The sequence below is a fragment of the Mauremys reevesii genome, linkage group 2 (genome assembly GCF_016161935.1).
Source record: "Mauremys reevesii isolate NIE-2019 linkage group 2, ASM1616193v1, whole genome shotgun sequence".
Classification (NCBI taxonomy): Eukaryota; Metazoa; Chordata; order Testudines; family Geoemydidae; genus Mauremys; species Mauremys reevesii.
Genome location: NC_052624.1, coordinates 211,449,413 through 211,521,501, shown reverse-complemented (window position 1 = coordinate 211,521,501; position 72,089 = coordinate 211,449,413).

The window sequence follows — 72,089 nt, the reverse complement described above, 5'->3', positions numbered from 1 at the left end:
GAACCAGTCATCCTAGAAATGGTGGGGGTGGAAGAAATGACACCAGGAGTAAAGGAAGTAGTGTATGTAATAAAATATCCGGCCTAATCATAGACCTCTGATCAGCCCATATTTGATGGTATTTGAAGTGTGTCTCATAGGCTGAGCTTATTTCGTTTCAGGTTATTTTCTAGCAAGTTAATTCACCTTTTTACAAGAATTGCTGTCAAGTTATGAACATCTATTTATCTATCTATGAATATGTTTTAATAGGAGATTTCATAAACATGGATCCAACAATATTATCTACAGACATGCATCCATATGCAATTATTTTTCCTGAAGCACTGGTTAGTAGAATTTGTTTTATTTTGGTGAATGTCACTCCTACTGCAGCAGATCTAGACAAACAACGTGACCTGATTCCATTTATAACTGAACAATGAAATAACTCTTCAGCAAAGTATAAAAAATAAAACCACAACATCCCTTTTAAAATAAACAGGAAAATAGCCATAAGATAGGAACAATGTGATTGGAAATTCTTGACCACTAGTAAAAGGCTTCCAGTTCAAAAGGCTTCCAGTTATTTTATCATCTCCATGTCCTTTTTTTCTGGTGTCTAGCTGCCCTTCCTTTTGGCCATCACATCATATTTTAATTTTTCTTCTCTCATTGATTTCTTCTCCCTTCCTTTCCAATCTCTCAGCCCTTTCTCCTGAACCTGCCTTACTCTGTTTGTTGTTATCATTTCACTATATAGTCTATCCAAGCACTTATACCGCTTTGTATCTCAGTATCTTCTGCCTTCTGGTCCTATGCAATTGATTTCTCTCTTTACCTCTTTTCTCTGTTCTCTTTCTTTTGCCCACTCACATCCCTTTCAGGAACCTAGGACTGGAGAAGACCTCCTAGGTAACCAAGTTGAGTCTGCTGCCATCACAGGCACCCCATTTTATAATCCCATTTATAAATTTATCAACCTCCATCATAAAACCAGTTAGGTTGTTTGCCCCCACTACTCCCAGTGGGAGGTTGTTGCAGAACCTCCCTCATCTGACAGTTAGAAACTTTCCTCTAATTTCCAGCCTAAATTTATTCATGGCTGGTTTATACACATTGTTCCTGTGCCAGGATTGTCCTTTAGTTCAAGTAGCTCTTCACCTTTGCTGGTGTTTCCTCCCTTTTCCCTTTTCCTCTGGTTGTTCCCTCCTTTATTTCTTCCTTTTGTTCCCCTCCCTTGCCTCCATCCTTCCTTTTTGGTTTTCCATTCCTTTCTCATCACCTTTTACTATTCCATTCTCGTCTACGTCTATTCTGATACCTTTCTTTGTTGTGTATCACATATTTTCCAGTTTCTTGTGCTCATGCCTTCTGGTGTGTCCTTTATCTCATCTGCTTTAAATTCCTCTTCCTCTCTTATCTACTCTGCAGACCTTTAAAAAGTATTGCTAAAATCCTGCAGTCTTTATAACTAACAACAGTCTTCCAATCCACTCTTTCTTCTTGTGTTCCCGCTTACATAGAACTGGCTTCTCAGCACCAGCACTCGGAGAGAAATGAAGCAGGAAAACAAGTTTCTCTGCAGCTGTCAGATACAGAACAAACTTGCTCAGCCCTGAAGGATTACCCCAATTCCATTTTTCCTTCTTCAGTTCTGCAAAACAGTTCCCAGTGGCCATCAGATACTAAATAAATAAATAAATGAACAACAACTCTTGTTTTGCTGTGTTTTTTTATTCCCAACTGAAAATTATGGTGCCATAAACAAACCAACCTATCAAAAACCTAACATCCTCTCTCTTATTAATAAGGCCAAAAGGCAGAACCTCCCTGTTGGGAATGCTGTGAACATTATTGGTGTAGGTAGATCTATTCATTCCAGGTCATTCCAATAGGGACATTGATTATCAAAGTCATCACAAAATAATGATATTCATTACTATTCACAATCTTTGTCAGTGTGTGCACGATGGCAGCAGAATGTAAATATACAGTACTGCCAGTGTAAACAGAGCACAAGCAATGTCAATACGGTGTTCAAGCATTGCACAGCAACACTCCAGAGAGTTAGCAAAATAGGAAGCTGAACTTGTAAAACTAAGCCCTTAATCGTTTGGCATTAGAACAAGCAAAGGTGAACAAAGCAGCCTTTTCCCCCCCTTGTGTTTTTTTTGTTTCAGCTCACCCAATAGGAGCTTGTGTTTTGCCTAAAAAATGAGCAAAGAGTTCACCTTCTCTCTTTTGGGGCTTTTTGATGTCATGTCACTCTGCGTGATACTGCATTGTGAGCAGAACATAAAGCCAGACACCAAAATAAAGCCTGCATTGCATGAAAAAAGTCCTTATTGTTTAGTGTGTGCACAGAACCTCAAAGCAATTTAAGCTGACTGTAGTTTACACCTTTGTTGATATCTTTCTAGTAGAAAGGAATTGTTCTCAGCTAAACATCTAGAATACAATGTTTTTATTTTTCTGAATCAACACTTTAGGAACTTTAAAACGTATTTGTTCTCCTTTATTGTTCAGTCACAGTTATTTTTTATCTTGCAGCATGTGTGTTAGGAAGTTGGGTTTGCAAGTTTTTGAAGTTTTCTGATCTGAAGTTACTACTGTTTGTTCCTTGCAAAGTGTGATATTGATGTAATCTTCTTTGATGGCTGATAAGAAACCTTCATCAGTAAGAATTATAACAGCAGTGGAAAACAACCAGATTCCCACAGCAATTTAGTAATGCTGCTGAGTGAAACAAACTACTTTTGAGTAGCCATGACTATCCCCATGACAACCTATGGTTCTTAAGTCAATGGAATTCTGCACTTTATTGTTTGATCTCCAACAGAGTCGATCATTCCCTTAGCAAGAAAGGGAAATTAATCTTACATTGCATTATAGGTCCTGATAGAAATGCTGTTAATCTTCTGAAAAACATTGCCATTTTATTGTGGAAGCAGTAAAAAAGCAGACAACAACAAAAGTTTTTTTGCACCACTGCTGCTCATTGTTCACTAAAATGATACTTTATTCCTGAAATAACATTTAAAGTTATGGGAATGCAGATCTATGCGTCCAGAGATAATGAAAAACCAGGTTCACCTTTGTTTAGAGACAATTATCCTTCACTAGTCTTATTTATCTTATAATTTAGTACATTTCTAATATTAATTTCACTTTCATTCAACCTTTATCAAGTGTGCATGTACAGAGAGACACACACTCTCATACATGCACATAGAATGGTGATGGCAGACAGAGATATGGACTTGTGTTTATGGCATTGTAGACTGAGACACAGGACACCTGGGTTCAGCTGCTGGCTCTGCCATGGACTATAACTACACAGTAATGATTCTCAGTTGATTAATAAGGGTAAAATAAGCTCTTTCTATACCCTTATTATATTTATGGGAGAAGGGGCCTTTAAAACACTAAGATGTGTGTTTATTGTATTTACTTTTTTTTTTTTAAATAATCATGGCAAAATCTGAATTAGATCATTCAAACCTTCTAGGTTAATTAGTAAGGTAAAATGTGTCCTTAAGTGAAAGTAGAATCTGAGTTTATGTATATTTTGCAGACATATATATGAGGATCAATAGCTGAGATGAGCAGAACCACAAGAAAAGATGCACATTCTAGGTACCTAACCTATCTATATAAAAAGGGTATAAATGGTATTTCATGTAGGTGTCCTGAGTTAGTTCATGGTCTGTAGACTATATGGAAGGAACAGTCTGCTCTCAGTCAGAACAAAAGATTGGGTTGACATAACATTATTACAGACGTTCCTTGTTGATTAACCTAAACAGAGCCCATAACCTAATGCTGCTTCAGCCACCAGTGAAATCCTCAGAGCGCTGGTGAATCCAGGGAAAGGACAATCGTAAATGTTAGATTAAAGTGATGCTACAAAAGTTTTTTTTTTCCTCATGCTGATAATAGCTCATCTTAATTAATTAGCCTCTTAGAGTTGGTATGGCAACTTCCACCTTTTCATGTTCTCTGTATGTATATATATCTTCTTAGTATATGTTCTATTCTATGCATCTGATGAAATGGGCTGTAGCCCACGAAAGCTTATGCTCAAATAAATTTGTTAGTCTCTAAGGTGCCACAAGTTCTCCTGTTCTTTTTTAATAAGAAGGAAATCTAAAATGAAAATGGCTGTTGTGGAACCTATATAACTGCAATATGTAAATCATCTATCTGCCTCAAAAATCATGATTAATCCTGAGGATACTTGGAAACGGTGAAACCAGAAGTTTGAACTGCACATGGTAGCCACAGAGACTTGGAAAAAGCCAGTGGAATGGATTTATTCCTAAGTAAATGTGGAGACAAATGGGGACAGACTAGGACTTTGCATTGGCACCATGAACCTGAACTAGTTATAGTCAAAGGAAACATTTCTACCAGACCACTGGAACAAGATGGTTGGAATCAAATTCTTTTTGCAAATTAGATACATCAACAGAGTTTGACAGATTCTCTTGGACACAGAAAGTGTCAAAATTTGCACTTTCAATACACTATTTGGCAGATACTGCTTCTTGAGATTATCTTTTGGAATATGTTCAGCACTAGAAGCATTTCATGCACAGTGTCCCAGAAAACAGAGTGTCTCACAAAAGTCAGAGTATACACTAATGACAAAATAATCTGGGCCAACTCTATTTAACACCACAAATGATTGTGAAGGATATTGGAAATTACAAGAACAAATAACTTCAAACTTCCTGCTGAGTTACATGATGTTCTTGTATATATGTGAGGATTAAAATGTTTCCATTGGACTTCAGAGAAAGTAAGGAGGATAATCATGTTTTATTTTAGAAATAATGTTTTCCTTAAAATTCCACGGGAGTGGTATTTTCAAAAGTGCTCAGCATTGTTGATATAAGGGCTTGTCTGCACGTGGACATTTAACAAAATAGCTATTCTGGAATAATTATTCTGGAATTGTTATTTTGGTATAAACCCCTGTATGGACATTCTTATTCTGGAATTTATTTTATTTCCAAATTAACTTAACCCACCTTGAAAATAGATTAAGCTAAATCAGAACAAGGCACTCTTATTTCATAATAAGAGTGTCCACATGAGGGGGTATTCTGGAATAAATATTCTGGATCAACTATTTGGATAAATGTCCAAGAGAAGACAAATTCCTATTTAAGTTAATAGAAGAACTCCCACTGGAGTAGTGGGAACAGAATAAGGCCAGTGCTTTTGAAAATCCTTCACAATGCCGGTTTTAGATTATTATTTTTTTCAAATAGTGATCTGATACATATGACAGATGAGGTCTCATGATATTCATTTACACTATATAACGCCCCAAGATGCATGCAGATAAGTAATGCCTGTCAAAAAATCCTCAAAGCAAACTAGGTGAGAGATCTGAGAAAATAAAAGTGAATCATTGTTTTGCTCAAAGTGAATAACATTATGTTAACAAATCACTGCATGTAGAAAGGTTAAATCATTATTTATTGGGGGTGCTAATCTGATGAAAGTAAAAACAGAGATTCCTTCTTTCTCTGTAGACTGGGCACAATGCAACCTATTATAGTGTGATTAGCCCTACATTGAATTTAATTATCTTCATCTGGGTTAAGAGCTATCACTCTCGAGCAGTGTGCAGCAAGTCTGCTTCCAAACTAACCACCTTGGATAGGTCTTTAATATCAGTTGACAAATGTACCACATTATGTTGGTTAGGTTTGGAATGAGAACTGTGACTCATTTAGGAACTTGTCTTTGTCTATATTTTCTGTTTAAAAAACCCAGATCTTTTTTCTATTTTGAACGGAACAGGACCAAATTCAACATGAAATGTTCCTGATGCAGTTAAGAAAATCTTGCTCTACTTTCTATTCCAGTATTCAGGGTTTAATTAGTGTGAGAAAGTACCGCGTCCTTTTATTTCAGTTTGGAGATGGTTTTGTATTTCTAAAACAGAAGGTGTTAAGAACACCAACACCAAGCAGTTCTTAAATGAGTCACCCTTTATAAATAGATGTACTGATATGATAACAAAGGCTCTTCTGTGCTATTTTGCAGCAGACCCAATTAGACTACCATCTCAGAAGAAAAGTAATCTGTCTCTATGACACCTTAAAACACCGAGTTACTATAGTACTTACAATTTTAAATACCAGCAGATCCAAACAGATTAGTAGGAACTACAGGGAACAGATCCACTATTCTACTGTTCTAGGCAATAGTATGCCTTAACCAAATATGTAAGACTTCTTTTAGTAGCTTTGATATTTACTGTTCCCTTTCAACTATTACATATAAATTTATCCGAACAACATGCTGGATAAAGGTAAATAATGAGGTACATTTTATAGCACTCATGGAAACACTTTTTAAAAGACAGCAGCTCACAAAACCAAGGGATCCCTTTGTTATTTATCAAATTCTACCCAAAAACATCAAAAATATATCATACTATATTTTGTGTTGGCGTCCCTTAGATACAATAGGGAAAAAATCAAATAATTCACAATTTGGTATTTTTATATTTTTACTTATCTTTCATTTCCATCATTTGGGGCTTTAACCCTGTGAAATGCAAGTCATACATCTAGGAACAGGGAATGCAGGCAATACCTAGAGAAAGGGATATTGTGTCCAGGAATGAAGTGACTCTGAAAAGGACTTAGGAGCTGTAGTGGACAAGCAACTCAATTTGAGCTCCCAGTGTGATGTATAAACAGAGGAGTATCTAGTAGAAGTAGGGAGGTGATTTTACCTCTGTATACAACATTGAGGAGTCTAATACAAGAATACTAAGTCCAGCTTTGGTGTCCACATTTCTAAAAGGATATTGAAAAATGGGAGAGGGTGCAGAAAAGAGCCACAAAAATGATTTGAGAGCTGGAGAAAATGCCTGACAGTGATAGACTTCAAGAGCACAATCCGTTTAGCATATCAAACAGAATATTAGAGGTGACTTGATTATGGTATGCACGTATCTCGCTAGGAGAAAATACCAGAAACTAAAGAGCTCGTTCATTTAGTAGAGAACTTCACAACAAGAACCAATGGCTGGAAGTTAAACCCAATCAGATTGAAATGAAAAATAAGCTTTATATACATATATAAAAATCAGTGAGGGTGATTAACCATCGGAACAGAATACCAAGGGAGGTGGTGGATTCTCCATCTCTTGATGTTTTCAGATCAAGACTGGATGCCTTTCTGGAAGATATGCTTCAGTGAAACACAAGTTACTGGGTTCAATGCAGGGGTAACTGAGTGACATTCCATGGCCTATGTTATACAAGAGGTCAGACTAAATGATCTAATGGTCCCTCCTGGTCTTAATGGGGGAGGGATAGCTCAGTGGTTTGAGCATTAGCCTGCTAAATCCAGGGTTGTAAGTTCAATCCTTTAGAAGGCCACTTAGGAATCTCAGGCAAAAATTGGTCCTGCTAGTGAAGGTAGGGGGCTGGACTTGATGACCTTTCAAGGTCCCTTCCAGTTCTAGGAGATTGATATATCTCCAATTATTACCTTTATTACATGCTGTGAATCACTTTATTGAAAGTGTTCACATATTGTAATATTTAAGCATATTGAAAGAGCTTGTGTAGCCCTTACTTATGTAGGTGAGGACTTACTTCACATGAGTAGTCCTATATAATATTTATGGCCATGGCTCTACAAAGACTTATTTACATGCATAATTTTATACACACTGAGTAGTCCCATTGTTTAAATCTTTGGCCAGTGGTACTACTCATGTGAGTAAGTGAGCAATTGCCTAAATCTGGACCATGCAACTATAATGTCATGTAATGAGCTATGACCAGAAAGATACTAGAATAGTAAGGCTTATAAAATGGAGGCACAAAAACCAAGTGTGGAAGAAAGTGTTCCACTATTATATAAAAGGCATGGTACCAATCAATCTGATTATTGTGCTGTATGAACTAGCATGGTATGATCACTGAGGATACAGAAAAACTGCAGAGGAAGAAAATGGGAATGATAGACCTGTAAAATGGATTTATGTGGCAAGGCTGAAATAACAAGGACTGTAGTCACCAGAAAAATCTGTGGCTATAATATAAAGATGGATATAACCAGAGACGGGCCTGCAGTGCAAAGTTCAGAACTGGATCCCAGCGTTTCCAATGTTAGTTGGTGTTTGGATGTGGGTTTTTGGTTTATGCCCACTTCCAGATAGTACAGAAACAATTAAAATGCTAAAGGGGATATCTTGGTAGATAATGAGAAGGAACTTGGTTTTTCCTTGCTTTCCAGGATATAAATTAGCAGCACTATTTTAGCTTCTAACTCTGTAGATCAATTTTATTGGAATCATCCTCAAGGCAGACAAAATTACAAGCTACAACTCCATTTTTCATTTACAATTTTTAGAGCTTAAACGAGTAACTGATTCTAAACACTGAAGTGGAGACAGCAGCCATTCTTAAGAGTTCCCCAGTGCATATGGCCAGGCAGTCATGATCCTTCTCCCCTCCACCCCCAATCACTATGGTGCTTTTTGCATGTTTTTTGTCACCTCCACATTGAATTACTGCCATATCATCTCCTTACAGCTATTCCGGAAGACAGCAGGAGCAAAATGTAACCAACAATTTATTCACAACCTGTTCTCCATAAACTACTGGTTTGTCAGAAGGTATGATTTGAAGGCAGTAAATGTAACCTATAAAGCTCTAAACAGTTTGTGGGCTGGCTATGTTAGAAAACCTCCTTGTTATTCCTGCAGCAACTGAGATCAGGGGAGGCTCTTGATTTAACAGAGACCCGTTGAATTAATTGGGGTGGAGCTAGTAGAAGGACTTTTTCAGTAAAGGGTGCCCTTCTCTTTGGTGTGATAGAATTTATATCTGTTGACCTCCATGGTACACGTACAAAGCCAATCTGTCTTTCCATATTCTTTCTGAGATGGTGGGTTGAGTGGGTGTGAATGGTTTGCAGGGGGGTAGACTTAATTTTGGTCAGATGGAAGGGATTTGATTTAATCTGATTTGTTTTAATTAGATTGTACATGTGTGCTCAGAGCATGGGAAAGGCACATAGCTATAAAGTGAAATAAAACAATATATATTTATGCAGAAGGTGATCCTTGCTATGTTCATAGCATGCACCCCGAGAGAGGTGGATAAAACCATAACAGTTTGCATCATAACACGTCTTTATTTCTTAGAATTCAGAATAACGCATAAGAACCTGAGCACACAAAGAAAACAGAGCACTCCCTAAGGCAGTAAGGCACATCGCCCCCCCCAAACTCCCTTGCTATAAACTGACTCATCCAGACTGGCTGTCTGCTGTCTTAGCCCAGAACTCCATAGCCTGCAAGCAGAGCCAGGAAATCCTTCACACTTAAAGTGATAGCTTGTCATTCTTAATCAGTTTCTAATATGCCACAATCCTCTTCTTTAGTTGCCAGTTTGGAGCAGTATTTCTGGATGGCCCATGCTAGTCAGTTGGCTGCAGGGCTAGCAACACTCTGAACACTCCTATTCGGGGATACATAAATAAGCTTGGCCCATCTCTTATATAGAGAGAAATGTTTAACCTTACTTTTTGTTTTCAAGCAAGCAAAAAAAATAATTTTAAATAAAATTAGACAACCCACTCCCCCACCCAAAACCCCCTGTTAGGCATAAGAAAAGTATTTCATAGTGAATTACTACTTTCCATTTGAAAAACAAACTAAAAAACCTCCTACTCTTCAATTCATAGGGCAATTCAAACAAGTACTTCTGGGGCTCAGTCCCTGATCCAGCCAGTACAGAATCTGGGTTGGAGGGAAAGGTGACTGTATGCCACCTTTGCACTTCCCTATAACAATGGGCTGCCAAGAGATAGTTTGGCTCCTAGTATGAATTAGAATTCTGCTCCTATTTGTACCAGCTGGCAACAGCTCGTCCTGCAGCACAACAGTACTTCACCCAGAAATCATCTCCATGGGGGTACTCACAGCAAGTTGGGTGCCAGTGTAATAGGGTGCATAGCAGCCTGGTTAGCAAAACATTATGTCTTCTTTCACAACTGATGCAGCACAAAGGGCTGTATCAAGGCCAGGAACTGACCTCTATGCTGTAGAGTGTAATCGCCTTGCAATGAATGTGTTTGCATACAGTAGTTGAAAAATATATCACACACTGCAAATGATCAAAACAAACAGGTTACCCCTGTAACCTACATTCAGCACCACTTGTGCATCTCTTAGTGAGATATTTAGTACCTGAGTTTCCACAAACATCAACAATTTTGACTTACTGTGACCTAAAAGAAAAGTGAATGACCAGCAATGGAAGATGGATAGCAATTAGCAGAAGCTGGCAGATGGTATTTGAACATAGGACTGGCACTGGAGAACATCAGAGCAGACAGCAGTGCTTAATATGATGACAGATTGACCGACTGGAAAGAACTTGAATGATCTTGTGACATTTTCCCCAGTGTTTAAATGGGAGACACAAAAGTTCATCATAAGTTTTATAGCCATCAGAGCTCTTGGTGCTCTAATCTAAGAAAAATGCAACCCTGTTATCTTCTTACCATATTTGAAAGTCTTTCCAGAGATGCTCTTTCATATACAGATTTAATTCTTTCATTACAATGGCTCTGATCCTTCATGGAATGGCTCAGGGGACAGGCACCCAATGCAGCATCCAGGCCAATTTTAGTAAGTCATTTTTCTTTTAACCTTAGTAATGCAATAGGAATAATAATCCAATAAGAAAATGCCTATCTCCTAAAAGTGGAATCCAGTCATCTTTGAGCGCTCAATTCTGCAAGTCAGCAGGACTACTCATTTGGTTAAAATTAAGCTTATGCTTAACTGCTTTGTTGGAGTAGGGCCAGAAGGGTCAGCCTTTTGGAGGATGGAGAGCAATGGGACATGGGTATATTCTGTACTGGGAGGTATGTGGGAGGATTTGTAGCACTGATTTAAAGATAAGAGAATAACTCTCCCAGGGGTTTATAACTATTGTCTTTTATTTGCTAACTTTCTGAGTGAATATTAATAATATTTTTATTTTTTATTTATAAGAAACTATTTTCCAGGCTTTTTGCTTGTTTGTATGTGAATTTATGGTTTTCCACATCCCCTAGTTCCAGTCCATGCAAAGAACAAGTAAATAAGACACTGAGTGAATAATTTGTAACACATACCTAATCTTTGCATCTTTTACTATTTGCAAATTGCTCAAAAGAGATTGCAATTTTCTCAGATGTATTTATTATTCAAAAATGTTTTGTGAACAATTATTGCAAATCATTCCTGGTCTCTAGATTGCTCATGAGCAATTTGTTTTATTTATTATTCAAATTTCATGCTGTTTTCATTTGACACCTGGGTCAGGTAGTATGTTCCTACTCCTGGATTAGATGAGTTTAATTTTTAGACTAGAATTTCTAGTGTGCATATGCAACATAATAAACTTGAAATCTGGTTTCTGGGAATATTTTATGGCATTTGCTTACAAGTCACTATTTCCGCAAACTTTCTGCACTAGAATTTTTGTGAAAACATACACACAAGAGGTGTGAAAAAAGTGAGTTTGTTTTAAAATGTGAATAAGTTTTCACAATATTCTTCCTGCTTAAAAAAATACACAAAAGTGGCAGCAACATTATGTTCCTAGGCAAAGGTCTTGCATCAGCGAGGTACTAAAGCAGGGGTTGACAACCTTTCAGAAGTGCTGTGCCGAGTCTTCAGTTATTCACTCTGATTTAAGGTTTCACGGGCCAGTAATACATTTGAACATTTTTAGAAGGTCTCTTTCTATAAGTCGATAATATATAACTAAACTATTGTTGTATGTAAAGTAAATAAGGTTTTTAAAATGTTTAAGAAGCTTCATTTAAAATTAAATTAAAATGCAGAACCCCCCAGATCGGTGGCCAGGACCCGGGCAGTGTGAGTGCCACTGAAAATCAGCTCGCGTACCGCCTTCGGCACCCGTGCCATAGGTTGCCTACCCCTGTACTAAAGAATGTGGCTATCTTGGAGCACATTTGCAGTCCCACTGATTTCAAGTGTTTTGTTAAATTGGAGCCTAAACTGAGATTTAAACCTGCCCCATTCATCTGCTCCACAGATCTGTTTTGCTTGATGGCAATATGGATTATTAAAATAATTTTAATATTCATTTTCTATGACTAATAGCAACTCCCAATGTTTAAAGGAAAAGCTGTAAAAACATTGAATGAATTAATCAGTTTGAAGGGAAAGATACATTTAAATCAATGTTAAATCCAACTTTTTGTCATTTCTTTGACAGCTGTCATCCATGACAAATAAATAATTCTGTCACATAAATGATTTGCAGTGTTTAGTCTGAATGACAAATCCTGCACTTGGGGATGGGGGGAGGGAGTGGTGGTCTCTGTCAGTTCTGACCTGGATTTTTTTTTTGCCATTAGAAAAAAAGATGTTATATCTATAGTACTTGTCTAAAACAAAACACTTGAATTAAACCCAAGAAAGGAAACAAGTTTGGCACTCTATTTTAATCTCATTCTTAATGCTGTAGATTTTGTATGTGAATTCTCCATCTTGGAATATTATTAAAAGCTTATTGACCATTTAATAATAAAACATTTATAATAGAAATAAATTGAAAAAATAGTGGATCCATTCCTCATCACTGGTGGGACTGGAGGCTGTGGACAGACATCTAGAGCATGCAGGCTGGAAAAGGTTTACTAAGTTGGTGGGCTAAGACCATTTACTGATAGAGGCCTAGGAAGGACAGACAAATTCTCCCACAGAACTCCCAGAATTCATAGAGTGGCGCAGTTTGGGACAACACAAAGAACTATGAAATACACTGTCAGAAGTCCTAGCACCACACATGAGTGAGTGCAGCACTATTGTGGACAGGTGAACATATTTGAGTATGGCTCTACAGTGTGGCTGCTCACACCTTTTGTTAGGACAACCCAAGTGTCAATCACCTGAATTAACTCTGCAATGAATACATACCTTTCATTTTTGTAAATGTAATTCAGATGCAGCAATAATTTGCAATATGGTCCACTCATAATTTAATTATTTTATTGCCTCTTTGAATTATTATAGTTAAAACAAGTGACTAAAAATGATATTGTGGCATTCCTTCAGATTCCCATTCTAATTTTACTCTCTTTATAATTAAAAAAGATACTTATTCTAATTATAGCACTGCCTGCTCACATCCTGCTTTTCAATGTCCTGCCTTTGGTTTTGATATCAACCTTCTTTAAAAAAATAAATGAAAAGTTGTTTCAAGCCAGAAAACAAAACTCAAATCCAGAAAATGGGATGCCAAGGAGCCAGGTGGGTCAGCTCAAAGGAAACAGGGCCTATTTTGAAACCTGTATGGCAGACAGGGTTCTGACAGAACTTTGGCAAAAATCAAACTGTCTCCAAATCTGCAAATTCTGACAGAATAATATTTTGTTGGAATTTTTCTGATTATCTCCACTGAGGAGCAATGGTGAGGGGAAAACTGAACATCAGACCTGAATGGGCTGACTAAACCAGAATCTATCATAGTTCGTCGAAAGCCTAGAAACACCATTTATTTAAAAAAGAAATGAGTGTGATTTTGATTAGGCAAAAGAGAGGGCAGGGTTCTTTTTAACCTGGGATCTGCTTGAAATATAAAAGCTCTGAGAAAGTCACTTTAACTTAGAGGCATTTATGGATAATAGACTGATGGGGGAAGATGTAGTTCATTATTTCAGGGAAGTGAGGACTCTTAAAAATGTAGTTTATTTTTCTATTTAAATACTTTAAAAGTCCTTTGGATACATTAAAAATGACCTTCTGCAGTCATTCATTTCATCATACCATCTCTCACACAAATCCTTCCCCACTAACTAAAAATAAATAAATAACAAATCCTGCAATATAAACCCTCAGTGTAACAAAGTTTATTGCACAGTGGAGGATAGCAAGGTTTTCTAATCAGAAAAAAATATTACTTTTGGAATAGCTAATGTTATTTCTATCATAATTTTGCATTGAACATTTTCCCCATATTTAATTATTATTCCTTTTTCATACTGGCCCTCTTCAAATAAGAGCTGCACAGCTTACACTAGTGGGAAATCACTGAATTTTCAGAGGAAATGTCTTGGGTTCATAATTGTATAAATATGTATAATTTTCCACATAAATATGATCCTGAAGTTTCCTCAGGTCATAAAAGTAACAGAATAAACTAAAAATCTTAGGTTTACTGACTTCTATAGTTAATAGATGGTTACTCATATAAGAGAAATCTTAAGCTATTTTTTCAGTATTATATGCTTTATGCATTATAGAATCTGTTACAATTTAATTTTCCTAATATTCAGTCATTTGTCAAGTCATTCAAAAGACTAGCAGCTTAAAATCTTTAAGAAGTAAAAATATTACCTTTTTATAAATACACTTAAATTTTTTTTTATAAATTTACATAGTGCTTTTCATTAGAAATTATCTTTAAAAAATGTTTTATCAGCTTTACAAACTACATGGCTACATGGAAAACGGGAGGAAGGAGTATCAAAAAATCTTCATTTTTTGGTTAATATTTTAATCAAAAAATTCCAACCAGATATATGCTATTATTTATTTGTACTACAGTAGTGACTAGAGTCCTCAGACATGTTGAGGCTTCACTGTATCAGGTGTTGTACAAGCCTATATACTCCATGCCCTGAAGTGTTTACAGTTTTAGATTCTGTTCCTCCAGCTTGACCTCAGTGGGGCTCTGAATAGGCTCACAAGTCTGCCTGTGTGGAACAAGTTGTGGCCAGCTAAAAAAATAAGGCATAACAGGTGAATGAAGCAAACAAATGGGAGTGGGGCATAGCTGAGGGTAGGACAAAGTAACAGCGATACCTTTTTTTTCTTTACTTGATTGTTTTGTAATTGGAGACAAGTTGATTGATCTCTGAGATCACCATCTGTCCAGCCCTGCAGTATTATGTGGACATCACAGTCAAAAAGAGTCTTAAGGACAGGATATTACGGTAGTGCCGTTTAGGATTTATTTTGAGGGGTGTCCCTTCAACCACCTCTGAAATCCAGTAACCTCTTCTACATAGTATTCAGCACTACAGACCAGCTTGGGACAGGAAACTCATATAAGTGAATGCATTCCATTCTGATCACCCCGATATAAAAAAAATCTAGAGAAATTGGAGGGGTTCCTTTTTTTTAAAGAAGTAAAGTAAATGACTAGGAGGCTGGAGAGTTTGATTTATTAAGAAAAACTAAAAGAATAAAATATGTATAGCTTATCCAAGAAACAATGAAAGTACTTGAAAGGTGTAAATATCCAGAACTATACTTATTATCTGGGGCCATACAAGAAGCAATAATGGAAGGATGCTGAGGAAAGAAACAGATTGATCACCAGGAGAAAAAAAGCTTACTGACAGTGAGATCTATTAGATTATGCAATAGTCTCTCATGGTAAATATAGGAAGTTACGCCGCTTGAGACATTTCAAACTAGAATGTGAAAAGAAATATAAAGTACCCAACAAACATGAATCTACACGAGCATGGTCTAACTAGATAATCTAAAAGTCTTTTTCAGCTCTAAATTTCTATGACTAGCATAGTCCACTGAAATTGCAGAGAGATATCTGAGGAAGATAATCTAGAATAATATTAAAGTAATACCTTATATACCCTCATTCTAAGGTACCAGGATATAATATTGTAATGCAATCAAAATTTTGTGATCTATTAGATAGATACCTCATAATCTCAAGATAAATACTGTGGAACCAGGAGTACATGGCATAAAGCAAATTGACCGCTCTAAGGATTGTACTAAAATTGGCAACCGTGCAAGTGTAACCATATCTAATATCAGTCTTTTAAGAATTCTGTGGTTTCCCCCAATATTATAGTTTAAATATATGTAAATATTAAAGTGATGTTATACAGAAATGGAAAGTTTCAGAGAAAGTTTTACTGCAGTAAGCATGCAATTCACGTACTGGGGATATGAGAAATCCCCTAATACTGTATACCACTAGAGCTGCATGAAAAACAGATTTTTTTAAAAGTTTGCTGTCAATTCCAAAAAAAAAAACCCAAACCTGAGTCATTTCAGGTTAAATGAAACATTTTGTTTCAACAAAATTATAAATTCTGATTTTGATTTCATCCATTTAAAAACATATTTGATTTTTTAAACAAATATTGAAGAAAATTTTGAAACAGTCATTTTGAATTAAAAAATTGAAATTATATAGATTTTTTTCAATTTTTTTTTATGAAACAATTCATTAAAATCAACATGAATTTCTGAAATGTTTCAGTGCTGTTGAATCTACATTTTTCCCTTAAAAAAAGTTTAATGTGGACATTTTTGCCCAGCTTTACATAGCAGAGCTATACCAATCCCACTGCAAAGAAAAAAGGAAAACTGGAGTGGGCAAACACACTAAATCTCCATAGCACAGAGGGGGAGGAGTTTAGTACATGGGATTGATGGAGCATGGACCTTGGATCTGCAGTTAAACAGATCCAGTGGCCACAAACCACATCCATTATTCCAAACTAGGGAACAGAATACTCCAGTTGTTCTTATTATATTGTACATGTACCGCTTGTGGTACCTCACCCATTATCATATTCAAGGAATTACATCAGAACAGGAAGCCATACTAACTGTATTGGTCAAAATGAGGGAAGTACTTGTGAATTGTAGATGTGGCGCAATGGGTCTTAAAGTCAGAGAACTTCTGGAATAAAAGACAAAGGGGTTGCAGAGCTGTTCTGCTTGGAGGATGAAGAGTGAATCCACTCCTCCATCGAGCATCACCAAACAAACCCATTGTGTATATTATTTGGGCTGGCACTATGTGTAAATTTCACTGCATCTCCATATTTAATAATACTGTGTTAATATGGAAGAGACCAGGACAGTGAGTTTTATTTTTGAAGCTGCATACAGAAACTCACATTGATCAACTAGAAATGAGCAATTTTAAGAGGAAAATGTATATTGTATCTGACAACACAACACTAGTGCTGTTGTGATTTCTTGGCGTGCAGCCTCATGGCACGTACATCATTATGCTGTAAAGTACATATCCAAAGATTTTAAAAAGTAACACATTTTTGGCTACTTTTCGTAAATGTGTCATTTGCATCTCAAATAAGAACATCTGTTTCAAAAATATTTTTGGCTATAATTTATGTTTTAATAAGCCTACATTTAGAGGTTGCTTAAGAGCTGGTATTTTATTGTCCCTCCAACATTTTACTCTTTACAGAAGCAATTCTTCACTATTCCCCAGTATTTTCCTTCTAATGCAGTTCCCATGGCTCTGTAGCTGCATGTGACTTCACAGGTGGCTCTTATGGAGTCAATAGGCCTGATTGGAGTTCTTCTCACCTTGTCTGTTCTTGTGTGGTGAGCAAGCAGAGCATCAATCACAGACATGCCCTGCACTGCCTGGGACAAAGAGGCAGCAATGACACTGAGAAAACAGATTAAAATTCTAGATTCTTACCCCAACCCTTCAAAAAGCCAGGAACATTGTGCCAAGATTGTTTTAAATACTCTGAAGTCTGCATGAACGGCCGGTGAATCAACTGTTGGGGAAGGCTAGCTCCCAGCCCCTCCCCTTCTGCCTGAGGCCCCGTCCTTCATCCTCCCCTTCTTCCCCCATCCCCCACAGGAGCCCAGAGCATCCCCACTGCAGCCCCTGCTCCCTAACTCCCCAGTCCTGAGCTGTCCGAGCACCTCCAGCACTGGAGCTCCGGGTGGCTGGGCAGTGTAGCCACAGCGCCCCCAGCCTCCCTAGCCCCAGAGCTCTGTGTGGGCCCTCAACCCCATGCCTGGAGTGCTGGGTGGCTGGGGGACATGATCCCAGCATCCTGAGCGCCAGGTGGGCCGTGCGGCTATGGCCCCAGTGCCAGCTGCCCTGAATCACAGTGGCACACTGCCACACCTCCAACTCAGCCCCAGCCTAGCCAGCCTGGGCTACTATGGAAGAGCAGGAAGGAATTGCATTGCAGAAAAGGGCCTGGGGGCGGAGTGTGGGTGGGGCCATGCCAGGCTGTTTGGGGAGGCACAGTCTTCCTCGGACTATAATGCCCGCTGCCCATGAATGTCTGATTATTTTCCAAGAATTTGAAATCTCTCAACAAACTACTGATTACATTAAATGTGAAGTGGTTCTTCTGTTGGTAAACACTGAGTACACTGCTTTGTACTTAAAAATTGCCCTCTTCCTCCTTTTTTTATGCTCACATGAGTGTTTGTTTGTCTGAATATAATAAATAGTCACCAAACATGTTTTTTTCTATTAACATTTCTGTGGTCTACCTTTCCAGAAGCAATATTCCTTTCAAATATTTCACATTGCTGTGACCAATTATGGTGGAGCAGCTGCAACCAACCGACAAATAAACAAATACCAATTTTCCAAGAAGTTGCTGAATTACGCAAAGGAACTCATCTGAGAAACTCAGATTAAAATAGTTATTTTCAGTTTAACCTCTTGATTTGTTTTCCACTATATGCAATCTGGCTCTAATGGATGATCCAATTCTGAGAAAATAAAAAATACTGTGTGTCATCTTCTTAGACACAGACTCCATACTCCTGGTCTGAAAATGTCAGCAGTACATGATAGGACCTCTGTGCAGGAGGATTTCAGCATTTGTGGACCATCTGCTTTGTGGTACATTGGAGAAAAAAAAAAGTGTGAAGGTGATTAACCATTGGACTAAACTACCAAGAAAATGATGGATTCTCCATCTCTTCAAATCAAGACTGAGTGCCTTCTGGAAGATATGCTGTAGTCCTGATAAAATTCTATGGCCTGTGATATATAGGTTAGATCAGATGATTTAATGGTCTCTTCTGGCCTTAAAAATCTACAAATCTATACAAATTCCTTGTGCCAGTTTTGTTGGGTTTTCAACTGCATTCAACACAGTTGCACTGCTTTTATTGTTTTAAAATTGCGTTTGTTAAGAAACAGTGGCTAGTGATAGAGAAAAATATACATTCAGCTGAGAGCAGCATGGTATGTAGGTTCTCATAGACAGTATAATATTTGAAAGGTATTTCAAGCAAAGAAAATTGAACCCATTTTGTTCAGTGCAGTAATATGGATATGGGAATATAGACATTGCAAAGCGAAGAAGCATACAGGGCTGGATCCAAAGCCCCTTGAAACAAAAGGAATCTTTCCATTGGCTTCAGTGGGCTTTGGATCAAGCCCTAAATCCTCTCTATGAATAAACTGTTAGATAACGAACACAAAGAGATTGAATTGTTCAGGAAACTTTTGGATAGTTCAAAAACATCCTAAATCAACAGTGACCAAAATCATTTTCATTTTACACTGTTTTATACTGACTCAGACAGATTCATTAGGCAGTTTTAATACAGTTCTTAGTGGACAAAGCTGAATATATCTTTGCAAGAAACACTCATGCCTTTACACTGTAAGCTTTTCATGTTCATAGACTATTTTTTCAGTGGCATGAGTAACTTTTTGTATAATGCTGGACATAGCTATAGTAAAATACAAATAATAATCAGCACCTTTTGTCACTTTCAGCAGAGAGTCCTCTAAACATAGCTACATTAATATGAACTAGATACCTTTTCGTTCATGCTGGCAGCATCCACATGAGACAGTTAGAACGCAACATTTTGGTGCTCTTTGCGATTCACATCACTGGAGTCCTCGCTGCGCACAGTGGCGACAAGCCCTAAGTGTGGCAATTCCTATGTGCCTTCATCAGTAGATTTCCTCTGCTTTACAAACCTCAACTGAGCCTCTATGTGAAGTAGGTATTATTATGCCATTTTTGCAGACTGATATGATGTTTTAAAGAGAAGCTTATTGCCCCAGTTTATTACACATTTAAAGACAGAGAGGGATGTAGCCTGGCCTGGGAGCTACTCCATTCTAGGAGTTCTGGAGCAAAGGGAGGCCTAGGAAACAACAGAGGTAGACACTGGGAGAGGAAGTAGTCTGGTGAGGGGTGGGGGATGAGGAGGGGAGAAAAGGCGACTGTTTCTTTTAAGGTTTGAGACAAGGAGTGCTGGAGTCTAGGGTGGGCCCAGTCTCCTTTCTCTCTCAGCCAAGCAGGACAAGTTTTCGGAAGGAGGGCACCATACAATCTGTCTCTCTCCTCATAATGGGAGAAACATTAGCAGGAGGACTTCTTGCCTGCTGACCTCTTCTGTCTTAGGAAGAAAGTACTGAGGTGATTTTGACCCGGTTTTCAAGTTCTGGAGGAAGATTAGAAAACTGCACCCCAAAGAGATGCCTGGGAGGAAAGGACTTTGTTATGAAGATTTATTTTGAGTTTTGTCTGAAAGATTTCTGCCAGTTCAGGCTGAGCTGGATGAGGGTAATTTAAAGGGCCAGCTGGCAGACACTGACACAGGGCTGCAGACTGATACAAGGAGGTTAAGTTATTTGACTAAAGTTGCACAGTGAATCATTGGCAGAACTAGTAATAAAATTCAGGAGTAGAGCTGGGTGACATTTTTCACATGAAACTTTATTTTGGAGAAGAATGCAGATTCAGTGGCACCAATGTGAATTCATGTCAATTTCAGAAATTGTTTTGAGTATTTCATTTTGATATTTGCTAAATGAAACAATTCATGTTTTCAGTTTGAAGTGACTTTTCAGTTAAAAATTCTTTTAATTTTATTTAAAAAAAATCAAAAGCATGAATAGCTCAAAATCAGAATGAAACATTTCATTCAACCTGAATTTTTTTCCCCAGAATTTCCAGCAAACTGAAAAATTCATTATTTGCCCAGCTGTATTCAGGAGAACAATTAACAATAATACATTGAGTTCTGCATTAGTACAATTTATACATGTTTGCATGACAATGGTGAACTTGTTTATATGAACATAATAACTCAGAATTATGATAGATTACCCTTTTTAAGGAGGATACATGATAAAGTGAGCACAGTTGGATTTGAAGCTGTCAAACTTAGAACTAAGTATACCAAACACCTTATTTTTACCCTTTTTATGTGTAGTTTTAGTAGGCAGAGTATTCCTGTAGTCTTTAAACTACAGTGCAGCTTCAGAAGATGCCAGTTTAATATACTGTAACAAGAACACTGAAAACCTGTCAGGACCTTTATAATTTGAGTGATGATTTGCTATAGCAGCTGATGAGGTATAGAAAACAACTTAAAGGGTCTGTTACCAGTTTTATGCCTGGATGATTGGTAATTTAAAAAAAAATGAAAACTAATTTTTGAGTCTATCACTCAAGCTCCATGACTTGTTTGCTAACTTTTCTCCTTCCATTAGTCATCTACACTGCTTACTAGATCATACCTATGAATTTTATTTTATCAGTGTTTCTGTTTTAAAGCTATAATAATTGTTGTTGAATAAAATAATTTTGGAAACAGTAAGTTAAACGTTTTGGGGGAGAGCGCTAAGGGGAATAAAGTAAAACAAAAATTATGTTACAGTACCTCCCATAAAATGGCATGGTGAGCTCCCATTAGGTTCTCATTTGTGTTAGAATATATGATATGACATTACTATTTCAAATGCTAATCTACACTTGGGCCCTAATATTAAATTCTGTCAGGTACAGGGCTCTGAGCTCATTGCAGCATGTGGGCCTTAACGTATATTTTCACTAGCATACTCAAACATCAGCATTAAGGCGGGAGGATAGCTCAGTGGTTTGTGCATTGGTCTGCTAAATACAGCGTTATGAGCTCAATCCTTGAGGGGGCCACTTAGGAATCTGGGGTAAAAATCAGTACATGGTCCCTTCCAGTTCTAGGAGATAGGTAGGTACTATTTTAAGTCTGAAGGAAAATATATTACCTGGACATGATACACCAGAGGCATGAACATAGTCTCAATATTTTTTTCTTGAAAGCACAATTCTAAAACAAAATATTTTAAAATGGACTTTTTTGCAGTAAATGTGCTAATCCCCACTTCTTCTAGGATACCTACCAGAAGTTGGCCAGCTAATTCTGGGTAGGTTAAGAAACAATTGGGTATCAATGTGTGATGGGTTGGACCCCCTTTCTGGGACACCACCTGATGTACTGGGATTTCATTGAGCTTGCCTGTTCCACTAGCCTGGGCTCCGTCTCCCTGTTTTGCTGACTTGGGCTCTCCAGCCTCTGGCAGCACACACACACACACACACAGGTAGGGACGCACCAGCTGTAGAATCACACAGAGTCTGCAAATGAGAAGACTCAGCTAGGAAATTACCCAGCACTCAAGTGCAGCTCTGGAAAGTACACCCAAAATAATATTGTCTCGCGCCGCAGAGAAATCTATACAATGTAAGCTCATAATTTCACCCCCTTCCTCAATGTGGAGGAAGATATGCACAATTTATTTTAGAAATTACACAAACTGGGTTTAATAATAAATGAAAACAAGTTTATTAACTATAAAAGTCAGATTTTAAGTGATTATAAGGGATAGCAAACAGAACAAAGCAGATTACCAAGCAAATAAAACAAAACACTCATATTAAGCTTAAGATCTTAATGAGACTGGTTTCAAGAAGTAATTTCTCACCCTAAATGCTGTTTTAGGCAAGTTGCAGAGTTTCTGTAGCTTAGAGTTCCAGGTATTTCTCTTTACAGATAAGACTCCTCTGTCTTAGTCTGGACTCAGCTCTTGCCTTTCCCACAGCTCAGTTCCTTTGTGTCTTCAGGTACTTTCAGCAGGCTTTCTTCTTGGGCAGGAAGGCAGTGGAGAAGAGTCTTGTTTGCCTTATTCCCCAGCCCTAAATAGAATTTACATAAGATGGGAAGCCTTTGTTTCCAGTGGGAAAGTACCAGCATTGTCCAAGGTGGTACTTTTTACCAGATGACATTATCACTTGACCTTGCTATGTCAAAGCAACCATGAAATCAGGTTTATTTGCAATGTCTACAGGAAGGAACTCCCTGAAGATGGGGGATCTGCATCTTTGAAGATTCATTGTCTATCTCCTAATGGCCCATTAAGGCTGATTGCTTATTGGGTGGTGGACGTCTCCAAGTACACCTTCACCCCGATATAACGCGACCTGATATAACACAAATTCAGATATAATGCGGTAAAGCAGTGCTCCGGGGGGGCATGGGGGGGCTGCACATTCCGGCGGATCAAAGCAAGTTCAATATAACGTGGTTTCACCTATAAGGGGGTAAGAATTTTTGGCTCCTGAGGATAGCGTTATATCAGGATAGAGATCTATAACCCCAGTTGTAATTGTAACATAGGAATATTGACTAACTCCAGATCCATAAATGATATGTAAGACATGCATCCTTCAAAGTGGGTATTCACCCACGAAAGCTCATGCTCCTATATGTCTGTTAGTCTATAACGGGGTAGGCAACCTATGGCACGTGTGCCGAAGGCGGCACGCAAGCTGATTTTCAGTGGCACTCACACTGCCCGGGTCCTGGGGCTCTGCATTTTAATTTAATTTTAAATGAAGCTTCTTAAACATTTTTAATACCTTATTTACTTTACATACAACAATAGTTTAGTTATATATTATAGACTTATAGAAAGAGACCTTCTAAAAATGTTAAAATGTATTACTGGCGCACGAAACCTTAAATTAGAGTGAATAAATGAAGACTCGGCACACCACTGCTGAAAGGTTGCCGACCCCTGGTCTATAAGGTGTCACAAGACTCTTTGCTGCTTTTAAATGATATGGACATACAAATTGGATAATCACATTCAGTAAATTATAACCTTTCCAAAGATACAAGATCCATTTTGCATAAAATATATCTCAGATATGCCATATCCATATCATAATCATATTTCCATAATGAATATTGGATGTAACATCACACAGTGATATACATGTTTCATAAAAAGTAAAATTCAACATATATTGTGACAAAGTTCCTCCTCTATCTTGGTGGGTCCTGCCACTATTGGTGGATTTGTTCACCTCAGAGATTCACCATGTAGGTCAGGGAACAGCCCAGAGACCTTCCCCTCTGGTAGAACCCAAAGTCCAGGTCAATTCCTCCTGTACCTGATCAGGAGTTGGGAGGTTTGGGGGGAACCCGGGCCTGCCCTCTACTCTGGGTTTCAGCCCAGGGCCCTGTGGACTGCAGCCGTCTAGAGTGCCTCCTGGAACAGCTGCGTGACAGCTACAACTCCCTGGGCTACATCCCCATGGTCTCCTCCTAACACCTTCTGTATCATCATCACAGGACCTTTCTCCTGGTGTCTGATAATGCTTGTACTCTTCAATCCTCCAGCAATACGCCTTCCCACTCTCAGCTCCTAGTGCCTCTTGCTCCCAGCTCCTCGCATGCATGCTACAAACTGAAGTGAGGTCTTTTTTTAAACTTAGGTGCCATGATTAGCCAGCCTGTCCTAATTAATTCGAGCAGTTTATTCTTAATTTGGCTCCAAGTGTCCTAATTATCCTGCCTGCCTTAATTGGTTCTTGTTCTGGAACTGCCCCTGTTACCTTACCCAGGGAAAAGGGATAGACTTAATCTGGGACTAATAGATCTGCCTTCTAACACTCTCCTGTATCCATTTGGCCTGACCCTGTCGCAATATCCTATATTTAAAACAAACATGAAAGTGGTGGTAACACTGCAAACATGTATCATGTGAAGGCCAAATTCTGGCCCATTCTAAGTCTGCTTTGTGCCACCCTGGCAGTGCAAAGAAGCCTTGAATCCACTACTTGGTGTTTGCTACTTGGGTACTACCCTGCCTCTCCAAGTCATAGGGTGTGAGGGAATAGGAGGAGCATGACCAGAGCACTTCTGTGCTCACACTATCCTTGCATGGCATACAGGCCTTTTGGGGCTGTAGCTAGCTGGTATAGTTTATAGTAGCTCCGAGGCCTAGACCGTTCTCCTTTAGAACCAGCCTTCGGTTCAGAAAACTACAAATGGTTCTTTTGTGTTCCATTCACCTATATGAATAATCCCATAGGCCTAAAATTATTTGAAAACAAATATATGCAGGATTGAGCCCTTTGTCTGTATTCTTCTCTCCAACCCTTCAGTATGTTACTTGTCTTCTTCAGGCCTGATCCCTTACACATTTGTAATTTTACTCTTGTGAGCAGTCCAAATGACTTCAAAATAGAATACTATGAGAGCAAAGTTACTTACATATATAAGTGTTTGCAGGGTCAGATCATTAGACTGTAAGTTCTTCCAGGCAGTGACTGTCTTTGTGTACAGTGCCTACCATATTTTGGGTACTAACAGAATACAAATAAAACTTCACATTTTGCACCATCCCTTCAATCCAAAAGATTATATTACCAGGTCAGGGACTTGAGTCATGATTTCAATTTAATCCCTTTTTTTCTCTGGTTTAATGGAAAACAAAATATTTCCTGGATTCAATCCAAAAACAAATGGCAAACTATGCAGGTGAAGAGCAGTTTTACAAATCAAGTGAGAATTACGAAAACTAAAATAAGCTTCAGTTTCCTACGGGTAACTGAAAAACATGTTTTCTTATCAATACATTTCTAATGTGTAGTACAACTGATGACCATGCTGAAATTCCAGAAATTGTTTACGTTGCAACTGTGGAACAATTTTCATGATATAATTTTGAGAAATGTAGTTTCAGCTGAATGGCAAAGGGATAAAACCAAAAATGAAACCGTTTTCAGTCTTAACAAGTTGAGCAGAAGTAAAGGTTCAAAAGGGAAGTTTAGATTGCGTAGAGCATGGTACCTTTAGAAACCAGGCGCGTAACTGCTCTTTTTTAAAAAAAGAAAAGAAAAATACCAGTGACGTCTTCTTAAACAGTCAAAATTCAAAACTGTCCAGTCAGTTTTCTTTTTTCACTGAAGCAGGTATTTAACCAACTAAATGTGATTGCATAAACAGTCCCAGACTGATACTGAAATGTTCCGTCAGGTGAAAAATCAGCAATAAGTTTTTTGCCTGTTCTTTGGAGATGTGTTTCTTAACAGGCTAGGGCAGGAATAGAAGGCTGTACCAAAACTGGAATTCTAACTATGGGTCCAATTCTGTAACACATATGCACATAAATAACATTACACATAGAAGGATTCGAGTGACTTAAGTGGGACTCCATATGTCAGTAAACTGTCATACATATGCATTTGTAAGGTCAGGCCCTAAGAAAAGGTTGTCTGAGTCTTATCCTGTGCAACAGGAAAATTTTAAAATTAACATTAACATTAACCTACATTAACATTTTATTTATATAAGTGGAGAGAGAGCGAGACTTAGAGTCTGATATATATCGACATATAAACACATTACTCTGTCAGGCAGCATTCAAATAATAAGTTGTCAGTTGAATTATTAGATCCAAAACACTGTCCTATATATTAGTTCTTTATCATTAAAGATTGCAGCTCTTGTTAGAAACTGGAAAGTGAACTCGCTTTCCTTCAGTTAGAGCTGTTTATAGTTAAGTATTCTATTTTGCTAAGCTGATATAATATACACAAACAAAATGGGAAATGACTGCCTAGGAAGGAGTACTGCAGAGAGGGATCTGGGGGTCAGAGTGGATAACAAGCAAAATATGAGTCAACAAGCTAAATATGAGTCAACTTGCAAAAAAAAGCAAACATCATTCTGGATTAGCAGGGGTGTTGTAAGCGAAGCACATGAAGTAATTCTTCTGCTCTATTCTGAACTGATTAGGCATCAGCTGAAGTTTTGTGTCCAGTTCTGGGCACCACATTTCAGGAAAGATGTGGACAAACTGGAGAAAATCCAGAGAAGAGCAACAAAAATGATTGAAGGGTAGAAAACATGGCCTCCGAGGGAAGATTGGAAAAATTGGGTTTGTTTAGTCTGGAGAAGAGAAGACTGAGGGGGGACACAATAAAAGAAGGGCAATCACATGATTTAAAAAATTAATCACAATTAATTGAACTGTTAATAATAGAATACAATTTATTTAAATATTTGTGGATGTTTTCTATATTTTCCAATATATTGATTTCAATTACAACACAGAATACAAAGTGTACAGTGCTCACTGCATATTTATTTTTTATTCTAAATACTTGCACTGTAAAAACAAAAGAAATACTATTTTTCAATTCACCAAATACAAGTACTGTAGCACAATTTCTTTATCATGAAAGTTGAACTTACATATATAGAATTATGTGCAAAAAATAACTGCATTCAAAAATAAAACAATGTAAAAATTTAGAGCCTACAAGTCCACTCAGTCCTATTTCTTGTTCAGCCAGTTGCTCAGACAAACAAAGTCTGTTTGCATTTGCAGGAGATAATGCTGCCTACTTCTTGTTCACAATGTTGCCTGAAAGTGAGACTAGGTGTTCTTATAGCACTGTTTCAGCTGGCATCGCAAGATATTTACATGCCAGATCCTCTAAAGATTCATATGTCCCTTCATGCTTCATCAACCACTCCAGAGTACATGCGTCCATGCTGATGGATGGGTTCAGCTCGATAACAATCAAAAGCAGTGCCGATCAACGCATGTTCATTTTCATAAACTGAGTCATATGCCACTAGCAGAAAGTTGATTTTCTTTTTTGGTGGTTCGGGTTCTGTAATTTATGCATTGGAGCATTGCTCTTTTAAGACTTCTGAAAACATGCTCCACACCTCATCCCTTTCAGATTTTGGAAGGCACTTCAGATTCTTAAACCTTGGTCAAGTGCTGTAGCTATCTTTAGAAATCTCACATTGGTACCTTCTTTGCCAAATCTACAGCAAAAGTGTTCTTAAAATGAACATGTGCTGAGTCATCATCCAAGACTGCTATAACATGAAATCTGGAAAACAGAGCTGGAGACATACAATTCTCCCCTAAGAAGTTCAGTCACAAATTTAATTAATACATTATTTTTTTTAACATGGAAGCATGTCCTCTGGAATGGTGGCTGAAGCATGAAGGGACATACGAATGTTTAGCATATCTGGTGCGTAAATACCTTGCAATGCCAGCTACAAAAGTCCCATGCGAATGCCTGTTCTCAGTTTCTGGTAACATTATAAATAAGAAGTGGGCAGCATTATTTCCCATAAAAATAAACAAACTTCTTTGTCGTAGCGATTGGCTGAACAAGAAGTAGGACTGAGTGGACTTATAGGCTCTAAAGTTTTATATTGTTTTCTTTTTAAGTGCAGTTATGTCACAAAAAAAATTCTACAATTATAAGTTGCATTTTCATGATAAAGAGATCGCACTACAGGATTTTTATTAGGTGAACTGAAAAATACTATTTCTTTTATCATTTTTATAGTGCAAATATTTGTAATAAAAATAATAATATAAAGCGAGTACTGTGCACATTGTATTCTGTGTTGTAATTGAAATCAATATATTTAAATATGTAGAAAAAACATCCACAATTTTTAATAAATTTCAATTAGTATTCTATTGTTTAACAGTGTGATTAGAACTGCAATTAATCATGATTTTTTTTAATCACAATTAATTTTTTGAGTTAATCGCGTGAGTTAACTGTGATTAAACGACAGCCCTAAATAACAGTTTTCAAGTAAATAAAAGGTTGTTAAAAGGAGGAGGGAGAAAAAAAAAATTCCTTAACCTCTGAGGTAGGACAAGAAGCAATAGGCTTAAATTGCAGCAAGGGCAGTTTTGATTAGACATTAGGAAAAAACTTCCAAACTGTCAGGGTACTTAAGCACTGGAATAAATTGCGTAGGAAGAGCATAGAATCTTTGTCATTGGAGATTTTTAAGAACAGGCTGGACAAACACCTGTCAGGGATGGTCTAGAAGATAATACTTAGTCCTGCCTTGAGTACAGGGGATTGGACTAGAAGACCACTCAAGATCCCTTCCAGTCTTACGATTCTAAGATTCTATATATTCTAAATAAAAATAATATTAAAAAGACAAATGAAATCATACATAGCACCAATGGTTATAATGGTAACATTTCCATCTTTTGCATTTAGATAAAATACATAGGTGTGCTAAGGACAATGGCTACCTCTCCCACTGAAATACAAGGAATACAATTTTAAATAGAAAAACTCAGCTATTACAGTTATGACTGCAATTAATTATTCTTTTGTTCTTTAGAAACAGAATACAGTGCTGCCAAACCATTCACTGTTTGTTTGATGCCTCTTTCTTTTGGGGGGGAAACAACCTAGATTAAACTCTGACATACGTTATCATAATCAGTATGAGAAAATGCAAAAATAAAGTTACAGAAATATTAATACATTATTAATGGAGTAACAGACTTGTTTTTTTGTTCATTTCATCCTAAGGGAGGATTATGATTCAGTATTTGCCAATGCATATGCAGTCGGGAAAATATAACTATAATCATTAAAACCCACAATAGAGATTTTTTAATAATTTATGGCAAATTTTTTTTTGTTATTTTTTCACTACTTTCCTGAACTGAGCATATTTAGCATTATTGGTTTGAATCACTCACATACACTGCTTTCCCATATGTGTTGCTTAGGAATTCTAGGGGAAAAAAATGGTATTCAGCTGATTCCTACCAGACCAAAAAGATCAAAGTGCTAGTACAAACCACAACATTGTGATGGACAGATCAACAGACAATGACCATGATTAGTTTCTGACATGTTAACATTGAAGTATGGAGTTATGAGAATTTTATTTATGGTTGCCTGCATTCAACCATAATAAAATGATTAGGGGTTTGGAGAGAGTCCCATATGAGGAAAGATTAAAGAGGCTAGGACTCTTCAGCTTAGAAAAGAGGAGACTAAGTGGGGATATGATAGAGGTATATAAAATCATGAGTGATGTAGAGAAAGTGGATAAGGAAAAGTTATTTACTTATTCCCATAATACAAGAACTAGGGGTCACCAAATGAAATTAATAGGCAGCAGGTTTAAAACAAATAAAAGGAAGTTCTTCTTCACGCAGCGCACAGTCAACTTGTGGAACTCCTTGCCTGAAGAGGTTGTGAAGGCTAGGACTATAACAGCGTTTAAAAGGGAACTGGACAAATTCATGGTGGTTAAGTCCATAAATGGCTATTAGCCAGGATGGGTAAGAAATGGTGTCCCTAGCCTCTGTTTGTCAGAGGATGGAGATGGATGGCAGGAGAGAGATCACTTGATCATTACCTGTTAGGTTCACTCCCTCTGGGGCACCTGGCATTGGCCACTGTCGGTAGACAGATACTGGGCTAGATGGACCTTTGGTCTGACCCGGTATGGCCGTTCTTATGTTCTTATTATGTTCTAATAGCTAATGGTCCTATAGGTAAATTAGGTTGTTTTTTTATATCGGGCCAGATTCTGTCTCCATTACTCACCTTGAGTAGTACTTTATTCCACAAGTAGCTCCGATGAAAGACATGAGATTATCTGTGAAACAAAGTACTACTCCAGATGAGCAAGGCTGGCAGATAATGGCCTAAAATGTACTCAATTTCAGACTCTTAGGATGCATGCAGAAAATTTAATAAAAACATAACTTTTGAAGTTCACGGTTCCAATTTCCAAAGCTGACAACGAAGGGGTTTAAAATGAGTTGGAGTTGTGTCTTAGTCCACTATTTGGTTCTGAAAATCAAAATCTAAAAGTACTGCTTTCAAAATAAAACAAACAGCAACCCATTCAAACTTTTTATTTTCCAAAGTCCAGAGAAGCCAGAGAAAAATGATGGGTCTTACAACTTAAGACAAAAGTAATTGCCAGATTCCACTGTATGTTGTGGCTTTTGTGCCACTCCAGGAGTCAAAACACTAGTAAGCCCAATTTATCTGACTGGACAGGCACAAAGCAGCTAGCGTCTACTAGTGAACTTGGCCTGCTTTCTCCAGTAGACAGATCATGTAAGTGGAGACAAGAGATGCAAGACTTCCATTAAAAACACCCTGCTGACAGATTTATAAATATGGGCACTCTTAGCTCAAGCACCATACATGATCTCAGCCGCATAATTTAATTAACCTAGCTGCATGTCTTGTAAGCTTTTAGTGAGTCAGATAGCTCAATATAATTAGAAGAGACATCTATGCATCTTAATCATACCAAAAGGAAACATAGTCCTGAAATTATATTGTTCACCTAGAACTCAAATTGTGTTTAATACATTAACTTGGTTTTGTCAAATGCTTATTACATCATTTGTGCCCTTTTTTCCTCTTAGATATATTGAGAAATTAGTGCAATATATTTTCCTACCTTTGTAGCACAAAGGGAAACAAACCACGAGTTATTTTCTGTGATCTTGGTTCTGATCTTGCTGACCAATAAATGCTAGCTCTTTTAGAGGTATTAAGTATGTATCACCTTTTAAACTTATGCAATTATTTGATTTCATCCTTTTTGGTCCAATCCAATGTAAGTTTTAGCTGAGTTGCAGCATTCATTTAGAAAAGTTGTTCCACCAATTCTTCTAGAGCTGTAGTAGTCTAAAGATTACTTTATTACCATTCCATATGAATCTCGAGAAATGACGATCAGTTCTAAGTGCTTATTAGAGTATTTAAAGTGGAGGCTAAGATCCTTCTAATTTATATTTCCCTTTCATTTGTGTGAAGGACTGGAATTTTACAGTTAAGACTCTGGGCCAGATTCTCATATCTATTCATTACAGTGGGACTACTTATGTGGTAAGTGGTAGCAGGACTGAGCTCTTTCTGTATGTAATAAACATAAATGAAAAAAATCTGACATGTAACAAAATAAAAGCATTTATCATTCATGTTTTAAACGAGTTGGGTATATTACTCATCAGAGAAATCAAAGAGAAATGACAATTTGCTAATCACTTTTGGAAGTACATTACACTAAGGAGGAAATACTGTCGAAGTATATCAATTAGATGATAAAGAAAGTGCTAGTAAATAAAACATGTCACAATAATGCTATATTAATTCCTGTTCTCCATGCTGACGCTGAGGGACTACAGTGCAAACCTCTTACCTTCAGTCTATCCAAAATGCTACCACCAAACTCACCTTGCTCTCCATTTTTTCCTACAGCAAGTTCAAACCCCATGCCTTCCCCTTTCACTAAATCCAGTTCCAACCACGTTCCCTTGGGTGGTTTTCCCCAAGTATTTCTGTCCCCTGTGCCTAGAATTCCTTCCCTGATACTATTCCCAGATCTGGCTCAGATGTACTAACCGGGAAGCAGTCTCGTATGGGAGAATACTCTGCTGGGCATTTGTGTCTGTTTACATCCCCTTTGCATCACCTGAATGACACAAAAGGGGTGTAAATAGATAAAGAACCTGGCCCTGAGTTTTATTCTCTCTGTAAGGGGCCACGTGCACCTATTGTGCTGCATAGTATAAATGTCTGATAACGACATCAGAAAAGGATTCTGTGGAAACAACAAAGAGTAATTCTCCAACATGAGCTGGGGAAAAGGCATCCAGCCACTGACCTTGATTCTCTTCTCCTTTTTCGTGCCACTTGGGTTGTGCAAAGTGGTGGAATATGGCCTTAATGGACCAGCTGAGAATTTCCATGATGTAAGGGAGCTCTTAGCTAGCATAAAGTGGCACATCTGCTTCCATACTAACTGTCCCCTATACTCTGTCACAGGAGCTGGTATAGTGACCTATGCTAATTCACTCCCACAGAGTCGTTAGTCAACTGAAGTAAGCAAGCACAGTCACTAAACTTTTCTAACTTATGTCAGTAGCCAGGGCTGGCAGAGATGCATCTTAAGACTCAGAGAGATATAACTCACTTTCTCATGCACTTTCCCCTCGTGCCGCATAAGAGTACAAGAAGGCATCTGGGCTAATATCTTTAGCTTAGGTCAAGAGCCTGAGAATTTGAGTAGCATAACTTGAAAATGGAGTCTTTTGAAAGAATCTTTTGGATTTAATCAAAAAATGATCAGTCTGCCACTCTCCCCCACCCCCACAAGATAATTCAATGCTTTTATTTAGAAAGCCTACATTGGGATTGAAACCCCACAGTATTTGCACAGATCTCAGAATAAAGCAACGGTATATAAATCAGCAGGCACCATGTTTGTAATTGCATTGTCTATCCCTACTTGTATATGTCATACAGGTCTTTAAGTTGCTTGGTTCCTTATACACAGCATTAACTCAAGTTAAAAACCTTTAATTTCTTAATACATTATTTTGAAGGTGCTACATAGACTTTATTTTACCTGATTACAGACTACTGTAGTAACAAAATGTTTTAAATTAATAGGAAACAGGAACAGTCACTCTTGGGACGAACCGATCCAGCGGGTAGTGTAGACATAGTGTACATAGCGTAGTGTGAAAGCTGGGAATCAGACCCCTAGCTCCAAGTACAGATGTAGCCTGTGTTCTGGTTGGGATAGGAACCTGAAATGTCTGAACAACATGAAAAAAAAAATCTCTTGAGATTTCCAGCCCAGTTTTTTGGGCTCAGGAAATTTAGGATCAGTTGGATTAATCTTTTGACAAACATCACATTGTACAGATGCTTAGCTGAACCAAAACACAATTTTGAAGGCTTTGAGTTTCATCCCTTGTTCAATGAAACCAACTGTCATTTGTTAGCTGAGAAGTTTGGGCTAGATTTTCAAAGGCACTCAGTATCTAATAATTCCCATGCGGACACCTACGTGAAGTGGCCAGATTTTCAAAAGCAGTAAACACCCATTGATTTTTATTGTTCTCAGTGAGAGCTGTTGGGTGATGAGCACTTTTAAAAATCTAACCAATTCATGTAAGTGCCTAAATAAGAGATGAACTTTTGAAAATCTGCTCCTTAATTAGGCTTATGTGTCAAAATGAAATGTTTTTTTTTACTTTACAGGAAAATTAGTCTTTCCCAGAACCCAGTCAAGTATAATATCAATTCAGTTTATAGCCGGGTAACCTCCCAGACTTTCTCTAATATACAGCTATACTCTTAGTCTGATAAAGATAAATTACCTCTTTTTCTCAGACTTCAAACTGTGTACACACTAGACAATATGTAGGAATATTTTAACTCTGTTGCACTGAAACCTCCTTGAGCAAATGCAGGATCAACTGAATTAGTCAAAGGAGCAATTGATTTGAATTATGTTCCCTGACTGGACAGTGGTTAACAAACTACTATCCTCACAACAAAAAAGAATAAAAAAGTCCTGAATGAAGAATGTCACTATCTGTCAGACACTGAAATACAGCCCCTTGAAAATCTTATCAGAAAATTGTTCTGTAGAATAAGAAAATATTTACAATGAAGACAACATAAATTACAATAAGAATGAGTCAACAATTCCCATCAATCAGCCCACCCAGATTTTATAACTACTGGAACAAAGACATCTTTATTTGTAAGATATTTAAGGTGCAGAATAAAGGAGCTGATTTTCTGATCTCTTCCAATAGCGTAAATTAGGAGAAACTTTACTGAAGCAAATAGAGCTGTAACAATATATCACTAGTTTGATAGGTGATAAATTTCCAATTTATCAGAGATGAATACAAAAAATGCTTCATTGACTCTCCATAGTTTCAGATATTTTCACATATATATGCCTACCAGTCACAAAAACCTGCATAAAAACCCTTACAAACTCAATAATGTTCTAAATGTAATAGATCTTATGGGAGCATTTTGCTGAAATTATTTATGCTTACCTACTGGATAATTATTTTTGTTATGTTTTAGATATATATATGACTGTGTTTGTGTAGCTCTAAGGAGTTCATATGAAATTGGAATTAACCAACTCAGATTATAGCATTTGCTGTGCCATTAGAAATCAAGCTGGTATATGATCTAGCAAAAGAGAAACTAAACCCCAAAGAGAAAATGATAATGAATCATAAATGTGAAAGAGTATTTTACAAAAAAGCTGATGCATGATGTAAAGTTCAACCAATTCTTTCCTGCCTCAAGTACCTAGGGTGAAACACAGTCATTTACCAGGAATGACATTTTTCAAATGCTAACACTGGCACAAAAATACTTCAGAGAATACTTTGATGTTGTACCAGTGTAGAAAGACTGCAACAATTGCCAGCATCAAAATGGTTAATTTATAATGAGCAACTAAAACTTATACAGCACATAATTAACATAGTCTCTATCCTTGGAAAAGAATATGGTTTTTCAGTGCTTTCAATAGTCAAGATATCTAAGGCTGGTTTGATGGATAATGAGTTAATAGTAGCCCAATGACAGTGCATACAAATAAAGCAGCCATTATATATGGGTCCAGCAATAGCTCACTCCGGCTTGGATATTAGAATATGTTTTATTGAAAAGAGGGAATGTTGCCCAGGACCTTGGGTTATCTCCAACTCTTCAAAAATGTGTCATGGAATCTTTTACTTACATTGGGGTTGCTCATTTTAAAATTAAATTAAATTTAAAATTAAAAGGGTACCTTCTCTAACAGTGTAACAGTTGACGGAATTGCAATAGTGTCCCAAAAAAACAAACTCCAGTGCAAGACCTGTGCCAGAAGCAAAAATGATACCAAATGAAGCAAATAGAGTTTGGTAGCGTACCCAATAGTTTCCCATCTACAGATTATCTATATTCTATCTTTATCTGATTTAAATATATATGCACATCATACTACAAAATGTACAACTCTTACAGAGAAATATTCTCAGTGTCTGTATCTGAGAGCGTACAAACAAGTAATTACAATGTGTATTCTTTGAAAAATTTAATTGACCTTTAGGGACTCTGTGTTTCAGAGACCACAGATTCATCTCCACTTTGGATAACATTTTCAAAAGCACTTAAATGACTTAGGCCCCGATTTTTAGAAGTATTTAGGCATTGCTGTGCTCAGTTTTGCAATGCTTAACTGATTTAGGAGCCTAAATCTCATATTCAAAAGGATTTAAGGCAACAAAGGGACATCAGCACATCCCCCTCCCTCCATGCTCTGCACAGCAAGCAGGAGGCTCCCAAGATCAGCTGGCCAGGGGCTCCAAGGCAGAGGGCAGGAGCAGCACGGCAGTGGGGGGGAGCGGCACCTGAAGCGTGCGGCACTTGATAGACTGCTGAGTGGCCACACAGCTGCACAGCTTAGAGGGAATTTAGGGTTGCACCCACGGTAGCTAAGCCCAACAGCTACACATATTCTAGATTCTGCAATATCACCACTGATGGTATCTGAGCCCTAAAGTACATGTTATGTTATTTTATTTATTTCTCCATTTCCTGCATGCTATACATTTATCTCTAATCTCGACCAGGTTTGGAGAGCTTCTTTCATTTTAAAATCACACTCACCCCATCCTAGCACACACACAGTAACTAGATAAGTGAAATCTCTATGAATCCAGATGATCTTTAAACAATTTCTTCCAAAGTAGCCTTTCTGTGAGGTATTCACCACTTAAGTGATGGGTCCCTTCTGTTTCTCAAATAACACGCACAAATCTAAAATATTTATCTGAACATTTTCAACATGGAGGATTCATAAAATCAGAGCACAACCTAAACTAATATCTAGCTTTGGTTTTGGAAAATTGAATTCTGAAAGAAAGGGTTTGGCCAAAACAAAATGATTCTGTTTTTCCCTAATCTCTAATATTTGTTAACAAGCAAAACTACATTTAGTAGCAATTAAAGTTGCAGCAGGACACACTCCATCCACCCAAAACTTTAAAAGCACAGTCACTTTCTCTTTGAATCCCTCTACTGGCTCCTCCTTCTCTACCACACCAAGAATAAATGGCTTGTAATCACTTCAAAGGACCTTACCTGTCATCTCTAATTCAATACCAAGATGGCCTATGATGCCAGACTCTACTGTCCACTTGTTAAATTTTAAAAAAAGCACCTTTGTGCTCTCTCCCATGCTGCTCTAGCTGCTTGGCAAGCACTCCAGTAAACATCTATAAAACTAACTCATTATCCACCTTCAAGCCCCTCCTCAAAACTCTCCTTTGCCATGATCCCTACCAAAAACTGTCTTTTGTCTTATACTGTAAGCTCCTTGGGGCAGGGACTATCTTTTTGTTCCATAGCACAGTGGGGTCCAGATCTATGACTAGGGCTCTGGGATGCTATGAGTATACAAATAATAATAAAATAGGAAGTTAAGAGAAGCAACTTGACCTTTCCTTCCCATCTTCAGATTACCTATAACACTATTGATAATGTACTCCAACTCTCCATGTGGCTTTCACTTCCATGTCTAGCCTCCAGTGCTTTCATATTAATTTGATATCAGCATAGCAACACATCTCATTGTCACATATTCCATGTACTGGAAAAATAATCTGCCTTAACACTGCTGAGGTCACTGTTAATGTTTAAGATAGACAGCAAGTTTGATGAAGCTGAGGTTCATATTGCTTTTTGGTATCTTTTGGGGGCCAGAGTTATTTTTTTTCCATGATCTGAATAGCTAACAGTAAGCTGCATTTATTCCTATTATGTGAATCATTGTCTAAAATAAGTTCTTTAGCAATAAATTAACCAGTGTACTTAAGGATGTGGTCAAGTTTAGAGGTAAAAACTACACAATAAAAGTAGTGATGCTGTGTCCACTATGTTCTGTCAATATTTCTTTGCAGAAATAATGCCCCACCCCCAAAAAAGAGACTATACCCAGGAATGAAAATGCCAATTCATACAAGATTCCCAGAAATACCATCTTTCAAATGCAGGGTCTCTCCAACAAACACCCGATGTCTCACAGGTTACTGGTTATAAGGGGGGCTAAATTTGTACTGATCAATTACAAAACTGCACTTCTTTAGTGTCGTTTTACAGCTAACTGTCCATCTAGGTATTTCTAAATTACATACCTTTGCAGTATCTAAAGTAAATGTGCACCTGCCAAACAGTCATAACTATGCAACAGTAATGTATTCTGATTATACAAATATTCTTCCAATGCTAAAAAGAAACAGTGTCTTTTGTAAGTAGGTTTGACAATGGCACCTACATTCTGACACATAAACAATAATTTACAATGCTTGTGATGTTCTCTGCAGCATCTTCCTCTTAAATAATAAAAAGTACATCAAGGAATTTTTCATTAAAATTCTGAAACCCCTGAAGCAAAAAAATATCTTGGGCAAACAAAGTATATACAGTACTTTACCCACAATCCTAGCAGAGTCTATGTTTCTAACAGTAAGATATTAAGGAATATTCATTGGGCTCTGTCATTTGGAAGCATGTTTTGTTTATATTCCCCTTCATTAAGAAATGCAAAATTCTGTTTTTGTTTTAAATATTTTATTTATTTTTGAGTGAGTTTTGTACTCATGAAAGCTGTCAAACTGAGACCAAAGTCCTCTTTTTATCAGCAGAACAGGCATAGCAAAGGCAGAAATAGTGCATGCTTCCTTACACAAACCCACCTATGTGCCACATCTATTTTACATGTACTTGCTCCAGAAGAAAACAACAATCTATTTCAGGCCCTGATTCAACAATACCTCACTATTCAGCAAAGGACTTAAGCCCATTCCTATTTGAATTGAAGCCTCAGTCTTTGCCCTTTGGTGAGGATGCTAACAAATGTACAAATTAGGACCAAAATGTTGTGGTGATTTTTGTGCTGACCCGTTATCTTATAAGAGGTGGAATAACATGACTGATTCACTTCACATAAGTCACCCAACAACCTTCAGATGCCAATGACTTATTGCCGCTACTGACTTGGGAAAACTCTGGCTTTAATTAGGCCAAACTGTAGAAGGAGCAGAATGACTGAAGCTCGAAATGAAAGTTAATTCAAGTTTAATCTGTACAGTGTCAGAACATAGTCTGAAAGAATATTCATCTTGTTCAGGATCTAACCAAACAAAATTGTGTACTGACTGCAAAGTTATTTGAGAAATCAGGAGACGGTAACAGAGATCAATGTTTCATATATCTTACAGACCTAATAATGGCAAAGATGAGAGCTAAGCAATCTGTGTAACTCTGTTCAGCAATTCATCTTGTCTGTACCTTCCCATTTCATGAGGAAAATCATATGAAAGAAATGGCTAAACTGCTGGATAGAATAAACTTTATCATGGGTTGAAAACATCACATGTTAAACACATTAGTAGGGTTACAAAGAAATAGTATTGATACATATGGTACTCCCCTGGAAAAAGGCACTACCCTGACTCAACCCTGACCATACCAGCTGTAAGACTTCCTTTTTGTGGTTTTGCACAAAACTGATCAATCTAGCATCACATTCAAGTACCCTCCAGATCCCACTTTAGACTCATATACTGTCTTTCTTTTCCCCCAACAGTGGATGCCAAGGGGGTTGTTTGAGCAAACAAAGGAAAAGTTCTCCCCACTCTTTCCTCCCTTATGGGGGGGAGGGGACGAGTGTGGGAAAATGAAGAGATGTAAGGGTGACCTAGAACTCAGGCAGGCTTCCTGGGTTAGCCTTTCAGTCCACTTTTGGTCCCTCCTCATGGGCTGTGCTTCTCTGAGGCTGGGTTGTACAGCCATGGGATCAGTGAGGCTTGTTGCTGGCTCCCTCTCGGCAAGCCTGTCTCAGGCGGGGCAGTCCTCTTCCTCTTTCCCATCCCCTCCTGTGGCCGGTTCTCTCTGTTCAGGTCCTCCCTTTCTCCAGCCAAACAAGTCTTGAAGGACCTCCTGGTTGGTGTTGAACAGACCTAGAGGAGCTTGTCAGTCCCCTCTCTGTCAGTGTGAGGGCATGTCCCTTCAGAGGAAGGAGGGAAAGGAGAAAAAAGGTAAAAGGGGAGAAAAAAAAAAACAAAAAATGCTGGGGAAAAAGGGCCCAAAAACTGAAAAGTTGATTTTTTTAAAAAATAAAAAATGTCCCTTGATTTTTTAATTAACATTTGTGAAATCTGTAGAATGAATATTTTTTTTAAAAAACCAACAACATAATAAAACAAACAACCTTTATCATTTTTCTGTCTGATGTAATGAAAGCTCTTGAAGAGAAGATTCTGGAGACACAGATATCAAATGTTTGACACAGGCACTTATAGAGGATAACAAAAATGAATTTCCATAATGGAAACCAGAGATAATGAAGCATTTCATGAAAAAAGTAATATAAAATTATGGAGTATAATCTAAATCCTTACAAGGTGAAGAATCGTGTTTTCAGATTTATTTTTCTTTTTTAACCTCTAGCTGAATTTCATCCTCCACCTATATATTATATATTAGATAGCTTTTTTAAAGGTTTCTAAATCCTAAACTTTCTCTTTTGCCATCTACATTTAATAAAACAGATACATTAAAATAGCTTCAAATTTTGATAGAAAGTGAGTTATAAAAATAATCTGGAGAAGGACATGTCAGGTTTAGTTTCTTAATAAAAACCCCTCATATCTTCAAAATATTTCTCATATGACTCAAAACGGATGTAGAAAACTTACTTTCCCCTAAGTTTTCCTTTTTCAAACAGCTATATTTTTTACAATCAAATTAAGAATAATTAAAGAACAGTGGGGAGATTCTGCACTGCACCTTTAAGAGCCTGAGTACAAAACTCACAACACAGCAGGTGGAGAGGTGTATGCCACCATTGCACTGCCTTGAGCCTGTGCTGTTCCAGGGACTGGAACAATGGAGGTTCCATAGACTCCGAGCATAATTTAGACAGCCCTGGAGGTCTCTCTAAGTTATGGTAGCCTTCCCAGGCTGCCTTTGGGCCAAAGCTTTGCCCAGAGTCTCTCGATTTCTGTGCCCTGAGGCCCAGCCTTCAGACCTGCCTCCAGCATATCCCCTATACCAGGGCACATGGTAGTTCCTTGGAAGGGAGACTTATATTTATCTTCCACAGTGCCTTTAGGGCTCTTTTCTGCCACTGTGACCCTTTAGTTGTTGTAAAGGAGACAGGCGTGAGGCTCTCACCCCAGAAATATGATTTTTTTCTCTCTCACTTCTATGACACTAGGAAGTTGGTATTGGCACTTTCAGTAAATATTTTCAGATGAATAACTGCATGCAGGTAAAGGGATGGAGATTCTCATCATTTTGATGGTTTATATAGTTATAAAACATCTAGGGCCCATAGGACAATGGCTTGGTTAAGCCTTGTTTGCTGGAGGACAGTTTGCATGATCAAGTCTGGAGAGAGAAAAAAAGTCTGCCTGTGAATTTGGCCATCCAACAACAAACAGAATAAACTCCAAAGCTCAGTTTATTCCCTCCTTTCAAAAAAGAGAAAAAAAGAGTTGCATTGAATCAAAATTTTAAAGCATTGGCTTTTTTCATCTGAGACAATGGAGGTTCCATAGACAATTTGACAATATAGGCTTCTAATAATGAATAGAGTCTATTGTGAGAGAACAGAAGTCCAATATATTGATCTTCTCTTTGTTCACACTAACCAATAGAAAGTTTGACTACCAGTGATTATCTGCCTGAATGAAGCATAGTTGTAATGAAAAGGCACAGACAAAGAAGAGAATGCGATTAAGATGTTAGATGTAGATGGGACAACAACATGCTGAATCATCCATAACCTGCACATGCTACCACACTTGTATTTCTTATCATATACCCGACATGTAATATTTTATGTTAGTTACCAGACATAACACCATTAGATGCTTCAAGGGAGTAGCATTAACCATGATGATGAAGATCTGTATAGAGCTAACAGTATGCCAGCACTTTACAAACAGGTATAGAATGAAGACAAATTCCCTGCCAAAAAGGCTTACAATCTAAATGGACCATTTAAAAACAAAAGGACGAGGATGTGAAGCAACTAAAAACTGTGTAAATGAATGGTGAAGTCAAGCACATGCATGGCTGGATCTGCAAATTCCCATCCCTGCAGACTTCACCTTTTTCTGTTACAAGGTATAGAGTTTATGATTTTTAGTTGACTGTTTATTAACATTTCTGTGCAGGTAGGTGTGTGATGGAGAGAAGGGCAGTACTCCACCAAGCATTACAGCTTGCATCATAATTCCATAGGGAAGCTGTAGATACAAAGTAATCTAAGTATCAAAAGCAGGGGTGGCTCCAGGCACCAACACGCCAAGCACATGCCTGGGGCAGCAAGCCATGGGGGGCACTTTGCCGGTTGCTACGAGGGCGGCAGGCAGGTTGCCTTCCGCGGCATGCCTGCGGAGGGTCCGCTGGTCCTGCAGCTTCGGCGGACCTCCCGCAGGCTGCCGCTGAATCTGCGGGACCGGGGACCTCCCGCAGGCAAGCCGCCGAAGGCAGCCTGCCTGTTGTGCTTGGGGCAGTAAAATACCTAGAGCCCCCCCTGATCAAAAGGTTTACACTATAAACATTTCTCTAGTTATAGAGATAATCCAGTGTCTGCAGGGCTAAATCTGTTCACTTGATCCAGTGGGTGATTGGTGGGGGAAAGCTCTGCAGTTCCTTCATGTGGAATTGAATTCATGGTGTTATCTCTGTGTAACAGAATCTGATCCTGCACCCATTGCAGTGAACTTCAGAACTCCCATTGTCTTCCCTGGGGCAAGAGACTATTAGGCCCTGGAGTCGCAGACTGGATCTCATGGGGATAAGAAGGGAAGGTAGTGTGTTGTGATGACATGTGATCTAATGCTTCTTATCTATTCTTTCTGGTGTAGGATAGACTCCAGCCTGAGGAATGTTTATTTGAGAGCCCATGTGAGCGATGACTTATGAATGAAGGATCTCTAACTTTAGGCTCACAATAAACCCCTGTTCCCAAAGACGTGCTAAGGCTCTATATATTTCTGATTTAACTTTTGTAAACAGGAAGAGTCTGATGAGCTTGTTGTCCAGGAACAGGTATATGCGAGTGATGTGTGATCTGAGAACCAAAGCTTGTGTTAATTCTGTTGTTTAAGAAAATAGTTCAAAGGGAAAAGTCATGTACTAGAAGTGCAGATCATCATATGTGAACCTCAACAACTGGCAATGGTATTGGCTGATGGGTATGTGAAAGTGTGCTTTTTGCCAAGCTAATTGACATACAAAAATCTGTTGGGGTTACAATAGCCAAAGTCAAAGCAAAGATCTCCATTGTTAATTTGGAACTTAGATTTTTTTCAACGTCTCATGGGTCCATTTGGAATTATCAGCAATTGATCCACTCTGGCAGTAGATTAGAGCTACAGCAATTATGCATCAGTAATTCTGGTCTGGGCTGTGGAGATGTAGCAAAACCTGACAAAAACTGTTTTTTTTCCTGCATAATCCCCTGATTTGAAATATTTGAGTACACTTCCTTCTTGCAGCTTTGTCCATGGAACCAGACAATGTTTGAGAGGCGTCAAATGAGTCAAGGTTTATTATAAAGTGAGTGAGGGCAACTGGAAGCATAGAAACCTTCATTTGTAGCAATGAATGTTTTAACAAAAAGACTGAAAGAGGGAATGAGGGGATGAATGTTGAGCATTGGAAGCAGTGGTATCATTAACACTGAATGTACTTCATCTATTAGAGAAAAATAAAATAGGCTTGTTCAAACTTCTAATCTTTTGTTCATTAGAAATTTCTTTATTGATTTTAAAACAATGACAAAGAAAAAAATATATAGACAAGCAACAAAATAAACAAATTCTTAGTAAAATATAGTCCTCCTGAACTACTTCTCCCCGATAAAACCTCGCTAGCAATCTCATATGTGTCTTATTCCCGCATCTGGTTTTTCTTGAGATATAAAACACATTTTCCATATCACATGGTATTCTTCACATTTGTCATTATTCTTGTCCCTATAAAGCAATTTCTGTCATGGCAACATACCAATTTTTTAAAAAGTGTGATAAAACAGTCTTTTGCTCCTTCTAAGAATCAATCTTTTTGCATAACCAAGGACACATGCAATCCATTTTGAAAACAATTTGTAGTCCCAAATATTGAAGAAAAATCATCTAGCAATTATATTTCTGACTCAACTGGTAATTTATAATCCTGTGCTAATTCTATTACTTTAGGACAAAAATATCTACTATTAAAGACACAGGCACATAAAGTGTGTCAAATTACCACCCTGATTCCCATGCCACCAGCGCACATCATTTTCCAGGCCACATTTTAAGAAGCATACAGAAGTAATGTATCTTTGCATCTGGGCAAAGTAATTTTGGGGTAAGGAGGGCTGAAGATGGCTGAGTGTACACCACCTGTGGCCCATTTGGGGTTTTGGAAAGCTATATTACTGTCAATGCTATAGTGTCCGATGATAAGGAACTAGAATATTCTTCATCCATTATATCAAAATGCTCATAAGTCCTTTTGTGTACGTCTTGCAATAGATTACAAATGAGATTCCAAAGATGAAAGAGCATTGGGCCTGATTTTCAATTATGCTATGGCCCCTTTATTCCACTCTAATAATATGAAGGGTATTGTCTAAAAGTAGTTTTTGTCCACATAAAGACTACTTTAGGCTTCCAGAGCACCAATAAATAAGTCACTGAGCTTCAAAGTCTCATTACTGTCTATATCAGTCCCAAAATTCTGACTAGAAATGCATTATTTAACCTTTGCAGTTTTTCATTCATTATTCACCATTTACCTATTAATTTTTTCCAGTTGTCCAATCAGGGAGCAGAAGCAATGTCATGTGATATAAGTGGCCAGAAGGATTTATCAGGTGGAATTTTCAAAAAACTCATTATCGGCCTACTTCTGCTTCTACTGAAATCTGTGGTAGAACTCCCATTAACTTCAGTGTGAACAGAGTTAGGCCAATGCAGAGCACTTTTAAACATCTCACCCAAAGTGAATAATGGACAGTCAGAATGGACGTCTATGAACAATCTATATAGCTTGAAAGTTATTCAGATGAAATATTCAGTTAATATTTACAAATAGCAAATACATTTGATGAAAATCAGGATTGATTTGCAATGGACTGACTAATCAAAAATAGATTCAAAATGAATATTATTGATAATAAATACTTGAGGCAGCTCTGCTGAAACAGACTTAACTATGAAGTTTCTACCAATACCACCAAAATACAGAATAAATTCAACTGACTGGCAGTAAATTGATTTATTTCTCATGATCCAGAGTGCCACAATGCATGGTCATTTTGTAAAGTTAAGAGAAGTGCACTTTTTTGGTTAAAAAAAAATATGTAAAAGTGTCAGAATTGTAAATGGGTGAGATTCCCTTATCTCATAAATAATGAAATCTGTTTTATCACAAAAACTTTTATTGCATTCACCCCTCTTTCACCTTCCTTGCTCACTGCACCAATAGATAACAACCCTTGGTTTAAATACATTTTTAAGAAGTAAAAATACATTAATCTCCCTATAGTATGGCTGAAAATTCTATCCAATTTATAAAAGTCATCATTCTTCAACAGAATACTAGTTGAAATTGGGAGAGTTAAAGATTCACAACCTAATGATCAAATCCTATACTGCTGATGGACATTCAAATTATAGAGCCTGCTGTCCAGCAGCCCTAGATAAAGACAAGCAGAGAAAAAGGAAGACAGAAAGACGAGCACATCTCAGGGACTATGGTACCTCCAAATAAATCACTCTTTTATTCTGAAAGTTAATCCATGACTCAGGGGCCTAATGACATATATGAGATGGACACCCTTGACATATATGAGGACGCCCTTGACATATATGAGATGGGTAGAAGCTTTTCTTCTTTCTTTGCCTTCACCTTCTAAGATACTGATGCCATTGGATTATTATAAAAGGTTAAAAAGCACATGCCAGTTAGGAACTTGGAAGGTATTCTAATACTGACAAGGAACCTAGGAAATAGGCTAATGTGAACCTATTTCAAAAAAATACAGCAAGATAAAATAGTTTTGAGTGTTCATACTAGATCCTGCATTTGGCCTTCTATCTTCAAGTTTTTGGGACATAGCTCCTTCTAATGCTTGTGTACTACAGAATTTGATTTGTACATGCAAAACCTGATAAATGCTCTTGCTGAAATATCTATACGTATGTTTGTGCTGTTTGTTATTGTATACAGCATCTGCCGCCTCCTGTCTGTGACTTCTCTAGCACTGCCACTACAGGTGGGCAGTTTATCAAAGCACATCAAAGTGCACTTGTTAGGAGCATACACTTAGCTGTCACAGCTGCATTTTCTTTGATGTGCTTTTACTACTTCTGTGCTCCACCATCATCACATCCAATCTGGAAATAGCCAGCTTGGACATTAAATTGCGCCCCCAGCTTTTAGGGGAAAGAGATTTCCTGGATAAAAGATTGGCAGATGACAATACTAATTGATTTGAGCATTAGTAGCTCTTTCACATTCTCCTGGCATGTACAAAACTAACAAGAAGGGAACGTCTCTGACTGACCTAAGAATGCCTTGTTAAAATAGTCTTTTTAAATTTTAACAAGTAGGAAAGGAGGTCAAAGAATGAGCTCAAATATAAACTGAGATAAAATAACATAATACTGAGAAAAGAGAACTTTCTGACTCCATGTTGGGTCAAATTTTAAAAAGCAGCCTCTGAATTTGTGACTAAGTTTTTGCATGCCCCCAAACTCAGCTCTCTGTGCACAAAGTGCACATGAAAGCCAGGGAGTTTGATTTCTACGTCTCTGATCTCTGCACTCAAATACAGAGTGCACAGGCAACTTTTTGCATGCATAGAACTTATGGACAAAAATTTGCAGGAAAAAAAAACTTGGGCATCTGAAAGAGCATGTAAAAAGACTTTCTGAAAAATATATGCTCTATTAAGTACATAAAGAGCTCCGTGAGCGTGATCCTGCAAAGTGCTGAGCACTCTTATGAGATGATTCCCATTAATTCCAATGGAAGTTGAATGGGCTCAACATCTTTCAACATCAGGCCAAAGGAATTTATTCTTATATCCATATGCATGCCCTTATCTCTCACTAAAAATTATCTGTAAACATCAGTTGTTGTCTAATGAATAATTACCAAACTACTAAATAGTCCAGCCTTCCCCACCCCCTCAGGTCATACTGAATTGATCATGCAAATTGAGTAAAAGGCCATTAAAGGGTTTTAGTTGTTATTATTTTGTTTTTGCCATTACAGATAAAGTTATTAAAAAATTCAGAATTTAATTTCTTCCAAGTTATCAGTTTTAGTGGATAACCTGAAATCATATGGTTATCTGAAAAAAATCAGAATAGATTTCAGTGCTCATATTAAACAGCTGAAGTAACAATACGTGTTATCTAGAGAAAAAAGCTTTCCCTATGACCTGGTAATCCAGTTAACGAGATGTTCAAGTGCCTAATTAGTGTTCAGGATGGAAAATAATTGACATTACCCACATATAGGTGTTGGCTACCTATAGGGAAGTAACCAAATTACAAGTAAAAGTGATCTGGGTGACAGAATCTAGTGTGAACATGTATTTTTTCTAAACAATGCGAGTTTTATCGGAGTCATGCTAATCTTGGTAGAATAGTAGCATCCTGCCTCTTTCCCTCTTATTGCATGACTCATTTTTGTATTGTCTTGCCATTTTCATTACATTCTTTATTCACCCATAGATCTTGTCAGACTCCCTTTCTTTCTTCTTCTTTCCTTCCGATTTTACACCTATTTCTACTACTTCATTTCTCCCTAAGGGCCTGAGGCAAAGTCCACTGAAGTAAATGGAAAGGTTCCTATTGATTAATATAGGCTTTGGAAAAGGCACACATTGCTTCAGGAGTAAGGTTAGAGAGAGACTTTCCCTATGGGTAGATTAGTCCATAATTTTCCATTAGTGGGTTTTCTTGCATCTTCTTCAGAAACATTTGGTACTGGATATTGTCAGGGAGGATACAGTGTTGGATGGACCACTGATGTGATGAAAGATAGCAATATTTACGATCCTATGTTCTTATATGCCACATATTTTTGGTTCAGAGTTTTTTAGTTCCACTTCTTTTCTGATTACTCTCTATCCCACTTTTCTCTGTTCCCTCTTACACCTTAATGAGTCAGCTACCTCTATCTGTTATATATCATCTCAGAGAGACAAGGTAGGTGAGGTAATATCTGTTATTGGACCAACTTCTGTCGGTGAAAGAGACAATCATTCAGCATTGAAATTTTATCAGCACATGCACAGAATTTACTAGCACCATTTTTACCAAGATGATTTATACTAATGAAAAAACTAGGGTAATTTAGTCACACATCAAACAAACAAAATAAATACTTGCTAGGGAAAAGTGAGCAAGTCTTCATATATCTTCCTTTCTGCCCTCCATATTCCATCCTTTAATTCTTCCCCTTACTTTAAGTCTCAATTCACTGCAGGAACCTGGGTAGGAAGAAATGGCAGCTGTCTGTATAACCTATAAGTAGGCATCCTGCATGGGTACAATGGCTATGGAAACATCTGGGCTTTGTGCAGTTACAGATACCGTACTTCATCATAAGGAGTAGATTTGTGAGAGTCCCAGCACAGGTCAGCAGTGATGCAGTTCCAAGTGTGAATTCCTGAGCTGGGTCAAGGAGGACATGGCTACTGGCAAATTGAGTGTGTCAGACCTGGCTATCCCACAATATCTTCACATTCAGTGAATGTACAGCAGATGCAGTAATGAGGAAAAGTGACTGCAGATTAAGAATTAGAATAGCACATGTTGCACACGAACTGGACTATGTAAATCCAGTAGATAGGCCACCTATAATTTCACAAGACCAACCCTTTCCCCTGGAGTGACTCATCAGTTGTGCTGACAGGTACAAACAAAAGCTAATCCAGCAGTCAATTTGTTATTGACACAGGAGGTAGGTAGAGTGGCAAGCAGACCCCAATGAGTACTGTACAACATACAGCAATCCTGCATACGTGTGTTTAGATTGAGGATTTTTTTAGAATTTTACCCATCAAAAATATGCATCTCTTTGCCATTCAGCTGCATCCTAAAAAATCAAACTGTAAAATGATATCCTATGTACTTAGGCCTGACCATCTCTTCTTACATTAGCCTCATTGTTTCACATTATCTTTTTTATGTATTGCCTGCCTGGTTTACAGAAGTACACTACAATAATCTACAGTAACTGCAATGGCAATACTGTACTGTTATGAACCAATATTTCTGAATACTGTTTTATTATCATAAGAGGTATTGCCAATCTCCTACATCTACCTTTGTTCCAATTGCGGTGTTTGGTATTTGTGTGTATTTATTTTTATTATTGACAATATCCAGATTTCCTATGTATTATTATTATATTTTTAACTATGAATATATCATACTTTATAGTTTTCATACCACAAGGGCCAAAATAAATCCATTACACTGAATTTAATACACAACCATAAATCGATAGAGAGAAGAGTTGAAATTCCCACCTGGGAGAATTGGAATAGATGCATGTTTCCAAATCTTCTGGTAAAAGTGTCAGGCTGTCTTTAGTTACACACAGTTTCATGTGAGGAAGGGTGGGATAGAGAAAGCAAGATCACTACAGTTAAACTGAAACTGATTAATGATTCGTTAACAATTCACCTCTATTTCACCACAGCTAAAAAATATCTGAAATTAGCTAATAAGGAGTGAGAGATGGTTAAACATTTGATTCCCAAATATAAAAATGAGGTTGCCCTACAAAACCACATGTTATAGTGGAAGCTAACTAGATATAGTTCAAATTTATTGGATTTTTTAAAATATTTTTGTATTAAAAATGAGGGGAGCAGAAAAAATGTTTTCAGGTATCTCCAATGCCTTGTATCTCACAAGTATATGTTTTAGCTTTAAATACTCATGGGTGATTTAATCCATATTTCTACATTAAGCTCAAACATTTTTCTTTGTGAAGTTTTACACACAGCAATCGGCTTCACTGCAACTAAAGCAGATTTGACTTTAAAGTCAATGTCTTCAGGTAAATGCAAGTAAAAGACCCAAACTGCAAGAAAATCTGTATCAGCTAATGCTAGTAACTAGAAATCTGCTGAACTGTATAAAATGGTATAATTTGTGAAAAATTGATAGTTCTAAGCATATGGTAAGATATAGAGTGAAAGTAGAGAGAATTCTCAGTGTTTAATAACCATGAAGATGGAGCTCCGTGATGGTAGAAAAGGAAAAACAGATTAAAAAAATCTGTTCTTTATACTTGAACTAGGAAGTCCCAACTGCTTTAGCTATAGAGTGTGAGTATCAAGCTAAATGATGGTTATAATTTACTGCCCATCAGAGTGCCTGGCAGAGATGAAGATACCTCTAAATAGACCTTGGCATTATGACTGACCAATTCTCTCCAAACAGAAAGTGGTACATGAAACATTTGTCTTTAGACAAGCATGACAAGATCAGGTGGGACTATGACCCCTCTTTATGTCAAGTTGTGCCAGTTGAACTCACATGTGGGTTTGCTGTCTTGTATTGTGAGATCGAGATGCAAACTGTACAACATTCTCATCAGCCAAGGTTCTCAGAGCAAGCACCTCTTAGCAAATCAGAACTTTCACCGGACCCAGGTTAGCACACTGAATGAGTGATGGGAAGTGGCAGAATTTCAGAACAGTCCAAGCACAGACAATGGCTAACATATATACTGCCTGGGTCCTAGTGGCAAACAAGCCTATATTCCAAGAAGGATGAGTCTCAAAAAGACAGACTTGGTTTCAAAACACTTTTCAGAAGACACAAGGTGTGGATCCCACTTAGAAGGTTATACAGTTTTCCCAGCATTTGGAAAGAAATATTGTAAATGTGGCAAGAGAAAACATTTCATGACACAACGTCTTTCAAAGATAACACAATTCAACCCCAAATCAGGAATAAGGACTTCCCTTCCACTATGGACAAGGTAAGCAGATAGACAGGTACAAGAAGTCCGAGTTGGTCAGGCAAGGGTTATTGGAGATGACAGTACTGATTTAGAGGAAACTGAACACATATACATAAAGGGAAAGCACTAGCTAATGGCATCCCAGAACTACACTTTCCTGAATTAGAAGCAAATGAGAGCTCTCAAACTGTAACAGCAGGATTGCCAGGAATGTGCTTATGCTTTTTAGAGAAATGAACAAAAAGTGATTCTTGAGGGAAAACCCCCAGCAACCACTGGAAGCTAAAGTGAATACATTGGAAGATGCTGCAACAAAGCCAAGTTAAGATGTCAAGCAGCTGCACACTGAAAAGTGTGCTTGCAAGAGACTGAAAGGCGGCACATAATGGATTTGTAAAAGGGAAGACTAAAAGAAGTGAAAACATACAGACACTCAGAGTGCAATTGAAAATCTGCTGGTAAATATAGGGGAAATAAAATGGCTGTTGCAGGAACTGTGGATATTCATTGACAATTCTATAGAGATGAGGCAAAGTTGTGAAGGTAAATGCATCCTGCCTTTCATTCCAGGTTATTCAGGGACACCAGACAAGAAAATAAGCAAATTCTTTATGGAAGTATAAAAAGATGCTGGACTGTATATGGTTTTATGTAAATCTGTTGTTTCAAACATTTAATAGCAGACTACTAGAAATTTTTGAAAAGCAAATCTCCTTACAAACTGAAGATTTCTAGATATTGCGTACATTAGTGGGAAAGAATTATTTTGAATAAGAACATGTTAAGAAGACAGACATTGAAGAACTGCACTGTAATATGCACTGTTTTATATGAAGATAAAATTATGGAGGTATATTTATTATCCAATGGTTATGTAAAGCGGAAGGGTTGTTATGAACTGTCCCTTTAAGACTTTTATATGGTAGATTGAGAAACCTATTTCTGCAAGAAGTTGGTCTAGCACACAAGATGTTAACAGACTTCTGGAGTTTAGTTAATTAAAGCATTAAGCCTACGTGGCATGTGTGGTCCTATGACATGTGGTCCTATCATTCACCGGTTCATAGAGAGAAAGACTGTAATGGCATGTACAAACCTCACACAGGGCCTGAAGGAGTTAAATGGCAATACAGGGTCCAGGTAGCACCACCCCCAGAGCCTGCAGCATGCTCCAGCTGGAGGAGCAGGTTAAAAGGAGCTCAGAAACCCAGACTAGTTGAGGTGGGGGTTACAAGAAGACAAGCCCTTCTGGAAGTTAGGCAGAAGGTTGAACCTGAGATGGAAAACATTGCTGGTAAGGCCCACAGACAGTGCCTTCTCCAACCCCCCTTTGAGAACTGCCAGGCCCTGTGAGGCTCTGCTCATTTCGAACTCTCTTGAGCTGCTTATTGTTTGGATTATAGGGAACCAAGGAGGAGGGAAGTAGGGAGTGGCCCAAAGTGCTGGACTTGGAGTTTCAGTGGAGATGACTCTGTTGGTATGGCTCCCTAATAGGACCCTGGGCCAGGACTCAGTGTAGAGGAAGGGTCCAGGTCCCCCTCCCATGCCTGGCTGAATGCAGGGCCCCAGATTGTGATGCCTAGAGTAAGTGCCAGACATACCTCTCCCACCCTCCTTTGCCTGGGACGCAAGTGACTGGAAACTGGGTGCACTGCCCACTAGGTAAACTGGCCCTCTGAGGACTCTATTACAAAGAAGAAATTCCAAGATTTCCTGGCAAATACTTTCTTTATATGCAGCTTGTATTTTCCTTTGCTCACTTTTATCTCAGTGTGTCTAATTACAGCGTGCTCATCATCATCATCATCAAATCCCTTCTCCCTCCTTGATGTTTCCACCCTCCAAATGCAGTCATTGCACAACCCATTCAGCCTTTACCCTCCAGACTCTTCATAAAAGTATTTATCAACAAGGTTTTCATTATTTTCTAAGGTTTGGTCTACACACCCATCCTAGCTATGTTAGGCGGAAAAAATCACCTCCATAACCAACATGGATATTCTATCAAAACCCCTAGTGTAGATGCAGTTATACTAGCAAAAAAATCCTTTTGCCAGTATAAATTATTCCTTTCACAAACTTGGTTTAAGTTATACTTCGCTAGTGTTCTTTTGCCAATACAAGCTACTTCTCTAGGGCTGGTTCTCAAACTAGGGCCACGGCTTGTTCAGGGAAAGCCCCTGGTGGGCCGGGCCGGTTTTTTTACCTGCCGTGTCCACAGGTTCGGCTGATCAAGGCTCCCATTGGCCACGGTTTGCTGCTCCAGGCCAATGGGGGCTGCAGGAAGCGGGGTGGGCTGAGGGATATGCTGGCCACCCTTCCTGCAGCCCCCGTTGGCCTGCAGCGGTGAACCGCAGCCAGTGGGAGCCTTGATCGGCTGAACCTGTGGACACAGCAAGTAAACAAACCAGCCCAGTTCGCCAGGGGCTTTCCCTGAACAAGCCACGGCCCTAGTTTGAGAACCACTGCTCTAGGGCATGCCAGTATGTACTCCTATATCTATACTGGCAAACCCTTTTAAGTGTAAATGAGGTTTAATTGTGCCTATCTCTGCTTGTTAAAGGCAGATTGAGAAAAGTTCAGTGTCTCAGTCATTTTAGAATCATAGCTGATTTCAGTTATTAAAGCATCACCAATTTCCCTTGATATGTTTGTAAATGCCTTTGTACCCTTGGTTTAGCTCTGCTATTCTGCCATATAAAGAGGCTATCCTGTGCCCCCTGCTAGTGGAATAGTACAAGTTAACAATGTTCTGTCTATGCTGACATAACAGATGCAATCATCAATTATGCAAATTCAGACATAAGCAGTCCTATTCATGTTTACTAAATGCAAAAGACACAATTTATATGAGGAAAGCCAGCATTAGGTTTTTGGAGAAGGATAGTGAGATGATCCTATTCCTTTCACTAATTTACTTAAATAAAAAGGGGTAACAATCTTCTGCAGGAGAATTGGAACCCAGTTGTGTGTACATGGTTCCATACATGTTAACTTCTCACTATGGTTGAAGATCAGCTTGTGGTTGGCAGGGACGGATTAACGCTGGGGCTTTAGGGGCTGCAGCCCAGGGCCCCAGGATAAGGGGGGCCCTGACGCAGCAGGGCTCAGGAAGGCTGCTTGCATGCCATGGCCCCACACTGCTCTCGGAAGAAGTCATCTGCTGGCACATCTCTGCGGCCCCTGGAGGGGGGGCGGGGACAGCTCCAGGAGCTGCCAGAGAACCAGCCGGGAACCGGCCAATGGGAGCTGTGGGGATGGTGCTTGTGGGCGCAGGCAGCGCACGGACATACACTGTTCCTCTCCCCACGGGGCGCGCAGAGACATGCCAGCAGCGGGACGCTTCCGGGAACTGCACCGCCAGCCAGGAGCTGCCTTTCGTAAGCGCCTCCCAGCCAGAGCCTGCACCTCACACCCCTTCCTGCACCCCAACCCCCTGCCCCAGGTCAGAATCCCCCCCTCGCACCCAAACTGCCTCCCAGAGCCCACACCCCTCACCCTCTCCTGCAGCCAACACTCTGCCCCAGCTTGGAGCCCCCTCCTGCACCCAAACTCCCTCCCAGAAAGAAACTAACATAGCAGCTGTTCTAAGGGAAGAAGCAGGCTGTTGTGAATTAACTTAACTATATTCTACATGTATTAAGACTAAAATGTAACCACAGAACGGCTTCATGTCAATTAAAAGGCAAGTTTCGTATAGCATTAATAGCCTGGATGCAATAATTGTGATCATTTTGTTTTAAATTAGGAAAAAGACTTGTATACAGGGGCCCCACAAAATCTAATAGCCCCAGGCCCACAGGAGAGTTAATCCGGCCCTGGTGGTTGGAAGGGCACGGGTGGCAGTAAGTCAGGAAGTCTCTTTGTCCTTGTTTGTGGACGCGAGCCCCAGAGAAAGAGGCTTCTTGGGGCACAAAAGCCAGCCAAGCTTAGGGATCACAGATAACCAATCCTTTGTTTTGGAAAGGTCTCAGTAATCAACTTTCACCAACGGCAGTTGGTTTGAAGGCTATAGACCAAATTCTGGCTGGCCATGTGAGAGTCTGCTCAGTGGGAGAGGGTACAAAGATCCTCTTTTCGCACACCAATACACACAATATGCAAGAGGCAGACATAATTTCATTAGGGTTGCCCTGGAGCACAAAGGGTGAGTAGCAGGTTAGCACTGTTGGCATATTTACCAGAGCGGATGGTGCCCACCACACAGGGCCAGCAGAGGGGAATAGGTTTTGAAGATGAGGCAACATCTGCTCCTTTTTGCACTCCCCCTACTCCCCATGCCTTAGAAGCATTACGCTTGCATATCTCATAATGGCTCCCTTTACCACTGTCAATGGTAGAGTGCTACTGTGGAGTGCTACTGTTACTTCCTGGCTTACAGAACCATACAAAGGTATAATTTGGAGCTATCTTCGAAAAACAAAGGACTAGATATCTACCTTTGTTTAAAATTTAAAGACTTGATTCTTAAAACATCCTGAAAATCAGGGGCCCCTGAAATTGTCAGCTTTCAAGGCCTAAAAGGCCAGCTTGAGGCAGGCCCGCTGACAGCAATTCAGGGCCATCCGTAGGGGGGTGCGGGTCCTGGTGGTGGACGAATCCATCACTTATGGGACCGACCGCGCTGGACAATTGCAGGGTCCGGAGCTGTTGCGCACACCTAAGAGCCCTGCGGCCCACCTGGGCGATTTAAAAGGGCCTGGGGCTCCCAGCTGCTGCTTCTATGGCAGCGGCCGGGGGCCTGTGGGCCCTTTTAAATTGTCCAGGACCCTGGGCAATTGATCCATTTGCCCCCACATCGGCGGACCTGGCTTGAAGTATGGATATAGAGAAAAGGAGGTGTTACACCCTAGTTTCTACAAACATATTTGTTAGACAGCAGTTCTCTAATAAAGTTACTTCATAGTATCTCTTTTAAACACAAGAGCTCACAGAGAGAAGAGTTAGCAGAAAAGAAATGAGGAACAGTATCTGCTCAGACAATATAGAGGTTTTTGCATTTAAAGAGGCTTACTATTCAAATGTGTAGAGAGGACTCTTCTTCACATGTAGCTGTGCACTTGTAAGTCAGATATCAGAAATGTTATACCTAAAGTGAAGGGGCAGAGAGCTGTAACCACACCACAGTCTTGCTATTCACAAATCAATCTAATTCTGAAGACCAATGAAACAGCTACTGAATATTCTGCCTGGTTTAGATTTTCCATTTTTAAAGTAATTGACAGTCACTTAAAGATAATGTAATGCACCCTGGATAGAGGTGTATTGTTATATTCTGAATAAAACCAGTGATCTTTATGACTCACATAAATTACGGACTTGACTCAGGGATAGTTCATGCAGACATTGTAATGCTTCAACACCACTTTTGAGATACACCATGCATCACAAGGAGTGCACAGAGAGTAGTAAGGGTAGGGGTAAAAGCAAGTTGTTGTCACAAATCAGCTGTTCTTCTGAGATTTCTGCTGCTTCAGATATGGAGTCTAAATCCAAATTCTGATTTTTATTAGTGGTAGGATCTGGAAAGTGTCCAGATCCCCAAATTTAATCGTGGCGATGTATAGATTCATATCAAAACATCATCACTCTGATGCTTCTCTCTCAATGCTAGGTGCTGGTTCACTCATAGTGAGCGTTCCTATATTAATCTTAGCAGTACTGGGAAAGATGAATTTCCTAATCCTATACAGTAAGGGCCAGATTGTTCCTGCCCCTTGCATGAAGCGGGAGGAACAGAGGAGACAAGATCCATTCACACCACACTTCACTTGATTCATTCCTGATCACCCTTGCTCCATACATGGCACAGATCTATTTTTCTTAAATGGAAAATGTTACTTTTCATTGGCTACTTTTTCTTTTAATTGAGCCATTGCACAACACATTGAGTAATAATGTAATAAGAAAGTCAATTGTAATTGTTTGCCTTAGGATTTCAAATGCGTGAACTCACAAGAGGCACTTTTGGCACTTCTCTGGGGTACATCAGTTGGAATATGCACATCAAGCACTTACTATGCACAGTCAAGTGGATTAGCAGAAAGATAATTGCTAATAGCAATAAGTTTGATTTTAAAGTACTAGGGGATTCTACATTTAGCATTGTTAGAACATTGCAACACACCTCAAAAAGTTCTGTTGTATCTCTATCTCACAGTAGGGGTCAGTATCCATTGACTCTTGTAATACCAACACCACCCTTTGCTTCCATCTGGATCCCACAGAAAAGCCTTCCCTCCTATCTAATTAACCAGTTCCATCTTTGAAGTTAGGATTATATAACTACTCCTCCAACAGAAGTTTCAGGAGTCCTAACTGGCTGACAACCATCCCAAGATCTAGAATTTGAGTCCATCTCCAAGGGTTTTGGTTCTATCCAGAATAAAAAATACTGTCCCTCACCCAGCTCTGTCTGTAACCCAACCTCCCCACCACTTTCATTCTACCTCTGTCCTTTTAGCCATCACTGGACTTTGGGGGGGGGGGACAGGGAGGAGAAAGAGAAGGAAAGCTTCTCCCCCTTTCTTCTTCTGTGATTTATTATGAAGGGAATAGTTTCTGGACTACTAGGGAGTGACCTCGTTCTGCTCCCTTCTGCAGTCCACCAACTCTAAGGCTCAAAGGATTATTCAGACTCCATGTATTCTCCTGCTTTGTAGACCTCTGTGCTGAGACAAGCAACAACGGTGGTGTTACCTTACCCACTACACCCCTGAATCAGAAATACACATAAGCTCATTCTCAATTTTTAGCTTGTTCTAGCATCCCTTTGACATCAACAGTACTTGAACATATGCTTAGTGATTTCATGAATCAGGATTTGGGAACTTCGCTGAGGCCGCTGATTCATTTCTCACAAGCAACTAAATATCCCTCAGATGGTAATGATTTGGCATCACTACTGGCCTGGGCAGAATTTAAACTGGTGAATTAAGGATCAAAGGATTGATTTCCAATTCCAAATCTCACGATCAACCCAATTCCTTGGCTAGCATAAAATAAATTCTTATTGTATGCAAGTAGATTTGTGAAGAACATTATCCTAGCATGGCATCCAAATACATCGTAAATGGTACTTTTCATAGTAGATTATGTTATGTATTGTTTTGTTTTGTTTTAATAGAACTAGCTTGAAGGTTTTGGTGTTCTACAAATCAATAGTAAAAGTGGAAAACAGTCAGAATTTCTTGACTAATGTCTGTTAAAGTCAAATTTGATTAATGACAAACACTAGATGCCGACGAAGAATTGATTAGTTGTCTACATTTCTATCCAGATTTGTAGTCTTTTTCAGTTCAAGAAATTACTAGCATTTAACATAGGAATTGCCAAACAAATCAGACCAGTGGCCAGTGTTTGTCTCTGGCAGTGACAGCTAAAACATGCTTCAGGGAAGGCGCAAGAAACTACTTAGTGGACAATACCTTGCCAATGGGGAAAATTTCTTTAAAACCTGCAGCATAAGGGTTGTATACATCATGCATTTTTTATCCTAGTATACCTGTTCCTACTATTGATGTAATGTCTAATTCTTTGTAACCCCATTAACCTCTTGGCCTTAATGATATATTGAGCCAGGAATTCCAAAGATCAATTATGTGTTCAGTAAATATTTCTCTTTCATCAATATTAACTTGCTGCCTTTCAGTTTCACTGAACGGTCCCCTTGTTCTTATATTTTGAGAAAGGGGAAAAAGGAGCACCCAATTTGCCTTCTTTGCACCATTCATTGTTTTATGTACCTCCGGCATGTCCTCTCATGTCACCTTGTCTCTCGATTGAACAACCCCAATCATTTTACTCTCCCTTCATAAGAAAGCCCTTTCATATCTCTGAATCTTTGTCCTAGATCTATGAACTTCATCAATTGGCCCAGATAAAAGGAGCTGCCTTGCCTTAGCAGTTCAATTCCTGCCTGGGACCAGAGGAGCAAGGAATGGTTCTCCTCTCAGGCCACAGGATCTTGATGGATAGCCAGAGATTGTTTTCTACATGCATTTTCCATAACTGCATTTGCAGGGGGAGAGAGAGAACCTAAGAACCTTAATCTGGGATAAGTGTGAAGCTAAAGGAGCCAGGCAGGAAGAGATCCAGGGAAGAAGCAACAACAAATTGGATCAAACAGTACATGGCTGCTGTTTATAAGATCCATAGTTGGAACTCAAAGTAGTACTGATGACCCAACAAGGTGAGCTGACAGCCTGAAGGAGGCCTCAGAGGTGAGAAAAGGACTGTGATACCACAACCCACTACTGAGAAGCTCTCCAGAGGTGAATGCCCCATTATAGTGCATTACCATGCTTTCGTTATCATGCTGCCCATTCACCTTACTTTATAAGATCCTCCTAAAGTTCCTCACACTATTCTTTCATCTTCACTGTCCTAAATGAAGGACATCTGCAAATGTTGCCACTTAACTGTTCTCCTCTTTTCCAGATCACAGGTTGATAGCTATATTAAACAACACTGGTTCTAGAAAAGAACTTGGACATGCCCCACTGTCCATGCTATAAACTGACTACTTCTCTAGGTTTTGGTCTCTATTTTAGCCAGGTGCTAATCCATGTTAGTAATTTCTCTTTCATGCATGACTATCAGCAAAGGATCTACTTGCTTTGAGAACATATAGGGGTTACATCTGAGATGTAACTAAAATCTCCAGGGAAGAGACTCTTTCCTTCTCTGGGTTCTGTGTACTGGTGACAGCACTTGTAGTGAAGTGATTAATCTGTTCTTCAGGAATTATTTTTCTTCTCTCATCAAATTTAGGATAAGGATATCAAAATCTGAACCTGGCTCCTGAGCTGAATTTTACCTATAACTCTTAATGTATATTGGTAATGGACTGTGCCCAATCCCTCCTTCTAAACATCTTGAGCTTTGGGGAAGTGAAGTACAAATCCAGATCTTAACCTTGCAGTTTAGGAGGATACCCACAACGTGATCATAGTGCTGTAACTGTGATCACATGGAGTGATCTGATTCAGCCATTTCTGCCACAATGAACACTTCTGCTGTTACATGGACATTCACATAATATCAAAGGTAGAGCAGTGAAGGAGTTAAAATACATCCTTAGAACATCTATTCTTAAGCCAATACTGCAAATGCAGTACAACTTCCATCAGCTGCCTCTGCCAGACTTAATAATCAAAACAAGGTGGTATGGTCTATTTGTGCACACAAGACAGCTGTTTTGTGGAGTACTTGCTATGCCTGCAGGGAACTGAATGACCACAGCTACCAATCAACAGTAGATGTAATATAACAACCTACATTGATTCCCTCTAAAGCAAGACCGTAGCATGCTACAGACTATACTAGAAGTGTTCAATAGGTTTTCTTAGAATTCCTTGGAAAATGTTTGTTAAAATAGAATTCAATCAGCAAAACAATAACAACAAAAACCACCCCCTTCAACTCTGAAGAAATAGAAGAATGGGATACAGGTTTACTCTTTCAGGCTTAACAAATCTGGCCCAATGTAAAATTCACTTTATTCTCACCCAACATATGTCTAACCCAACTAACCAGATTATAGGGCATAAAGCTCACAGAATGTTCAAACAGCTAGAGATGCATCCCATTCACGTGCCTCACTAGTACATGGTCAGGAACCAATGCCTGCAGCAGAACCTGGGACCAGATAGTTGATCTATAGCTGGACACCTTGATTGGCCAGACCCCAAATTGGCTAAGAGGCATCACCAGGCCTGCTCTTTAACCCAGCAGCCGTACCAAGCCAGTGGCTATTCAATGCTTACACCCATAGCTGCAATTGCTCCTGTGTCTGCCTTGCTCTCAGCCTTACTCCAGGCTTTCTCCAGTCCTGCTTCTATGCTACGTTTCTTACTCTTGATTCCCTCCTCTGGCTTTAACGACGAGGCTGACTGGCCATGACCCAGTCCATGACAGTTTGGGTTGATCCATGCACCATATTCTCCATTTGTCCTCAATATTCCCTGGCTCGTTGACCTTGAGCCACATATCCACTGGCAGGCTGGCATGGTATGCTTCAGTTCACCATATGTCTGGTAGTTTTACCTCCTGAAATCCAACCACAGACCTGAAATCCTCCGTCTTTGTTTCCCAGGGCGTTCTGAGATAGAAAGGGTTAGTCTGGAGGGATTCTTGGCTACCCCCCACAGCTTCCCCAACAGCATTGCCAAGTACCAAGACTTTGCCAGCTTGTTTGATAAAAAAGAAAGATGTCATCTTGCTGCCTCACTGTAACTATGGATGCCCATCAACCTCCAGCCTGCAGCAGAAGTCCCTTTTGAGCAGATCTATTCCCACTCAGTGCTTGAATTACAAGCTTTCCAGAGCTATGTCCAAGAAAACCTGCAAAGGGGGTTCATATGTCCCTCCACATCTCTGGCCAAGGCTCAGCTTTTCTTGTTGGGTTAGAAGGATGGCATTTGTCAGCCCCATGTGGATTACTGGGCATTACACAGGGTTGCTATCTGGAATTGGTACCTCTTACACCTTATCTGTAAGCTGATTCAGCATTTCTGCTCTATCAAGGTCTTCACTAAATTAGACGTTTGTGGAGCTTATAACCTGTTTCAGATTCCAGAAGGAGACAAATGAAAAAACATCTTCTGCACATGGTATGAACATGTTGAGTACTTGGTTATGCCATTCAGCCTGTGCATTGCCCCCAGTGACTTTCCAACATTTTCCAACACTTAATGACATCTTTAGGGACATGCTAGACCAATTCATGGTTATTTACCGCAATACCCTCATTTTTTCCCATGGATCTGGTTCATCATGATCAACATGTATGTCAAGTTGCAGGGAGATTCCACCAAAACCGCCTTTACGTGAAGCTTTAGAAGTGTTAATTTGACCTGGTTTCCTTAGGTATATAGTCTCCCTGAAGGGACTAGCAATGGACCCACACAAGGTGATGACCATATACGAATGATTCTCTCCAAAACATGCAGAAGGGGTACAGTAATTTCTGGACTTTGCCAACTTCTACTGACGATTTATCAAGGGATTCTCTAGCTTGGTTGTCCTGATGACCATGCTCCTGCGAAAAGGAGCCTGTTTCACCTGATTCTTGGAAGCCCAATACACTGTCGATCAAACAAAAAGGCAGTTTACAACAGCATCTATAATTATCCACCAGATCCCACTAAACCACTCCTGTTGAAAGCTAAGAGTAAAACTTTGTCACCAGTGCAGTGTTATCCCAAAAAGTGGGCCCCCACAGCCAACTTCAACCTGTACCATTTACTCCCAGACTAACCCCCTCAGAAAGAAATGATATCTGGGACAAAGAGCTGTTAGCCATCAAAGTGGTTTTCAAGGAATGGGCTCATCAACTTGGAAGGAGCCTGGCTTCCGGTTTATATCTTTACAGACCACAAGAACCTGGAGTATGTCCGAACAGGTAATCACCTGGCAGGTCCCCTAGTCCTTCTTCTTTGCCCGATGTGACTTTGTAGTAACCTATCACCCAGAGTCAAGAAATGGAAAGGTGTACTGTCTCAGAAGGACTAGCATCTTGAATCTGTAAAAGAACTTCCTTCCACAGTTCTTATGACATCCAGTTTTGTCAATGGATCAGTAGACAGTAGCCTGATCTTCTCTGCTGTATATCCAGTGATCCATTCACAACCCAGATCTGCCAGTCCCTGGGTGATGCAGATGTTCAGTTATACTCAGTGTTCAGACCTCAGGATGGTGTCCTCTATCACAGGGATCCCATCTATGACCTGAAGGGACAGCCTAGACTTCAAGGCTTAAAAGTATGTCATGATATACTGCTTACTGATCACTTTGGCCAAGTCAAGACTTGGAGCCTCTTTTGGGGAAATTTTTGGTGGCTAGTTCTACATGTTTATATCAAAGAGTGTGTAAAGTCCTATGACCTCTGCACTTGTACCAAGAGTCTGTGCTTGAAGCTGCTCAGCTTCCGCCAGCCTTTGCCCGTTCCACCCCAGCCTGGGTCTACCATGTCTATAGACTTCATAGTGGAACTGCATCACTGTCATGGGCTTGCAGTGATCCTAGTCAGAGTTGATCTCCTAATAAATGTGGCACACTTTGTTCCATGTTACACCATTCCTACTGCACTGGTAACAGTATTATCATTCTAGAGAATGTCTTCCATTACCACTGTTTACCAGCCAGCAACATGTCACAGCGAGGCCCCCAGTTCACCTGTTTTTAGTGGGAGTTTATAAAACTTTTTGGCACTGAGTCCTTCACCTCATTTGCCTATCATGCACAAATCAATGGGCAAACTGAACAAGTCAACAAGATTCTGGAACAGTACCTTTTTTTTTTAAATTGCCACCAGGCTGAATATTTTTACCTGCTTCATTGTGCAGAGCTTGCCTACAATAATTCGACCCACTCCTCTACTCACAAACCGATGACTTTCATCCTCATTTTCATCCGCACATATCTATGAGTTCCCTGGTACCTGCTGCCATGAACTTGGCTAGCCACCTACAAGAAGTGTATGAAGAACTCAAGGAACGTTTGAGATCCACTAAAGAGCATCTCACTTACAAGCATCTCACTGACCAAGACTGCCAGATCATCTCTAACGTTCTGTAGGGACAGAGTTTGGTTAACCAAGCAAAATCTTAAATCAGCCATTCAAGACTTTGGAACAAGAAACCCCGTAACATTGAAGCTGCAACTATCCAAGTCCCTAAATATCTATCCTGTGTTTTGTATCTCCCATTTAAAATGTACACTGAGAACCCATTCTCAAACAGCTCCAGCCCACTGTCATTACCCACAACTGTTCAAGGGCAGGAGGAATTCTTGGTCTGATGAATTCTCGACTCCCAGTGAGTTAGGGAGAAACTCCAGTACCTGGTGGACTGGGAGGGTTATGATCCAGATGTCCAGTAGAGAATATCCACACCACAGACATGCTTTGGTTGCAAAATATTTTTTCACTCTGTAAAAGTAATTTGTTTGTATTGCAGTGTAGGTCCACATCATCTAGGCTAGTCAGTGTTCACTTGGCATTTTCTCCCTCATACTCTTTCTCCTCTCTCAGTTAATTTTCTTTCTGTTTCACACTGACCTTTTACATTTCTCTAGATTCTTCCTCCTTTTCAATTTTAATTTCATACATAAATTGATCAGGTATCAATTTAATATTGCTAATCTCAATCTATTAAAAGGGTACTCTCAATTTATTTAAATATTTTGTTCTTTTTATCAAATCATGAAACACTCCCAGACCTAGCTGAAACTTTAAATGTTTCCCTTTGAAATTTTCCACTCATCGTTTACTCGCAGTGAGTTGAGTTTATTTGTCTAGTATTTGTCCATGTGAATTTTGCAGTACATTTATGAAAAAAAAATAATAAAAGTAACAACCAGGAATAAAGAGAAGGAAAAGAATGTGCTCTTTGGAATGCAGTAGCCACGACATTATCACCTCCTACCACTGGAGGCATAATTGAATCTGTTAAGCATGAAATGTCAACCCTAAAATCCGAAGATTTGACTTGCATCCGAAGAAGTGGGTATTCACCCACGAAAGCTCATGCTGCAAAACGTCTGTTAGTCTATAAGGTGCCACAGGATTCTTTGTTGCTTTTACAACTCTAAAATCAACTTTCCTTGCTTTTGCTGGTTTATTTATCTGCTTTAACTCAGATGATTTGTGCAATTAATCTCCCTTGTCTTTTTCACATGGTTACTTTTAAATGAAGAAATATTACCTCAAGAAATATTGTGATCAGTTTGATCTGTTGCTGATGTTGCCCCGACTAAGGCTGTTTTTCAGCCCATTGGCTTATATCTACCAGCCTACTCCCTGTCACTCTAGATCCCTTCTTTTTGCCCCTGCATCCCCTCTCAACATTTTAATTATAAGTATGCACTGTGGCCAAGTGACTAATTACATGGCAGGAGCTTCCCAAATAGAATGAATCTGCAGTAGGCACTGGGTGTGCTTTAACCAGCTATACTACCTTATTCTTTGGATTCTTTATATAGAGACAAGTATGATTTTTTGCCTATTCAGCCATATCTTCAGTCTTGTAGCAGGAATTTTCTTGTTTCTTGCAAACTGACAATCCCTTCCTTTAGCAACATATCCATTATCCAGAAAGATATAAGGCAACTCCTGCTGGACCCTGCCAATACTGTTACTGAGAAAGGGTCATTACCAGCTTCAATCAGAAGTGATAATTACCTGGAAGTCCAAGAACAGCCTTTCAGTTGGTAGCACTGAGCACTACCCATAGCTGCTGTGCCACGTGCTCAAACTGCAAAATGTATGGCGAATAAATACTTATGAAAGTCATTTCAGTAGTTTTTCAAAAACTAAAGCATAGTGAGAGCTGAATGTCAATTAAACACCATCATTTTCAAAGTGAAGTTCTTTCAAAATGAATCATTTGAACAATGTGCATTTAAATGGTCAAATATTCATTTTCAATTGGGTAACCTGCAAATGGCTAAACATGGAAATTTCATTTCTGGTCTTACAACTTTTGTGCCAAGTTTCAATCCTCTGTAAATTTTCAGGACCCTGAATAACAGGGCTGATAATGGAAACACTGACACCCTTGTAACTATAGATGTGCTGGCTAGTACTGCAATAATCAGCAGATAATTGCTTTTCGCTTTCCACTCAGTGAATTGGGACAGATGACATTTTTCATTAAAAGAGGAGTTTTGCTGCAAGAAAGTTCATTTCAGGACATGTTCGCAGTAAAAAACTTACTGCAGTCTGCACTGTGATCTGTTTTTTTCCCCCTTTCTTTTTAATCCTGAAGTACCAGTAAGAATGGGGAGACAATGGTCAGAATGCAAGAAGTGGCCTTAGGTGTGACTCGAACCCATCCATCAAGCACTCCTCATGAGTGCGGAGTGTTAATGCTACACAGGACTGTGTGATGAGCTGAAATGAACCAATGTGATGGATCAGCTGTGTGGAGAAGAGCCCTGGAGACATCCTGAAGATGCTCTGAGGGAAGTTTCACATAAAGTGCCTGTCTATTGCACCTCAGTGTACGCTCCCTGCTGAAAAAATATATATTGGACAAAGTGGAAAACATTCAAGTCAGATAGTCTGTTATGCTAGGCTGCTGATTCTAAGACACATCCCTTTAATTTTGAAAAAAAAATGCAAAATATAATAATTACCAGGGCTACAATACATTATAATCTCCAAAATGGTTAAGTAAATGCTAAATATTCACTGTTGTGGGACACATTTTACATTTTTAGCTTCAGTATGTTCAGAATGTGGCTAAACCATTCCTTTCCTAATTTTACTTTTTCAAATGTGAACTCTTTTAGCTCTAAATATTATTTGAGATTTCTGCTTTTGCTTTCAGAATATGGTAAAAAATAATCACTACATTATTGCACTGATTGGGGAAAAAACTGATACCAATTCATGTAAATCAATAGGTGTTAACTTCACACATGACAGCTCTTGTAGTGTGCCCTGTATGCAACAGAAACATATTAATGGCAACTAAGAAATTATAATTAAAAAAATACAAATTGCAGGTCAGATCTTCAGTTGCTGTGTTTTAGTGAGGCTCCATTGAAATCAATGGAGCTATGCTAATTTACAAAGGGCTAGAGCAGGGATCAGCAACCTTTGGCATGCGGCCTATCAGGGCAATCCGTTGGCGGGCCGGGATGCATACACTGGCGGGCTGGGACGGTTTGTTTAGCTGCAGCATCCATGGGTTCGGCCCATCGCAGCTCCCACTGGCCATGGTTCACTGTTTCAGGCCAATGGGGGCTGTGGGAAGCAGCATGGGCTGAGGGATGTGCTGGCCACCGCTTCCCACCTGGAACGGCGAACTGTGGTCAGTGGGAGTTGTGATCGGCCGAACCTGTGGACGCTGCAGGTAAACAAACTGTCCTGGCCCGCCAGTGTATTTCTCTGATGGCCCTCATGCCAAAGGTTGCTGATCCCTGCTCTAGCCCTTTGTAAATTAGCATAGCTCCATTGATTTCAATAGAACCTCACTAAAACTCAGCAACTGAAGATCTGATCTGCAATTTGTATTTTATATATATATATATATACACACACACGTACATATGCACATTAGTAACTTTATTCATGTGAGTAGTCTCATTGAGATCAGGGTCAAAATGTATAACCTAGTACATATCAAACTGTTACATTTTCAAGAAAATTGCTTACTTAATCTCTTCTTTTATTTCCTGTTTTGCTTTTGCATGGAGGAGTGTGTGTGTGTGTGTGAGTGAGACAGAGGGAAAAAATAGACCTTTCAATCTGTATCAAAACAAGAGGAAAACATATTTCTGAATCTCGCTCATTTATGATCACTTAGAGTAATATAGGATTGCAATCAGTCTGGAGTTTTGGGCCTAAAAAAGTAACTTGCAGCCATCAAGGTTTATCATCATCCAAGGGTCAACAATTTTTTAGATGAGACAGTTCTTACACTCTGGCTAACCAATATAAAGGTAATAAACAGGAAGTTTTTCTATGCCACAGAAGGAATCATCAAGTTGAACTGGTTTACTAAAACACTAACTTTGATTTAGTTGGAATATTTTTTTACTCTGAAGCAACATATGTACATTATATCTGTGGTGTGTGTGTTTCACTGTATTAAGACATTTTACTTTTTTCCTGACGTCCAATTTGGATGGAAAGGATAAAAAAAGCATCCAGTGGAGATATGTTGAACTGTCAGTCAATCAACATGCAATTCATTAAAAGATGAGTCCTGTTTATGTACTATTATGTGGAACTGGAATTAAGTCAACAAAATAAAAGTGAAGTGGCAGATTATTGATTCCTTGACATATATTCATAGATTCTGAGGCCAGAAGACCATTGTGATGATTCTAGTCTGACCACAAGTATAACACAGACTATAGAATTTCCTCAAAATAATTCCTAGTGCATCTCTTTAGAAAAACATCCAATTCTGATTTAAAAATAGACAGTGATGAAGAATCTATCCTGACCCTGGGTAATTTGTTCCAATGGTTTGTTATCCTCACTGTCAAAAATTTACTACTTATTAGAGGCACATTAATAGGTAACTCCCATGATTATAATAGGATTACACAAGCCACCTGTCAAACATTCCGACTCTGAGTTCAGGTTTCAAAACCACATGTTAGGTATTTTCAGAATTCTGTATAATGTATTAAAGGCCATTTATTTTTTTAAAACAGCAGGTTTTTAAAACAAGTTTCTTTGGTTATTGATGAAGGAAAAAGTGAAATGGTCATTTATAAGCCACAGAAGATGAATAAAATGTAGTTAATTGAAATGTGGACAGAAGTCATGTTATCTGACAGAAACTGGAATAAGAACAATAAATAAATAAATAAAATCAATTTTCGTTTCATTTAGCTTATTAACACTAGATGTGCAGTACAGCATTTGCATGTTGGGCCCAAGAATTTCAGTCCACTTGCTATTAATACAGTTTGGGAAGAAAGTCAGAGTCAGTTAATGAGGTATACTATGACCTTGAATCAGTTCCTATTAACAGTTGTGAGAAAGATTAAAAAAAAGATTAACATCTATAACACTTCATAGCTTTTGGTGTGGTATTGTTCTATTCAGGCAGTCCAAGAACTGTGATAATGACAACAGAATGGAGAACTCTGACTAATTTGTCATTATACAACTTGGAGCTAGCATGCCAGTTAGCCACCTAATTAATCATATCTCAATTTACACAGCACTCAGTCTTGCTTCTCATTCTTGTTCTAGACTGGTGTGTACAATGTGCTTTACTGTGTGGTGTCAAACAGTTTTCTAAAAAGACTGTAATTCCATCATTAACTTTTAAGTTATACTGTTCCTTACGATTCATTCTTTTTTTTTTCCCATTTGCTCTGCTTTATGGAACTCAACCTATAAAGCTGTACTTACGGGGAGAAAAGTCCTTTTATCCAAACACTAAAATTGGAGTAGAAAGGTTTTTGGAATTCATCAAATCACAATTTTTTATTAAAAAAGAGAATAAAAGTCTAACTATTAAAATAAGAATGAAAACCTTCATCCCACCATCTTCTTTCCTTCAGTACTAAAACATTAGAAATACAATTAATTTATTTTTGTTCTTTTATTTTTTAATCCACTAAAGGATCTGAATTTTTTATGTGTATCACCAATAGCGTAAAACGGCCCAGATAAAATCAGCTCTTTTCGCTATTACACTGATATTTAATGTAAGGTAAATAATTTCAATTAGTTGACAAAACCAGGGACAAAGTTATATTGAAAAAATTGTCCCTTTTTTCAACCAGTTCTATTTATATTACCCTGATGTAGCATAAGAAACCTCTCAAAGGTAACAAAGGAGTGGGATAACTGTGTGATTGGGTTTTGTGTCAGCTGAGTTTGATTGAGTGGCAAATTTCAGCATATTTCACCTAGTTTAAGACTAGTCTGTGACCTAGCTACATGTGCCAAGAGAAGAAGAGGGTATGAGAAACCATCTCTCTTCCTGAATTCCTGTGGCAGAGACTACCTTGACCATGATGAGAAGTCACTTTATTCTTGGAGCTGCTGAGCACCCTCAAATCAGAGGCTGTTTTCACAGGATCAAGTTAGTAGCTTTGCAAGGCTATTGCCGATAGCAATGCTAGCTGCCCTGTATGTGGTAAGAAGGGGACAAGCAAAGGCCCTAGTGTCACTCCTACTGGAACTGTACAGCACAGTGGGCTTGGTACAGCGTGACACACATGCTGTGATGTTTCAAATGGCATAGCAGGATCAACTCAGAACCATGCTCCCCTAGTCTGAGCACTGCCTACTTTGTAGGGGTGTGGCTTAAAACCACAATTTAACCCTGTATTTTAGTAGAGTCAAAATGTACAGACCAAAGGATTAACAAACAACATTTGACATTGATAACAGGACCTAATTTTCATAACATTATTAAGCAGATGAGAATGAACAAGAGAAATGGCAAACACTTGAAATTATAAGTCACAGAATAGGGATCATGCTACCTATCTTCTATTGAAACAATTAAATATGTGAGAGCGATGTGCAACATCTGTCAGTATCAGGATGTACCACATCCCCTATAATCCATACTTTTTGTTCACCCTGAAGTAACACAAAAAGCACATCCCTGTATCAGTGATGAGAGAGAGAGAGAGAGAGAGAGAGAGAAATGCACCAGGTTTGTCAGGAGAAATGCTAACTATGTTGAAAGATCAGATTTGGTCACATCATGATCTGGGGCCATTATCACCACCTCCACAGAGTGAATCTATGTTACTTTGTACTATCGTTAGCACCATGCCTACATTGCACAATGCCTTTTGATTTATGAAGAGTAATACCAAACAAAAGATTGATTTACTTGGATGCTGAACAAACAATCAAGGAAAGGGGATCACCCTGAGTCTAGAATTAGAATTAGAAGCAGCAACAGCAACATCACTATTAGAACTTTGATAGATTTTGATTCAAGACAATAAGCATAGGAATGCTACTCCAATACTGAAATCAAAATTGTAATGGAAGTTGATTTTTAGCAGGCTTCCTTTCAGCAATACTAAATATTTCAAGCTGCTTAGTCTGGCAGAATAAAATGGGGTAATATTTCTTTCCATTCATGCTGAAGTTTCCCTCTGATTGAGAATTTAAAGGATGTCACAACAAGCAATGCAATAGGACTGAGATTTTCAAAAGAGCCTAAGGGAGTTGGGTGCATAACTCTCATTGAGTTTCACAGGGGCCATCTGATTTATAAACAGTGGTACCAAGCAAAGGTGAATGGATTGCTGAACAAGCAGTCCAGGAAAGGGGATATGCTACGTTCCAGGACTGAATTTCAAAGGGAGTTGAACACCTACCTCTCGATGCTCCTTAATCCCAGCCTAGAACCTTAGCCAGAGAAGGCAACATGGCTAATCAATTCAACACAAAGCAGATGGGATCACTATTTCACATTGCTCTTCTATTCTAACTCTTACTGAATGCTCTCAGCAGAGCTCTGTCTGTACTCTAGTTTTTCATAAGTAGAACATTTTGAGACCGTATATGCAACACTACTCATACATTATGTGTCTGACACTATCAATACACCCTATAATAGTCAAAATAAATCAATCAGATGCTGGCTTTCATGCGCTCTCATTTCCTTCTTTTAATCAACCTGCTGTGCCAGTTCCTGAACATTTGCCACTAGTTACCCCTTGAGAGTAAATTTGCAACCTACATGGGGATTTACAATGGCTATATGATTCCCATTCATATTAATAGAGCACCATATTGAAGTTCCACTCAATTGCAGGAATTATTCAACTCTCTTTAAATTTGGTGTTAGTGTTAAAGAAGGTGGCAAGTCAGTTTTAAAGTGGCCAAATTATTTAGCCAGCTAAGCTAAAAATAAAATAATAGATAAATGTCCCAGTGTACTAATTCCACCAAGTATAGACAATATACATCATAATCATCAAGAAAGACTGACACAAAACTGCAGTGCTATTACTACAGTAATAATCTAGATAAGGATTTCACATTATGAATTACATTTGATGGTTAATATTTTCATATAGTATACAGCAAGGTTTCAACAAAAAAGCCTATTTGCAGACTGTCATTCATTCACTTGTACCAAGTTCATCCACTTGCATGGAATAAAGAACAAGTCTTTTGTTTTATATATATATAAATAAAAGGGAGACTGTCTGTCTGTACTATTTTATATCTTGAGGATCTGGTGGAGAGAGAGGTTTGATTATGTAGAGGAACTGGTGGAGAGAGAGGGGGCTTGGAAGTGACACATGGGCCAGAGTCAGTCAAGTGCAAGAAGGAAGTAGGAAACCAGCTGGGTTACAGCTAAGCTATTTTCAACCCTTAGGTTGCATGTACTTGCATGTGTGCAAATATGTTTCAGCCTTATGTGATCATACATAAATGTGTGTACACACAAATCCCCAACTGTGCATGTACATGACTAAATGTGGGCCTGTCTTGCCGATGGGCATGTAACCCATATACATCATGTAAACTCAGTCTAGTTTAGTAAAATAATTATTGTGTGTGTTCACTTGTGATATTACTAAAATCTTTCCCTAGTTAGTACTCTCACTTCCATTAGCAGTTATTGCAACCTTAATTGAACAAATGTATTTCCAAACCAAGAATCTGGGCCCTGATCTTCAAAGGTATTTTGAAATCAATGGGAATTCTGTGTCTAAATACTTAGGAAGAGCTGGGCCTTGGTGCCATAGTGTAGTCTATGACCTAGATCTCTTTCCCACTGAAGGTAATGACAAAATTTCCACTGATGTCACCCAGAAAGGAATAAGGAACCTAATAAAAGCTAGAGCATCAGACACATTTTCCCTGTGATACATGATCATATTAAAGCTGGAAGTAACGGTCCTGGAAGTTATGAAGAAAATGAATCTAAGTTTATTATATTTGATTGTTGTTGCTAACTCAGCTATTCTTACAGAAAAAATGGTGGGCATGTTTCAGAATCTGAATTAATAAGGATATATCTCAAAGGTTAATAATGACTGCTTGTAACGGACAGTGCTACTGTGCAATTGTTATTCAGTGT